Source organism: Gymnoscopelus braueri (genome assembly GCF_963280865.1).
Source record: "Gymnoscopelus braueri genome assembly, chromosome: 1".
NCBI classification, from domain to species: domain Eukaryota; kingdom Metazoa; phylum Chordata; class Actinopteri; order Myctophiformes; family Myctophidae; genus Gymnoscopelus; species Gymnoscopelus braueri.
The window spans coordinates 21,883,040-21,943,987 of record NC_137603.1 but is presented as its reverse complement, the minus strand read 5'-3'; the positions used below and the strand labels follow the sequence as shown (position 1 = coordinate 21,943,987).

Genomic DNA, 60,948 nt, shown 5'->3' with positions numbered 1-60,948 from the left:
CCTTGGGATTCGATAATTCATAACCTCCTCACATCCGATATTGGGTAGCAGGGGAGAAATGGACTTAAACAGTGTGTGTGCGTGTGTGTGTGTGTGTGTGTGTGTGTGTGTGTGTGTGTGTGTGTGTGTGTGTGTGTGTGTGTGTGTGTGTGTGCGTGCGTGTGCGTGTGCGTGTGTGCGTGTGTGTGTGTGTGTGGAGGAAGGCTGCATCATTAGAGAGAAGAGGTAATGGCTCTTATTGATTCGGCCCGCTGGGGCCTCCTCACCATTTCATGTTTAAAACAACACTGATCCTCATTACCCACACAGCCAATAAGACGGAGAGGAGAGAAGAGGAGAGGAGAGGAGAGGAGAGAAGAGGAGAGGAGAGGAGGACATTAATGGCAAATGAAATAAATGGTGAGAGGGAGCTGAGGACGGAAGGACAGAAGTGGATGGATGGATGGATGGATGGATGGATGGATGGATGGAGTTAGGGCGTTAAAATCCAGGGGTTCTGGGGATCAAACCGGGAACCTTCTGTTTCCCAAGCGGCCGCTCTACCTCCTGAGCCATTGCTGCCCATAAACAAAAAGCTCTATTATAAATTTTAAGTTTCATCATAACATTTTAGTTAAATATTTGTTTTTCTTAAATATGAAACATGAAATAATGCAGAAGTTATTGCACAAGTAATTGGCCCACTGTCGACAAGAAATGTAGTACTGATCGGTCCAGTGGTTTCCGACAAACAGGCAGACAGACAGACAGACAGATAGACAGACAGACTAAATGGCTAGCCTCCTACAGAGGCACTCTGTAAAAACAAAACAAGAAAAACTACGATGATAGGAACTATGGTCGGAACTAAAATGTCTCCCTGTTGATTAGATAAAGACAGTTTCCACATTGATGCTTTGGTGAGTGTTACGGTCTAAATGTTAGCAGGAAGTAATTATTGTCACATGGCAGGGTGAGTAATACTATCACCTCTTTAAATCTCTTCTCCTCCTTCCCTCTCTCACTTTGTTTTCTCCTCCATTTCCCCTGCAGTCTGTAATAAGACTAAAGAATTGACTGGAACACTGTTAGGCTGCATCAAATAAATCTCTGTGTTATTGCTGCTAACACAGACAGAGAGCTGTTTAGCCCAGAGCAAAGCTATCATTACTGCAACATTAAACCAAATCTCATCTCTCTCTCTCTCTCTCTCTCTCTCTCTCTCTCTCTCTCTCTCTCTCTCTCTCTCTCTCTCTCTCTCTCTCTCTTTCTTCCCCCAGTTTGAGCTTTGGCGGACAGATTTGAAGGAGGCTTTCAGCCAAGGCCCCCAAAACTGAGGTCGCCTGGAAAGACATCACGTTCCCTCTCTCCCTTCCAGATCCATATTTTCTGGTGCTCAGAGACTAATTTCTTTGTTTGACGGTTGGTTAGTTCTTCCTCTCCAGCTCTTACTAGGCAGGTGTCAGACACGTGTTCTGGTTATCGATCATCAGCTGGCCCCGGTGGAGAGAAACCTCCTCCTTGAAAGAGTGTCGAGGTGGCAAGCTCACAACGTGTTGTGAGCAATATTTATAAAACCCACATACACACTTAATCACTTTAACTTTCACTTTCAACGTTCCTTTCAAAATAGCAGAACAAAGGTAGATCTACAAGCTCAGAACGTGTTGTGAGCTTGTAGATTTTATAAATATTTAATGATTTAAATTATTTACAAGAGCTTGTGACTTTATGATAACTATATTGGATCCGTTGGAACACAGGTTGTTGTTTTCCATTTCCTGAAAAGTAACAGCTTTGGACATGCAAGGTTGCTACCCGACAGCGACAATATAGTGTTATACTGAGACATAAAATCTGTTCTCCTTCTTCACATTGAGACTTCACTATGAAAATACAGAGATTAAATCTCTGGCCCCAGTTTTACAGTTCAGATTTTTAGGGCATAAACACAGTCAGTCTACGGTGCTTAATTTCTCCCACAGAATGTATTTCTACGATCAATGCCTTATTAAACATGAAACAATGCCATTAAAGACATTTACGCTTACTATTTCTACGATCAATGCCTTATTAAACATGAAACAATGCCATTAAAGACATGGTTACAAACCTGAACTTTAAACTCAGCTTTGTGTGGGACTTCTGGTGTCACAGGTAAAAGGAAATGACAGCTTATGGCAGGAACACACTATACGACCTTCAAAGTATGATCGCTGTACAGTTCACACTACTCAACTTTCTGTTTTGTAATTGCCTATCTTGCGTCCAGTGGTGTAACAAAGTAACAAAGTACATTTACTCAAGTAATGTACTACACCTCAGAGGCAAATAATGTGCTTTATATTCCACTACAATTATTTGAAAACTTAATTACTAGTTACTTTGCAGATTTAGATGATTAATTGGTACAATTATGAATCCAAAATAATGCAAATGTTTTGAAAATAGCCGATCTACAAGCTCACAACGCGTTGCGGCGCGACGTGAGCTTGTGTATTGGCTATTTTCAACAAGATTACATTGTGAGCCTGTAGAGCAGCCATTTTCGAACAAGACAAGACAAGTGATTAATGATCAATAATTATCGTCCAATAACATGATCACAGGTATATGATTCTGAAATGGGCAATCCGCATAATGAGTACTTTTACATTTTTACGCTTACTTTGACTTTTAGTAAGATTTTGAACTTTGGACTTTTACTTGTAACAAAGTAGGCTATTGTTACACTGTGGTATTGCTACTGTACTTCAAAGTCCAATCTGAGTACTTTTACCACCACAGCACATTACACTACACAACTTTCTGTCTTGTAGTCGGGTTTCTTGCGTCACCGGTGGCTTGCACACTAGCCTACATGACTGATCAGCGACAGGGCGGTCACACATCACAAGATCTTTCACTAGGAGGCCCTTTCGTAAGGAAAGCAAGCGATCGACGCTCTCTGCTTCCATTCAATTACCGGTTCAATGTGCCGAGGCTCCCTAACCCCATACAGGCTTGTTAGCCTGCTGGAAGACGAGAGAGTAAATTAGAGAACCCCTGAGGGGATTTAAGCCCTGTTCTGTGGCATGTTGAGGGTCAGCACTCGCATGCACTCCGCATAGCAATGAGAGAACATGGGAAAGAATAAGAGAAAGAGAGGATTATTCAGATTTTCATGCATTCTTCCATCCATCTAGACCTCTCCAACTCCCTCTCCGTGACTCACACACACGCACGCACGCACGCACGCACGCACGCACGCACGCACGCACGCACGCACGCACGCACGCACGCACGCACGCACGCACGCACGCACGCACGCACGCACGCACGCACGCTTACATGAGAATATAGTGTAAAATTACACATTACGCCTCCTCAAGCACTCAGAGAGTCACATGAAACTCCTACCACGCACGCACACGCACACACACGCACACGCACACGCACACACACACACACACACACACACACACACACACACACACACACACACGCACACACACACAAAGCCATGGCTGAGCAGCCAGCCGGCAGATATTGAGATAAGCTGGCTAAAGGGCAGAGAGACCACAGAGCAGAACAGAGCAATGCGAGCTGTGAAGTGACGGACGTCGTCTTTTGACCCGGCAGATAAAGGCACTCTCCACATCGGCTCTGTCGCAGCATTAAAAGCCAGGGCAGTGTGTCTCCCAAGCTCAGCTGTATCTCCACATCTGAAGCGGTATATGATTCAGACGGGCCCATTAATAAATGATTCCTCACCACAAAGACTCTGTCTGAGCCACTGCCACCGCCTACTCTCAGATCTGCCGGCAGGCAGCTTCAGTCCATCTGTGTATGTGTATGTGCGCACTCGTTTGTATGTGTGTGAGAGAGTGTGCACGTGAGCGTGTCTTGCAGTGAGTCAATGGCATTCCTTCAATAACCCATCTAAGCAGTCAGTTAGACAACAATCTAACTGTGTGGTTATTATCTCCCATAGAGTTGAGATGGCGTGCCCAGATTGTCTGTTAGCCATGATGACCTTATACTTGCTCAGTAATAGCTCCCTTTTTAACAGTTTAACCACTTAGACCCAATATAATTATGGTGTTTCTTTGTGTGTGTGATCTTTTTACTCTGCTGTATACTGCACTTTCTCTTGCCCTGTAACTGCATCTTAAGTGCCGCGCTGCCTCTGGTGATAAAGCAGCAACTGATGTAGCAAATGTTTGTATTTTCATTTCATATGACAGCAGAAGCTACAACAAGATTTTTTTGCTATTACTCCTACAGATTTTCTCCAAACATCACGGAAATCGGTACACATTATCGGTAGTCCGAAATCAGATTGGATATAGCTTTTGGAGCTCTCCTGTAAAGTTTGCGGCCAGTGGATGACCATCTATTTGCTGCACTGGGCACACATTTTGTTCTAGGAACCGAGCCTGAATTCTGGTTCCTGTGACCTTAACCTACTTGCACTCTTAAGTTATGATGCAACGACCCAGTATTGAGTGTTGCAATGTTCCCACAGCTTTTTTTTCTCCCTTCTTTACTGCATGAGGAGTCTCTCCTCCGGTGGAAATACTTGGAGAACAAGGACGATGGATGCGAGGATGAAAGGAGACCCGGTGAATAGACCTTAGAGGGGCAGAGCACTGGGACAGAGGGCCACATGGGAGCTTGTAACAAGCATGTGTTAATTGAGCACAAGAATATTGAGCACAGGAATAACAAGCTGCGGTCCCGCCAGACCGCCACAGACAGGTGTTGATCAACTATGAGAGAGTGGAGCGAATCGACTGAGAACTGCATTGTTCAACAGCAATCACAGTGCCATGTCCCTCTCCACCATAAGGGGGGGGGGGTACTCTACGGCGGTGGTTGTCAACCTGTGGGTCGGGACCCAGGGGGGTCCCCCATGATGGGGGGGAGGTCCCCAGATGACAGTGAAGTGACAACCTTTTTAATACCTAAAAAAATCACACCCAGTGTGAAGTGGGCGGTGTGGTCACAGTGGTCATCACGGAAGAAGTGGAAGAAGTGATGGAAGAAGTGATGGAAGAAACCATAACTTAAAAAAAAACACATTTATGTTTTTTTTTAAGTTATGGTCCTATTTATAGGGCTATGTACATGTGTCATGTTTCCCTAGCCAATCACAGTCCTGAATAGACTGTGATTGGCCAATCACGGTGCAGGCTTAGGGGGGTACATTTTTGGCCAATCACAGCGCAGGATTTGGTGTGCAAATATCCAAACCTCACACATAGGGGCGGTTTCACCGCCCAAAAATATAAAAGACTAGAATAGTCTACATGGTAACCTCCACAGGTAACCTCCAATGAGCTTGTGATATAACAGAGCGATGTTTGAGCATGACATCATCAATGACACCAGCAAGGTTTATCCAGAGCCTTCTCTGGGTTTATCTAACTGTCCGTCCACCAGATAAGTCTCCATATTTGGGCATGTTACGTTTGTGATGTCCACCGTCCACCGTCGACCCAACGTCGACAATGACAATTTTTATATACTAGAAGTTCGGGCCGCTACTCGACCCTCATATCTAGAGTTCGGGCTGCTATGCGGCCTTCACACCTACGTCACACCACCAATCCGACCAATATGCCATATATGGAGATCTCTGTATCTATTATTGTGCCAATATGGAGATGATTTGTTTGCGCCTGATGCCATGATGCCGGTCCTCCCATAGGCCAATTTTGGACTAGAGGTTCGGCCACTACGTAGCCCTCACACCTACGTTGCACCGCAGATCGAACTGATATGACCTTATTTGGAGATCTCTGCATCTGTCAGTCCTTGTTCCTTTTATGACCATTTATGGAGATCCCTGATGTTATCAGTATATGCCCATATATGGGCATGCTGATATGCCCATATGGAGATATCTGTATCTGTCAGTCCTTGTTCCTTTGTTCCCATTTATGGAGATCTCTGTATCTGCCAGGCCATGTCCATTTAATGCCCATATATGGAGATCCCTTATGTCATCAGTATATGTCCATATATGGGCATGCCCCCTTTTGTGGGCATACTGATCTTTTCCCCTCTGTGTGTTATATCTGTAACCCCCGGCTGCTGGTATCGATGTGCCCATAGAGCACTGAAGTCCTGACGTCACTGCCGCTAGAGGCTGTTCCGCTGGTTCGTGGATTTATTTTTTGTGTTGAAATCCTCATTTGGGAATCTTAGATCACGTCATATAAGAACTGTGTTTGAAAAATAAACACACCACCCAGGCGATTTTACTCATATGGATATGGAGCATCGACTGAAGGTGGAAATTTACACATTTACCCAAAGAGTAACACAATAAACGCTAGAAACGAGTCAAACGACCCCAAAGACTGCATTTCCCATGAACGCGGCTGCTGTAGGGGACGGTGATTTCAGACCCGGAAGTGTAATCATTGGACACCTCGTTACTCAAATAAAATCAGAATATAATTGTTAGTCTCTTATCATCATGATATTGAATTATCCAGTCTGTTCATATTCACATGAGAACAACTGGCACTCTCATCAAGGTTAAGTTGCCTGGTGTCCATTATTGTGTGGACAATTATAGGGACTTACAGTATTAGTGCCTGTTTCATATACTGCATTTACGCATTTTGGTGTTTGATAGAATACATTATGTTGCAAGGCTTTGATTTTGACATTGAGAACATAAGAAGTAGATGTTCCAGTGTGTGTTACAGTACTGTATGTGCATGGGGCCTGGCATAGAAGTGTCTTTGTAAGAAGAGTAGTGGAGACAGGCTGGCCTGTTGAAAGTATTTCCATGTTCGTATGAATGAAAGGGTTTTGTACCTGGCTGGTACAAGGTTTGTTCTTTCATGAATCCTTAGTTGAGAGGTATAGATCAGTCAGCCCGGAACACTATTGAGTGACTGAATGAAACATACTAGGTAAAAGCTACAAGTGGATGTAGACAGGGAATTATTTATTTGGTGTCATGGACAGAATCCATGTAAAACTAAAACATACGACGATGTTAAAGCACGAGTGGTTGGATATGGAGAATTATTTCTTTGATGTGATGGACAAAGTTCACTCAAAGCTAAAATATATGACAGTGAAACTCCAAACATTTGATGTGCACTCAAAATTCACCTGTTGTGCTATTTTATGTTGATGTGCATATGTAGTGATGTAGCTTTTTTGAGAGAGAGAGAGAGAGAGAGAGAGAGAGAGAGAGAGAGAGAGAGAGAGAGAGAGAGAGAGAGAGAGAGAGATCTACGTGGTTCTGGTAATATTATTGGCAGCTTATTATGTCTGTGGCAAAAATTAAGTTTGACGAAAATGTCCTTCACAACCGCCATGGTGATGACCCCTGAGTTTATGAGATGTCTAAAAAAGCATTTTGTGTACAGTACATCTGTGTGTGTGTGTGTGTGTGTGTGTGTGTGTGTGTGTGTGTGTGTGTGTGTGTGTGTGTGTGTGTGTGTGTGTGTGTGTGTGTGTGTGTGTGTGTGTGTGTGTGTGTGTGTGTGTGTGTGTGTGTGTGTGTGTGTGTCTGCCACTTCTCCTGAATGGATGTTCTTAGTTGAGCTGTGGAGCTAAAACACGCCGCCCTGTGGCCGAGTTGGGAAGTGTAGACGAATACTCGCTAGCACTCCGTGGGAAAATGATGGAGTGAGTGATAAAAAAACACACACACACACACACACACACACACACACACACACACACACACACACACACACACACACACACACACACACACACACACACACACACACACACACACACACACGATATCTATGACAGAGCGAGAGAGAGAGAGAGAGAGAGAGAGAGAGAGAGAGAGAGAGAGAGAGAGAGAGAGAGAGAGAGAGAGAGAGAATCAGTCTATTTTCTTTAGTTATTGGATTCTCTTGGTCTCTTAAATAATTGGTCCGAGGGGATGGAGGATGGAGGAGAGCTGGAGCCTTGATAAGACCTCGTCACTCTTGCTTCACAGCGCCTTTCGTGCCTTTAATTGGCAGCAACTAGTGGCACCACGGCAGCCTGTCGCCCAGTAGACCCCCCCCCCCAACCCCCCAACCCCCCCAACCCCACCCTCCTAAAAAAAATACAATAAATAAAAGGAAAGGAAAACACAGTGATCCCCTTGGCTTTACACGGCACGCCCCACTGGTCCTTATAATACACCTGTCCTCCTGACCGAGTCTCACCCAGTCACCATGGAGCTATGGAGAGAGAGAGAGAGAGAGAGAGAGAGAGAGAGAGAGAGAGAGAGAGAGAGAGAGAGAGAGAGAGGGGAGGGGTATTTTGACAACCTTTTCAGTGTGAGAGAGACTGGGTCTCCTCTCTCTCTCTCTCCGCCCCCGTACACCCCCCCCCCCCTCTCTCACTCTCTCTCCCCCCCCCCCCCCCCCCACCACACACACACACACACACACACACACACACACACACACACACACACACACACACACACACACACACACTCACACACACAGACCGGGGCGGTCGTTCTACAGTCCGCGCACATCGTCCTCCACTTGGCCAGCAGCGTCACTTGGAGATCATCTCTGTGTCTACAGACACACAGTGTGATCATTGAAGGAGCAGAGAGGCTTCATTAGACAGTCTGTCACCTCCACTCTCACACAGACTCTCCCACAGACACACACACACTCACAGAGGAGAGACAATCCACACTGAAACACCGAAGACATTTACTACCGAGGCGGAGAAGGATTCTGTGGAACTCGGCAGTCTGTCATTTGTTCTGTCCGAAGGGGAACAAGTGTGTTTTGTGTGACTTTGCTCGGTGAGAGAAGAAGCAGAGAGGAGAGTCTGATAAAGATGACCGTCCAGCGCTGCTGGCTCTGTGCGTAAAAGTTACAGCTGGAAAAGATCAGATCTCTGGCTGTCCAAAGCAGCAAGCAACTCCATACAAACTCAGTTATTAAACGACTGGGACGCCGGACGAGGGGAGGATATATAACTTTTCTGCACTTGTTTCCTTTTTTTTCTCTCCTTTTTGCTTTTTCGCCTCCTTTTTCCTCGTTTGTTGTGCGCTGAGACGTGCGGATATTAAGCGGTGTGTCGCGGAGAAGAGAGAGAGCGGAGGAGCCGCTGAGGCTCCGCGCAGCAGCGCCCCGATACGAGGCTGAGCTGAGCCAAGACGGTGCCTCAGATCAAAGGTATATATACCGGACTATATATATATGTTTTATATCAGTGGTTCTCAAACAACGTCTTCATCTCAAGGTCTCCCAAACAGGGGTCATCGCTTGTGGTGGACATTTTTGTCAAAATTCTATTTTTGCCATGGACATAAAAATGAGTGGAAAATGATATTAAGACACACAGAGCTATAGTCTTAAATGACCTTTACATGTCTGTAACTCTGCAAGTGACTGCTGGAAAGACCAGATCTGGAAAGATGTGGTGGACATCAGATCTACATTTTGTGCACTCTCAGAGTTATGCACGGGGGTCCTTGAAAATAAAATAAAAGTTAGAGAACCACTGTTAGTGGACTCCTAATGTGCCATTATTGTGTCATAGTATGATAAATCAGTGTCATGCATATTCTGAAGAAAACCTGGAGACTGAGACATTCAGTAATTGGGTTTTATGATCAAAATAAGAACATTATTATCTAAACAATCTAAACAAAAAAAACTAGAATGTGCCACGGACAAGGCCACGTCTTGCCACGGACACAATGATGACCCCTTCAGAATCAGATCACGGCCACACATAATAATTTGAGTCCCAAATTATTATGTATGGCCGTGATCTGAATATATGTTGTGCCAGGACCCACCATACAAGATTTGTGTTGTTAAAATGGTTCCAAAACAATTCAAAATTGTTCACTTTTTTGGCGGAAATAGCAGATCTACAAGCTCACAAAGCATTGCATAGATTGGCTATTTTTAAATAGACGTTGTGGTTAAAGTGTTAGGCTATATTAACTCATTCCTTTTGGGGACCCCCTGCTGGAACCCCCACAAGGACTCCCTGGGGGTCCCCGGACCCCACTTTGAAAACCACTGGATAGCCTATACCCCTACCGGACACCTTCCAATCTTTAACCCCGGACAGTGGACACTATTGTGTGTAGTGTTCGTGCACTTGGAGTTGGAATTGCGGCTATATATAGCAATTGTTTTGTGTTAAGTATATATATATACTTAACACAAAACAATTGCTATAATCTTGTTTTACATCGCAAGTGACTGGATATCCGTGGTTGCTGTTGAGTTGCAAATATTTGAAAACATAATTCAAATTTAGCCTATAGGCTTTACATTTTAAACTTAGATCTGTATAGGCTATATAACAACTTTTTTTTATTCTTTAGATTTTATTTTCTCTCTATATGTTTCACATCAGGATGTAATGATTATTAGACTCAGAGCAATAACCCATATATCTCTCAGACTCCCTCCCCAGTCAGAGTAGGAGTTTGAATTAATGTATAATTATGTGCAGGATGTAATTTGTATAGGTGTGTGGGGACTTAATTTAACAGAATAAACCCCTTTTTTGAATATTTAATTTTAAAAGAAAAAAAACTCTCTCTCCAGTGTGCCATGTGATCAGCCTCTTGTGTGCCAATGTTGGCACCCGTGCCTAAGGTTGCCTATATACCCCAACAATATGCATGCTTATGTAGCCTAGTCTTATCACGACGATCAAAACCTATAGCTAATATAAAAATAATGTGATCCTCGATTCCTCGGTTGTTTGTAGCTGATCGCCCAGAGCTTCCTCCGGGCAATAAGCTGCTGATCTATGCTGATTAGACCTCATCATGGAGCCTATTTATTATTTCTCATAATATTATTAATATTGTATGAGCATATCATTAAAGTTTGGTTAAAGAATCGTGGCACTGACTGACTGTCATCCACTACCCACGCAGACAGCAGTGAACAACTAAGTACATTTAAGTACTGTACTTAAGTACAATTTTGAGGTATTTGTGTACTTTAGGCCTACTTGAGTATTTCCAATTTCCAATACTTTTACTCTACTATAAAATATTGTACTCCACTACAATTATTTGAAAACCTTACTTTATAGATTTTGATTATTATTAGGCCTACCAAACATACAGTAGGCCTACGTGAACCACTTCAGCCCTATAAACATTTCGGTCATTTGAAAATAGCCGATCTACAAGCTCACAATGTGAGCTTGATCTGCTATTTTCCAAAGATTTTTATACATTTGAAAACTTGAAATGGACATTCTGTAAATGACTACTTTCTACTTTTGGCCCACATTTTGATACCAATACTGTTGTAGGCTACTTTTACTCGAGTACATTTTCATTTCCGGACTTTTACTAACAGAGTATTTCTACATTGCAGTATTGATACTTTTACCTCAGTAAAAAATGTGAGTAGGTACTTTTTCCACCACTGCTATTAAATCATTTAAGCGGTGGAACAAATCTCATCTCATCATCCCGCGATGGGGAGGTCGTCAGATCAACTAAATTAGCCTGAATTGACTTCAGATTTGCATTGCTGCTGTTATTAATATTGTATGAGCATATATCATTAAAGTTTGGTTAAAACATCGTGGCACTGACTCACCCACTACCCACGCAGACAGACAGTGAAACACTGACAGTGAACCCACTATTAAACCAGTGTTGCCAGGCTTTGCGAGGGAAACAAGCAACCAGGTCTATGAAAACAAGCTCAAAAGAAGTGAGCCCTTCGCCCTTTAGGCTAAACATGGCTATTTGAAAATAGCAGATCTACAAGCTCACAACGCGTGGCATCGCGACAGGGCTTGTAGATCTTTTAATTATTTATGTATTTTATTATTTGTATTTATTTGATTCAACATAACAACCCAAATCTTGTAGGGGAGGTCCCTGGCATAAAATATTTTCAGATGGGTGTCCGCAGACAAATACAAATTAATTTGGGTGTTTCCTTGACTTGAAAATGTTTGAGAAACACAGGTTTAAACAACATTAGGAAGCAAGCCCAAAATAAGCAACTACACTTTAAGAACAAGCGAGCCCCAAACCGCAACCCGAACTACCTATATTTACAAGCAACTTTACAGAAAGTGGCTTATAATAAGCGGACATGGCAACACTGTATTACAGATCTCATCTCATCATCAGGTCGTCAGATCAACTAAATTAGCCTGCATTGACTTCAGTCTTGCAGATTGCTGCTTTTGTGATATTGTTTTTTTGTGCTCATGTTGTCTGCTGTAGATGTGGGATCAATGAATGTAGCCTATAGCCTATATAAAAGTAACGAATAAGCTGACCTTTCACACGCAAAGCCATTGGAGAAATCAAAAGACTGAACAGCACGACAAGTCGGACCCGAGTATCCGACCCTGCACGTTGTTGGAACCTAATCCTCATGAGTATTTCGTTGGAGCAAATCCGTTAGTTTTCTCTCATCCTGCTCTCAGGTTGTCTGTCTGTCTCTGGCTTTTTACAATCAAACAGTGGCTCAGTATATATATCCTCTATACACACCAATTACTTTTGGACAATCCTGTCAAGCTCCAATCCGCAGGACTGCATGGTTGTAAACGCAATTAATCCATGGTGTGTGTGTGTGTGTGTGTGTGTGTGTGTGTGTGTGTGTGTGTGTGTGTGTGTATGTATGTATGTATGTATGTGTATGTATGTATGTATGTATGTATGTGTATGTATATATATATATATATATATATATATATATATATATATATATATATGTATATGTATATGTATATGTGTATATATATATATGTATATAAAATGCGTGTAGTAAATGTTGTAGATGGAAACGGCCTGAAAGGATTTCCTTGCAGGACAAGGTGTTTATTTTCTGTCTGTCTTTGTCTCTCCAGGTTATGACAGAACGGAGTTGAAACATGGAACTTTCATGGATTTTGTTATTTTCTATCATCCATCGTTATGCACGGGGTCAAGGAGTTTACGGTAAGTGTGACAACTGCACATCAGAGAGGGTAGGAAAGGGGTGACTTATTATTGTCATGAAATATATTTGAGTCATAATAATATGGTTTTCAGTTTTCACCTACTGTGTTGTTGGTCAGTTACAAGGCTGTGATAACATCATGCTAGTGATTTTCTTTTCATTTTGTGAAATGCTCCAATAAGTGACATTTAAACCACGCTCTAGACAGTTTTTCTATAATGGAGCAAACACACACACACACACACACACACACACACACACACACACACACACACACACACACACACACACACACACACACACACACACACACACACACACATACATACACACACACACACACACACACACACACACAGAGGCACTTCTAAAAGGAAATAACTGGATTCACGTAGCCTAGTTCATGTTCATTTTAATCAAATTTGAAATGTTTGGTTAGTTTTGAGTTAGGATGCTCTCTAGCTTCACACACACAATTCACAATCAACTTAGAATAGAAATGTAATGTAAATCTTATAGTAAATAGCCTAATACGGAATGTAATAACGTGTAAATTGTCCATAACGGCCTGTCTGGTTGCATTGGTAGACATAGGTGGGTGAGTATTTATACTGTCTGTAGCTCACTGTTCCGCTCAATATTGCACCGAGTTCACATAATTGAGTGGATATTGCTGTTGTAAGAGCAAACAGTTCTAGAGGGGATAATATGGGAGAAGGTAGTGCATGTTTGTACTGGAGGTGTTGAATGTCAGCAGTGGTGTTAAAGTCCACTGATGCGGTCTGCTAGAACACTGGTTCTCAACCTGTGGGCCGGGGACCGCCAGGGGGGTCCCCACATGAAAACTTGAGTTACTATACGGTATAGTTACTTTACAGATTGAGATTATTATTACAAAACATACATTAACCAATTATACATCAGCTATTTGAAAATAGCCAATCTACAAGCTCGCAAGACGTCACATCGCGAAGCATTGTGAGCTTGTAGATTTGAGTACTTTTACTTAAGTAACATTTTCAATACAGGCCTTTTACGGGAAACAGAGCATTTTTATTATATTGTGGTATTGCTACTTTTACTTAAGCAAAAAGCATTTGAGTACTTCTTCCACCTCTGGTATTTGATTTGATTTTGTTCGGGACGTTTCTGGGCGTCAACCTTTGGGTAATCTCTCAAGAACAGATTCTGCACTGCGTTGGAATCTGTCGGGGAGGTTCGTCATAACGTGTGCGCATTCAGATCAGGAAGCAGGCCGCGCTTTACCCAATCAAATGTAGTGGGCGGGATTCACATGTCCGTCGATCTTTCCCCCTCGAAACAAACCCAAACTAATTTAACAATAGCGTCCGCGGAGCAGACAAAACCACGGAAAGATATTCACATTTTAACTTACTCTTTCATCATAGAAACAAGTGGGCTTATAACCAAAACGATCCATGTTCTCTGGGAGAAGTGATGTTAGTGTTCCGTGTAGAAATATTGTTAGTGGGAATGAAAACATAGTGGCACCCACCGGAAGTGAAAGCTGAAGGCAGACCTCTAAACCCCGGTTTCCTTGCGCACTGGTGTCACGTTTTCTTCCGCCCAGAGCCAACAGACATAGAACAAACAGCAGAGGTCGCTGTTTTTCATTTTCAGTTGGATTTGGGTTCCCAGATTGACCTTTGGGCAGTATAGGTGCACTATTAGTGTCCCTGAGCCGGGGAGGAGGGGCCTTTACTCTGAAAAAGTAAAGGTCCCCAGCTAAATTTGTTGATACAGCATCACAATCATTTTAACTATCCATATTTTATACGTTGGCTATTCAAAAATAGCAGATACACAAGCCCACTGTGAGCTGCAAGCTTGTACATCTGCTATTTTTTAACTATAAAAAAATATCTTGAAAGTAATTCCGTTTTTTAGAAACCGAAACTCACAGATCTTGGTTAGCTTTCTAAATGTCTAAGAATGACAGAAGTGTAAAATGTGTCTGTGGATATAGCTACTGTACATTTAGGTCTAACAGACTTTTCTTGCATCTGACAACATAGGTTCAGTTACTTTCTCTCCAGGCGGTTGGCCAGATATGCATCCTGTCGCTCGCGGCAACGTGAACACACAAACTAATCCATCAGCTTTGATATTTCTGTGTTGAGGTCTGAGTACATGTGGCAGCCATCGAAAACACATTCTGTTCAGCTGTTGTAGCGTATACGCTGTACAGCGTAATATGCACTGTCATAAGAAATGTTGTATCCTGCCATCAGGCATTCAAACCACACAAAGTCTGTCAGTTGATGAGGCCCTATAGGCCCTGTAGCTCTACTCTTTGCCTTTTGTCAAAGAGAGAAGAGTACATTCCTGAAGTCTATAACTCAACAGCCATAACTCTACATTGGTGATTGGACTATAATACTTCACGGCACTAACCATGCTTTCTCAATGTGGTAAAGTTGGTATTGTGCACTGTAAAAGCAGATTAAAATCCAAATCCAATTTTTTTTAACCACCCCTCATGCTTTACTCTACTGTATACAGTGGCCAGGCCATTGACAAAGCCACAGAGGCAGGCTGCGCTGTCCAGAGTGCTGAAATTAGTATACAGATTGACTCACTCTTAGCTTTTGTACTGTAATTTAGCCTATAGTAGCCTAAAGCATGGGAAATCCAGCATGGCGTTACAAGTCAGAGGTAAAGAGTGTATAGTGATGAGATATGGAGAACATACTGTAGATAAGGAGCAAATACAAACTAAGATATCATGCAGTATAACTTCCAAATGTTGCGCCAGTGTTGTTCTATTAACTTTTGTTGACAGCACATATTGTCTCTATCAATTGTCTGTAATTGGAAATCTGTAAAAAATGTCAAATAGGCATCAAGAATCAGCAGTTCTAAACATTTGTACAAACAGCTAACAACAGTGTGCAGACTGTATTTGAGTTTTTAGGGCTGAGTTTCTGTTTGTCCTGCACTTGATCAGAGAAGATGTGCCTGCTCTATGTTTCTTATTTATTGTGACAGTGCAGTACCATGTTGACTCAGGTGGAGGCAGATAATGATGCACCATTGTAGTGATGTAAAGTTTGACTCTGCTTTGGAAATAATCTCTCTGAAGTTCATTCAACAAGATTATTTATTTATTTATCTACTTTAAGGTAGTGGGACCGGGCACCGGCAACTCAAGCACGGCTTGGGTAACTACGTTGTTTGGTAGGATTCAACCTTAGTCCATCAGGAGGTATCATTGTTTTCGAGGTGAGCGTCTCAACCATATGCACAAAAACACATGCCTTGAAACATGCATTTGGATCACTGTTGTGGTGGTCTGAAGAATGATAGCTGCCTCCGCAGTCACTGCAGAGGCAGGAAAAGTCTCTCATGCTCCATGGAGCCAGAAGACCAGTATAGACTCTCTGTTTGATTATTTAGTGGTGCTGCACAGCTTTTTGTTCCTGAAAAAAAGCCAAAAATGCCACTGGCGCTAAAATAATTTGACATTCGAAATTGAACAAATGGTTTGCATATCACACATAACAAAGCAGCACCAATAGGCACGATCGGGACAGGATCCAACCAGTTTGGCTCGCTGGCTCACTGTGTGCAGTTATGCTCCAAATGGGTTTCCTCACCTCAGAGCTGTTTAGCACTCACAGTTGGAGGCAGATTCGATTCACTGTCCGCTGGGGGTTCAACTGTATAAGTGTGTTTGATTGATGTTACTGTTTTGGACGGCTGTGATGTCCATTTAGACTGTGTGTTATCTCAGGGGTATGTGTGTGTGTGTGTGTGTGTGTGTGTAAGTGTGCGTTTGTGCATGTGTGTGTGCGCGCATGCGTGCACGTTTGTGTGTGTGTGTGTGTGTGTGTGTGTGTGTGTGTGTGTGTGTGTGTGTGTGAGGTCATGTGTGGTTTGTCTTGCCGCAGATGCTCCAGATTGTTGGCTCAGCTGGAAGGAACTTTCAGTTTAACAGGCTGTTTCCCTGACAGTATTGATGCTGCCAGCTTGCTGAAGGGCGGCATTAGGGCCGTCACGTTCATGAAATTGTATACTTGACCATTAATTGTCATACAAATTATTTAATTGTGTTTTTAGCATTGAACATCGGAACATAATGAATGAAAATAAAATTTCTGCTTGCCTTTTAGGCATTGTAAACAAAAAATACACAGGGTAGATATGATATTAAAAATAGTGGAAATAGCCTAATCTAAATGTATTGAACATGTTTCAACATGGAGACCTGAGATAATCGCTATTGAGATAATAGTGATTATCTCAAATAATTGCAATCAATTCTGTAATAATTGTGACAGGCCTAATACATACAACCATTTCAGATCTTCTCGTTTTGATGATTATTGCTCTCTCAGACAGCATCCAGTAGGGAACAGCAGGGAAGGTGGTTGAGAGAGTGCTATAAAGTAGTGGTACCCAACCTTTTCTGGATCATGGCCAACTTAAAAATCTCGTAAGCATTCGCGGCCCACCCATCCAACCACTTAACATGGCAGCCCAATGGTTGCCGTGTTAAGTGGTATGGATGGATGGATGGGCCGTGTGCGTTTTCAGAGCATGTTTATTTTAATGATCAATCGATTGATGTTCCGACTTGGATCAAGAGTATCACTATGAAAACAACACTTTCAATGTTTTTTTTTAAACACATTTTTTTTATCCCACAATTGTGTAACCCTTTTTCACCCGGTGCCAATTTTCTAAGTGATCCTGGGCGCTACACTCACCCCACCAGCCTAGGGAGCCCAGGGCTGAGCTCATGCCTCCTTCAATACATGAGAGCCATTTTCAATGTTTTAAAGAACAAATACAATGGCTTTTTTTTTTTTTAACTTTCACATAATTTTAAAACAAATATTAATGCTATTATCAACACAATCTTGGTGGGCTCCGGGTTGGGAATCGCTGCTGTAATTGCTATGGAACAGAAACCATTGTGCAAAGTTTGTTTGTCCGCTTGCTGAGCCAGAGTCAGAGTGTGTAATTCCTTGTCTTTTTCTGTATTTCCGGTTGTGAATAGTATTTCCTACTGTACATGGTTAACAGGACATTTGTCTGTGCTTGTCACTAACCTGCTCTTGCAAACATAATTGACCAGTTGTGGAAAAAGTACTCACATCTTTTACTTAAGTAAAAGTATCAATTCTGCAATGTAGAAATACTCTGTTACAAGTAATAAGTAAAAAAAATAATAAAAAAAATAAGAAAGTATTGCTATCAAAATGTTCTTAAAGTAACAAAAGTAGAAAGTACTCATTAAGCAGAATGCCCACCAATCTTTTGAAAATAGCAGATCTACAAGGTCACAATGCGTCGCATCGCGACGCATTGTGAGCTTGTAAACCGGCTATTTTCAAATGGCTGATATATAGGGCTGAAGTGGTTAATGTATGTTTTGTAATAATAATCCAAATCTAGTGACTTGTAACTAAAGTTTTCAAATAATTCTAGGGGAGTAAAAGTACAATATTTGCCATATGTAGTGGAGTAGAAGAGTAGAAGTAAAAGTATAGAAAATTGAAAAAACACCAGTAAAGTAAAAGTACCTCAAAATTGTACTTAAGTACAGTACTTGAGTAAATGTACTAAATGTACTTTCCACCACTGCAATTGACTTGACATTGTCTCATCTGAATTACATTACAAACTAACGACCGTGAAGTTCTGTGCTGTCCCCAAGCACACAGATGACATTGATTGAATGTTGATTGGTGATTAAAGATAAGTCAAGTTAAACCGCGTGGCATTATCCCACATAGGCTTATCTGTGTGCTCAGGGATAACAAAGTGTCAACCTCTGTCCTTACAGAAACAACTCCATGTTTATAATAGCCTGAATAGTGAATATCATTCTAGCCAGCCTAAGGGATTTATCTTTGTGTGTGCAAAGATATGCAACCAGTTTCCCAAACGCATAACATTATTGACTCAGTGCTGGCGCTCGGCTCACTCGAATAGCGGCTCGCTCGGGCACGTCAGGTCCTCGTTGTCGTTGTGCCTGCCTTGTTTTCAAGTCATTTAAAAAGTCCTGCATTTGTTTTAAAACTTTGCACATACGCAGGCTGTTGAGTGAACTAATATCAATGGCTTTCATGCATGTTTGATGACATCATTCACACGACATGACATGACATGACAACAAGAGCTTCAAACTCACTCACTGCGAAGCACAGCAGCGTGTGTCTCTCCTCAAGAGGGTCTAGAAATGGTTGTGTTCCAGGTTTACCAGACTGTGGGTCAGTGCTCTATCATAATAAATGGTTGAGTTTTAGGTTTACCAGACTGTGGGTCAGTGGTCTATCATAATACATGGTTGAGTGTTAGGTTTAACCAGGTAGAGGCCCTGGACTCCCAGGTGACTTCAGCTCTTTTCCTTCAACCAACGTCGGCACTTTTTGTTTGTGAATCTTTCATGTCTCTGGTTGCCGCAGAGTTTATTTTGGATGCTGAATATCACCCTTTCCTAATAAGCATCCATAATTTATTGGTGGCTCTGAGGCAGGAAGGTGGGGGTGGGGGTGGGGAGTTGGGGTAGGAAGGAACAGAAGCTCTACATAGTGTTGGTGAGATACCCCCCCCCCCCCCCCAGCTCTTTATGCTTCATTCTGTATGTCTGTGCAGACACAGAGCAACTGATGAGACACACAGTGCTGATACACACGTACACAGCACTGACACACAGCACTGACACACAGCACTGACACATGCACATGCACATGCACGCGCACGCACACGCACACGCACACGCACACGCACACGCACACGCACACGCACACAGAGAGAGAGCACTGACACACAGCACTGAGACAAACACACACACACACACACACGCACGCACGCACGCACGCACGCACGCACGCACGCACGCACGCACGCACGCACGCACGCACGCACGCACGCACGCACGCACGCACGCACGCACGCACGCACGCACGCACGCACGCACGCACGCACGCACGCACACACACACACACACACACACACACACACACACACACACACACACACACACACACACACACACACACACACAGCACTGACACACAGACACATAGTGCCCGTGTGTCACTAAGCTCGTGTCACAAGGCTTTCCAACATGGAGGATCCGGTGATCCGGTCTAGGCCACGCCTACTGTAGAAATCTAGAAAACGGTTTCCAGTTGTGGAGCCGCTTTGTTTTTGTTCACCCACATGAATGCAGAATCCATTTGGCTATTAGTCGAACCAATTGAAAGTATGTGAAGTGGCAACATCTGTCCAAGTACTTGAAGAAACTTGTCGGTTTCATCAAATTATTAACTTAATGTGGTTAGGGGGAATCCTTTTCGAGGAGCTTGTTTTCGGTTTCCGCCATGGTGTTTCCGTCAGCCTGATGAGGCGAAGTTATATCCACTCTAGACCAGATCAGAAAACTGCAAAAAGAGTTGGTCCCAGTCTAGTATGTAGTGCCAGGGAGGTGTGGTATATGAAGAACAATGGAGGCTCTTCACAGAGATTGATTGATTGATTGAATACTTTATTAGTCAGGAATGTAAACGGCACCGGGTACAGTAAGACATTAAAGCTAAAAGGATAACACAAAAAAAACTTTTTTTTTGGGGGCATGGTTGTATCTCCAGGTTGAAACAGGAAGGTATCAAATAAGAGACTGTGTGCACATCTACCTGTGTTTAGTCCAGGTGCGGGACATCAAGGCAATAATCAAAAACATCCACACACTGGTCTAACGCTCCAACACGATTTGATTAATGGCGCAAAGTTTCAAAATAAATTAAGCAGTGCTTGTGTGCATTAGTAGCACGCAAGTACACACACACATACACACACACACACACACACACACGCACACACACACACACACACACACACACACACACACACACACACACACACACACACACACACACACACACACACACACACACACACACACACACACACACACATGCACACACACACCTAACCCCTTTGTCTATGCTTGCTCAGCTTGTTCTTTCCATGGCACACTTTTTCTCCTTTGATACCTTGATATCTCCTCTCCTCTCCTCTCCTCTCCTCTCCTCTCCTCTCCTCTCCTCTCCTCTCCTCTCCTCTCTCTGATTATCCTTTCACTGTGTCTAAGTAGGTATTAAACCCTGACAACGTTTCTATTAACCTCCAGGTCAGTGTTAAGAGTCATAGGCCTGTGCGGCCACTGTGATGTGTTGACCACAGTTTACACTAGCCCCCCTGCCTGGGGGCCAGAGGCTAGCCCGACCCCCTCCTGTAAGGCTGTGCTTTAACACCTTTCCTTCCCTCAATGACTCTCTGAGCCAGGTGGAAGCCACAGGGTGCTGGGCACACTGACAGGGAGGTGGGGGCAATGTGGCACGCTGGCAGCCTCTGAAGGACATGAGAGATTTCTCTGAGAGGAGAAAAGGCTGGGAACGAGGCTACATGGAGCCTATGCTATGTCTATGCTATACATACATAAATATATATGTATATATATATATATATATATATATATATATACCATATATATATACCATAGAGGTACTTGGTGACTAGTGACACATATTTCCCCCTCCTCGCCCGGCTTCCATCCCCCAAACAGGCCTATTGTGTTTCGTATAGGTGCTCGGCCAAGCCTGATGCACCGCGGTGGGTTCGAGCCCCTAGACTCCACGGCGGTGGGCAGGTACGTTACCACTGCGCCACCTGAGCGCCCATATCTCTTCATAAAGGGCAGTGGTTCTTTTCAGGTGTTAAGTTTGTCTTTAAACAGCTCGGGGGTCCTCTACCGCTGTTACCTGAGGGCAGCGAGAGCCTCCTACCACTAGAGGGCAGTGAGAGGCGCCTACCCTCCTGTTTGGGACATGATCAATCGTGAACTTTTTCTAAATAGCTGTGAAGGCACTTCACCTCCATCTGTTCTTCAGTCAGACACAGTAGAAAGAGGAACACACAGAAGGAAGAGAGCTGGCATCATGAGAGATACGGTAGGCGATACGTTAGATGATTTGTGGAAATTCGATCCAGAGACCTTTTCCGGGAAGGAGGTTGAGCCCGAGGGGAACGGCCCTCGTTGGATGACTGATGTTTGCTGTTGCATGGTTTGAGATTGTTTCATCTGTTTTGGAGGACACACAGGCACTTCTCGCTGTGCACCTTAAGACCTAGTTTGAAGACACGATTATTATTATGTTATTATACATTATGCACGGTGGCAGTCAGTGTGGTCTGGAGCAGACAACACACCTCCAGGCTCCCACACAATATCAGGTGTGAACTGGCAGCCATAACTGTTGGACTGCGCTGTGTTGTGAGCTTGCAGATCGTCTTATTTTCGGTGAAGAGGTTTGTTGTAGAGGGAAAAAAGAGCTGACCAAGTACAGAGCACAAGGGTCCAGTTTACTAAGTATTGAGGGTTTAAGTGGTTAAATGTCTGAAATTACACATTAAGATGAGTCCAACATATTAATAGAAAAGTTCATTTGTAAACGAACAAACAAACCAATTAATTTACACAACACTGATGATAGTGGTGTCAAAGAAGTATATGAAGCTACCTACGAAGAAGTTTAATCGCAACATAATTGTATATGTAGTGGGGGTCCCTGCTTCACCTCTCTCTTAGCTAAGGGGTCCCTTTGCCTGAAAAATGTGCACACACACACGCAGGCAGACAGGCAGGCAGGCAGGCAGGCAGGCAGGCAGGCAGGCACGCAGGCAGGCAGGCAGACAGACAGACAGACAGAGAGACAGACAGACAGATAGACTGTGCCGCTTAAAGTAAGACTGGCAGACATTGGGAAAAGTGTTTGGGAACTTGTAGAGTTGCTGTCAATACAAACTCCTTTAAATAACTTTTTAACAGCCTTCATTTGCCTGGGAACAGAATTCAAAATTCCGAACTTCTGGCTTTTGGGGTTTTATAAGTTCTGACATTAATGAGTCCATTTGTTAGTTTCACCATCATTCTGTTTAGAAAGGCATATATCGTTCGTTGCTGTCGGGCAGAAACCTCTTATCTCCATATTTCAACTTTTTCCCCCATAAATTAACGCCCTACTTCATCATACACAGTGTCACAAAAAAAGTTATGAAATGAGCAGTTTTACATGAGTTCGGAGGTAATCTTGCAAACGGCTGGACCTATATCACCACCAATCACTTTGTGCACAGTAGGCCAAAGAAGACACTCCCCAAATATTTGTTCCAATCTCTGAATGATGTTATTTCATATTTTTCATGCGTGCATTACCGCCGCTCACCATCCCTCTAGGCTATGGGATATACAGTAATGTTGGCGAGGCACAGCCACTCATAGAGACCTCTGTAACTCTGATGCGCACATGCCTACGTGCACCCCCACAGACACACATACATACACACACATAGACACTGACATCGCGACAAACAGATAAATAGAACACTTGTCCCTAATTCCATTTCCCCCATTAACCACTTAAACCCCGCCATCCATTTCTGGGGAAAACATTCGCAGAAAATAGCCTCTTGTAGCTTGTAGATCGACTATCTTATGCGAAGATATTCATTTGTAAGCAGAAAAGACACTAATAAACTGAAAATATACTAGTAAAGAGCCTTGAGGGACTCCGGTCAACCAAGTAAAGGGTTTATGTGCTTAAAGCAATCCACAGACACAACAATAAGAGATAAGAGAGAGAGGGAGAGAGAAAGAGAGAGAGAGAGAGAGAGAGAGAGAGAGAGAGAGAGAGAGAGAGAGAGAGAGAGAGAGAGAGAGAGAGAGAGAGAGAGAGAGAGAGAGAGAGAGAGAGATGGTAACAGGTCCCCCCCCCCCCCCAGCATGATGCATTGGTGCCGCAGCATTACTCCGACATTGAAGTATTTTTGGTCCAATTCTAACCGTAACCTCACAAAACTATGCCTAAACACAACCTCACGGCTCACGCTAATGTAAACATTTGTCGGATTATATTGAGATGTCGGCCTACTCTGATTATCAGACTGAAGCTGCGTGGATCTTCAGTCTGAAATTGGCTCCAGTGTCGGGGATTACAAGGGGGAGGGGATTAGAAATCCCCACGCCCACCTCCGCCTCTCATTGGACAACGCATTTTGTACCGAAGAAGTCTTAGGTTCACATTTACAACTCCAGACCAAGAGGCAGTCCACTCAGAGAGTGGGCGGGGTCTATGGTATGGAACCAGGCTAATGTCGGCCTATTGGGCAGTCGCCGTTGCATTGGGATGTGAGTTGCATTCAGATTTGAGCGTCAGGGTAAGGGTATCTGTAGGCCCATGTCTATCTATGATGTCCTACTGTACGTGTGGTGAGCTTGTCCTTTAGCTATAAGGTCATGTAAATCTATGGTCTTTATAGCCATAGTAAACTAGTTTGGACAGTCAGGACATCTAGGTGTGCAGGGGCGACCGCAACAAGTTCGGAGACCGCCATCATCTTGTGGTTATAACCTATCCTGGACATCAGATGGGAAGCATGTATACCTTTAGAGTCAACAGAGAGGATGTTGAACTGGTTCAACAATTAAAACCAGTATGATCCAGCCTGCTTGTCTCATTGTTCCTAAGGAAAGTGTTTTTATTTTATTTTTTGGGTTACAGGCAGTGGGAGCAGAGCATCACAGCTAATTAGCACTGTTAATTAACACAGTCAAATGCAGCTTTACCACATGCAGAGTTCTCTATTAAAAATTAATGTCATTGGGAAAAAGATTCGGAATCCACGCAGGGACAAGAAGAGATATGTGTGTGTGTGTGTGTGTGTGTGTGTGTGTGTGTGTGTGTGTGTGTGTGTGTGTGTGTGTGTGTGTGTGTGTGTGTGTGTGTGTGTGTGTGTGTGTGTGTGTGTGTGTGTGTGTGTGTGTGTGTGTGTGTGTCTATGTCTATAGGTGTTGGTGTTTATGTGTGAGTGGTGTGTGTCTATCTATGGGTGTTGGTGTTGAAGTGTGAGTGTTGTGTGTCTATGGGTCTTTGATTGTATTATGTTCTGTGGTATTTTATATTTGTTATAATGTCAGGAGTTGAGGATGAAAATTGCATTCCTGCATATCTAAATTATATTTGTACTGTACTGTACTGATTCTGATTGCTTTGGTCATTAATATGATGCTGTCCCCTTCAAATAAACAAATTGAGTGTCAGTGGTGTGTGTCTCGGGTCGGCCCACAGGTACAGTCGCACACAGTGGGAATCGAATGTAGTTATTATTTAGTTACAAGCTCTTTTTAATACTTTGAATTGGTAATTGTTTTATAAAACACACGGACACACTTAACAACATTCACTTTCACATGAACAAATAGCAGATCTACAAGCTCACAATGCAACACGACGCATTGTGAGCTGACTATTTTTGTTACTTTTGTGGGACAGTGAAGTATGACACAGTAAGGCATTCATTTATGAAAAAATATAAAGTTGAAATATGGAGATACAAGGTTTGTGTCCGACAATTACATGCTCTGTAAATGTGTGTGTGAACTCCATGTACAGTACTATGCATTGTTGAATATTTCATTGGTTTCCAGTGTGTTCAAGGTTTGTTTGTTTCTTTATTTTGTCAGAGGTAATGGAGTGCATTTTTATGACACAAACGCATTTTTCAATGCGCATTCCATTCACTTATTCATGCGCTAACACGCACGCACGCACACACACACACACTTGGAGTGTGAGGACCACGGCCAGGTCCTCACAATGTTTATCCTCATTCAATCAATTGATCTGAACTTGCACACGGGCATTGTCCATTGCCATGTGAAGACAGTGACGAAGTCAATTCTTCACTTTTCCCAAATTTAAGCAAATTATTAGGTCCTCATAGCCAATGGGGTCGTGGGTTGCAGTCGTTGCAGTAGTACACACACACGCACACACACACACACACACACACACACACACACACACACACACACACACACACACACACACACACACACACACACACACACACACACACACACACACACACACAACACACACACACGCCCACCTCAGTCGTACCTGTTGTATAGCCAGTAGTGAAGTATATTGTCAGTGTATTTGTTGTGCAAGGTGCGGGCGTGTGAGGAGGTAAATCTCCCCCCTCCCCCCCCCTCCCCCGGCTCCCAAGCATTCTTTTCTCCTGTCACTAGCAACACAAACACCTATTATTTACTGTGTGATTTATTTATGAATTATTTACTGGGATTTATTCATGAATTATTTACTGGGATTCATTTATGAATTATTTACTGTGTGATTTATTTATGAATTAGCTCTTTAGAATTTTTGCTTACATCCATTTCCCTGTGAGAGAGCTGATTAATCGTGAAGAGGTTCACCACACTGTGCTGCTTACACGCACGCACGCACGCACGCACGCACGCACGCATGCACGCACGCACGCACGCACGCACGCACGCACGCACGCACGCACGCACGCACGCACGCACGCACGCACGCACGCACGCACAAGGAAAAGAGCAAGTGTGTGAGCATGCACACACTTGCTTTCCTTCCAAGGCCAAAAGTAGAGAACTGTGAAATGTGTCAATAATGTCACTTTGATTGTGCACAGTCAAATTCTCAGTGTTAATTTAGATACCCTACCCCACATGTCACCTGGTGCTGTTTAAATCCCCCCAAAATCATCTCTGTTCAAGAAAAGTGCACGTATTTTTCTGCGATCAGCCTGTAACATCACACCCTGTCCGAGTTGTGTGGTCTGTGTCAAACCTGGATGCAGCTATGGCCAAAGAGCAGATGTAGAACATGATATTAATGCTTTGAAGACATGCAAAGCGCAAGAAACCTGCAGCATGTTCATGGGTAAGCTTCACAAAGACATCATGAACCATGCAAAAAAAAAGGATTTGATGAACCATACAAAAAAAAAAAAAAAAAAAAAAGAAAATTAGGGGGAGCGGGACTTAAAATACCATAATGAATCCATACATGTCAGAGTTAAATTAACACTGACGACTTTACTCTGTACATTGAAGGCATGCATGCATACATACACATACACACACAAAGACATGCGCAGGTGCACACACGGGCACGCACACACACAGGCACGCACGCACGCACGCACGCACGCACGCACGCACGCACGCACGCACGCACGCACGCACGCACGCACGCACGCACGCACAGGAACACTGGGCGCTTATCGATCCAGTTTTGTATAGCAGGCCAAGCTCCTGTTAAATAATGTAGTATGGTTAAATAGAGCTGTTCCATTATTCATGAGCCTGGAACACTGTAATTAATATTGTAGAGATATGTGACGGACTGGGTGGCCTTTAACTCACTGACACAACAATGCTCTCTCTCTCTCTCTCTCTCTCTCTCTCTCTCTTTGTCTTCCTCTCTCTCTCTCTCTCTCTCTCTCTCTCTCTCTCTTTGTCTTCCTCTCTCTCTGTCTCTCTCTCTCTCACTCTGTCTCTTTGTCTCTCTCTCACTCTCTGTCCGTCCGTCCGTCCGTCCGTCCGTCCGTCTGTCTGTCTGTCTGTCTGTCTGTCTGTCTGTCTGTCTCTCTCTGTATCTCTTTCTCTCTCTTTTGTATAATCAATTACCAATAATGTTTTGAAATAGATTAGATCGATTATTTGGATTAAGTGTTGCAACCTGACAAATGAACAGACAGACAGTTTAAATGTTAGGCAGTCTTGAAGAGAGCACCAATACATTTCATTTCTCTTCTGGTCTGTTTTCATTCTTTCTGTCTTGTATCATCTTTGTTCCCCCTCCCCCCTCGCTCCCATCACGTTAGAGATGCGCGGATCGCGGTTTTAGCCGCGGTTGCCGCAGTTAACCGCAGTTTGGGTGGATTTGGGTCAATCAAATATAATTATTAATTCATATTGGATAAACCGCGGGTGAAATAATGCGGGAATTAAATTAATGATATCAATCTATAGACCTATAATAGCTTTTAAAAAGCACTACATTTCACTGTGTGCGTTTGTAGTATTTTGATATTACGTCATTTTACACCAGGCACAAAATAGCCGCTCACTACATGTTGCTTTGCAGCCGGCCAGTGTTGCCAGGTTGCGACAACTTGCGAGAGAAATAAGCAGCCAGGTCTATGAAAACAAGCCCACAACAAGTGCCAAACAAAAGTCGCATATAAAAAGCTTATAAAAAGCCGACATGGCAACAAAGTGGTTGAAAGCGAAAGTAACTCAATGAACTGAATGAAGACGTGCGCTTGTAGTTACCATGGTTGTGGATTGTATACAGTCACTGCATCGCGACAGTGGTGAGTGACATTGTTTATAAGAAAACTAACGTCAGGAAAATAACAATTATTTGGTGCGGTTGGTGCGGATCTATAAATAGGATGATATAATTACCGCGGGTGGATGGCGGATGGATAATGAACTTGTTAACGCGGATTTGGGTGACAAAAAAACCCATCCGCGCATCTCTACATCACGTCCATCTCTTTTACCCTTCCTCTGTTTCTCTTTTGCCATCATTATTCTTCCTCCTCTCCCCGTTCATCATTCTCTCTCTCTGTCTCTGTGCTCCTATCTGTTTTTTATTTCCATAACATATTCACATTCTGCCTATTACCTCTACAGGCACTAATTGGTTTGAATTGGGGTCATGACCCTCATTTATTTGCATTTGTAAATACATATTTACCAGGACACTGCTTTGCTTACCCCCCCCCTCTCTCTCACAGTGTGTGTGTGTGTGTGTGTGTGTGTGTGTGTGTGTGTGTGTGTGTGTGCGCGTGTGCGTGTGCGTGCGTGCGTGTGCGTGCGTGTGAGTGTGTGCGTGATGAGCACTGTGGCAGAGCCTCATTAGGGTTAATAAGACTTAATAAAGTTCTCTTATGTTATCACATTATAAACTAGAACAAATTGGAGCACATGTCTCTGCCAGGCCAGGTAGTAGAAGTCAATCTTAGACAATCAGGGTGAACTATGAAAAATCGGTGTGATTTGCGTGATTTTTTGACAAAATCTGTAGGAGTAATGTAAAAAACAATCGGCCTCCTGGTGGCACTATAACAGGCCGATATGAAAACTTTGCGGGAGAAGTTCTGCTCTGGCGTCCAGGGAGTGTGTGTGCACAGTTTCACGTCGACCAGGCTAACGGTGCCTGAGTTTAGGATGTACACAGACGGACGGACACACAGACACACAGACACACGGACGGACAGGGGCAAAAACATATTCTGGGCCATGCCTTCGGCCTGGTGGACACAACACATATTTTCTTGGGTTGAACTAAATTTGCCGAGATACAAGTGTCATAGAGATGACAGTAGTGATACCTCTTTGAAGTTTTCCCCATAAAATATTTTAAGGTTGTTCTCTGATCGGGTCTCTTTTCCCACTAAACCAACAGCATTCAAACATTGTTGTCAAACAGCTCTACTATTTCAGAACCATGGACATAAGCCTGGAATCCAGACTGAGGCGCACGTTCAGAGTTTTTTTTCCCGCTTCTCAGTCTGGCTATCATCCTGTTTGAGCTGGATCCCAACGCTTTAGAGTGTCTGCTAAATGCCTAAATTGTAAATAGCAAAACTAGTTAATAGCATCAAAATCAGTTTAACCACTTTAACCCTATACTGTAGCTATATACATCAACTATTTGAAAATAGCTGATGTGACGCGCAGTGATGAGCTGTGGATTTTTGAAGTAGGGGGGCTATATTTTCTGACGTCACGTGCACGCGCACGTGCACGCATGTGCACATAGCCAATCAGCTCAGTGCTAGTTGAAATACTGTATTCAACATGTGATTTTTAATGTAATTATCTTATTGTTTAGTTGCATTGTTAATTTGTTGTTTTTATTTTTGTTTCAATTAATTAATTATTTTATTTTCCTTTTAGTTTTATATAAAATCCCTTTACATAGACTCACCCACACATAAGTACTTAAAATAATCAGACAACTTGTCTTTGTCTTGTCTCAGAGAACTGGGTCCTCTGCTAAGCGATCCCCTTCACACTCTGCAGTGCAGAGACTGTTGTCTCTCATTGTGAGAGGAATGTACACATTCAATTCAAGTCCATGGCTTTTTTTTCGAGTAGCCTAATGTTATGCAAAGCAGCCAGGTAGACGCTATTGAGAACGGCTCGCCGCTGACGGCGCGAACCTTGAGAGGCTATTGTTTAAACTTTAAGGTGTTAAGACCGCAGCTGACGGTGCGTGCTCGCGCGTGCATGTGGAGCTCCCAGCCCCCCAGCCAGTGCCAGAACTAAGGGGTCGCCGACCCCCGATAGCATTAGCTTTGGGTTAAAAAGAACATGGAACATGGAATCTCCCCCTCCACAGCAGGAATTGTATGATGAGAGAAGGTGAATGGAAATGTTTAAACAACACTTGCTTGTTTTGTAGCTTTGTAGCTGTAGTTGATTAATCTCTCAAGAACAGATTCTGCTCTGCGTTTGAATCTGTCGGGGGGGTTCGTCATATCGTGTACGCACTGGCCTACAAGTGGGCGTGCCTTCAGATCAGGAAACAGGCCGCGCTTTACCCAATCAAATGTAGTGGGCGGGATTTGCGTGTCCGCCGATCCTTCCCCACTCGAAACAAACCGAAACTCATTTAACAATAGCGTCCACGGAGCAGAGAAACCACGGAAAGATATTCACATTTTAACTTGCTCTTTCATCATAGAAACAAGTGGGCTTATAACCAAAACGATCCATGTTCTCTGGGAGAAGTGGTGTTAGTGTTCCGTGTAGAAATATTGTTAGTGGGAATGAAAACATAGTCGCACCACCGGAAGTGATGCGCTGAAGGCAGACCAAAACCCTGGTTTCTTTGCGCACGGGTGCTACGTCAACTTCCTCCCAGAGCCAACTGAGATAGTAAAAAACAGCAGAGGGCGCTGTTTTTCCTTTTCATTTGGCGATGGGTTCCCAGATTGGTAGTTGATTAACCTGGTAAACCATCCCGGTCGTGTGAATTCACATTATCATGCGTCTTTTGGAGACTCAGGGCCCTGTGATTGACAGACGCTGATTGTCTCTCCCACTTTTTTGGTTTCTGCAAAATTCCCACCCAGCGCTTGGGGCCAGATCAGTTCTGCAGAAGACACATGATGATAATGTGAATTCACGCGCGACCGGGCTGGTTTACCAGGCTGGTAGTTGAAGCCTGCTCAAATTGGATTGTATAGCTTTGTAGATTTTGTAGCAGATACAAATATCAGTTTGCTGGCTTCCATTGAAAATGAATGGTAGCCTGTAACCTTGTATCTGCCAGGGTGAACGCAGCCATTATGCTGTGTACTTCAGGCTGAACAGCGCCGTCCTCGGTCCTGACATGATCGGAACCATGGACAGAGACGAGGTTGGTTGTTTGCAGGGGGCCATGTAGCGCTGTCCCTGGTACTGAATGGTTCATTATTTTCCTAAACTGTGCGAGGACACTGCTGTGTTATAAAAAGAAACAGGGGGCATAGTAGGATCCAGAGTGATAAACTACTGTTTTTGTAGTTTTGTTTTTTAGACTTTGACCGTTGAGCTAACTTTTCACCCTGCTGGGGTGAAAAGTACATTATTCAGCTCTTAGTACATGGCAACCAACGACTTGACAAATAATGTCTTCAGCTACGTTACAACGTTTTAGGTTCATACACAGAATAGAATACATACATATTTATATTTAGTGTGTGAATCTATTCAGCTCGAAATGGGTTGAAAAATCCCTTTTCGGTCCAGATAAACTTGGGAGTTGTATCGCGTCCCTGCGAGCCATCTAAGCTGCCGCAGTACGGCTGTCTTTGTTCCACTATCTTTGTCAGGTTCACACTGAAGGTTGTTCCACTTTAGACTGAGGGTCCATGTAGGGCAGAACTGTTGTAGCTCTTCATTTATCACAGCTGATGGTACACACACACACACACACACACACACGCACACACACACACACACACACACACACACACACACACACACACACACACACACACACACACACACACACACACACACACACACACACACACACACACACACACAAGCACAAGCACAAGCATGTATGCAGTAAGCACACATACAGACGCACGTGTACGCGCACGCACACGCACGCGGACACACACACACACACACACACACACACACACACACACACACACACACACACACACACACACACACACACACACACACACACACACACACACACACACACACACACACACACACACACACACACACACACACACAGAGGGTAGCGGTACAGGGGGTCATTGTGTATTTGTGTGCGTCTTTGTACAGTACATGCATGAGTGCATGTGTGTGTGCATGTCTACTTGTTGATTAAAGATCAAAAGTCTTCTCCTCTCGTGCACCCATATTCCCAGAATACAATCTGCAGAGTTCAGCAAAATGTTATCGCAGCTCTATGTCACCGGGCAGCATATCCTCCCTCTTCATCTCTCTTGGGTCTTTTTCACTAGGAAGGGTAACCCAGAACCTTCTAGAACCTGAAACTTTACAGAACCTGTGAACATCGCACCCAAACTCTCTGCTATTTTTTTCTGGGATCCCACAATTCAGGGTTAGTTCTACTTCCTGAGCAGGGCCCAAATTAGGTTCTGAGAACCTTATGTTAAACCAATGTTGATTTCGGCGAGTAAAACTATGACGAAAAATGTTCGTCGACTACCTTTTTTCACTGAATAAAACTAAACAAAAACGAAATACAAGCTATATGATGACTAAAACTAAGACTAAATATACTGACAATTTTGTCAACAAAGAAAAACTAGACTAAAATGCTGAGGGACTCAGTGCAGAAGAGATCCAGTGGAACTAAAAGACAATTCATTTTATGTTTGGTTACGCTCGGTTGTTGCGCTCTGAAAATAGCAGATCTACAAGCTCACAACGCGTCGTGCTGCGACGTGTTGTGATAAACATTGTCATTACGACGCCATCAAGGCACCGCCAAAATACATTTTAGTCGACTAAATCAACTGTAGATTTAATCGACTAAAATCTTATGATATTTAGTCGACTACAACTAGACAAAAACTAGCTAAAACTATATCAAAATGGGTTGTCAAAATCAACACTGTGTTAAACCGAGTCGTAGCGAACAAATCCAGAACCTGTGAAATACGTTACACAGCACGACATGGTTCACTTAGTTATTGTAGTTTCTCCCACTACTTATGTCTTCCTCTCACTCTGTAGCCGTCTCACTCATATATAATTCCTGGAGATGCTTGTCGCATGAAGGGAGAATGAATGCTTTTTTTCATAGCATGATGACCCTGTGTGACTTACACACACAGGGGCAACGTGTCCATGTGTGCAGAGCAGCACCCTGTCCTTTCCAGTTCCGCTCCCTGCTGAACAGGTGCCCCAACCAACCTATAGGTGTCACTAGTGCAGCACCCTCCCCTGCCAGCTTCCCACCAAGGGCCCAGCATTGGCTTTTGGAATTTTGTCTATATAGGAAGTGACAGTTCATATGATTGGCCTGTAGTTTCGCTGTTTTACCCCTGCTGGTGTCAGAAATAACTTTTCTCAATGCAAGTGGGTGGGTTTTTGACGAACTTTAGACTTGATTTTCTTACCTTAATAAACATTGTCATAAATACTACATGCTTCCAGTCGCTAGTTTAAAGTCTTCTTTCAATCATCATGATATGCGTTTTGGTAAATTATGGTCCCATTTATTTTAAAATTGACGATAAAGGAGGGTATGCTCTAGGAGGGGCGGGATCATTTGATTGACAAGCTACACAACCAATAGCATTCATTCCCCGCCCCCGCTCTTGATTGACAAGCTACCCAACCAATAGCATTCATTTCCGGTTGCATTAGCTATGACGCGATATGACGCGATATAGAAAGATGGCGGATTTGAAATTCCTGAACCTAAAGACGAAGTGATAACATACCTGTGCATAAGAGCATTGTGCCCAGCCATACACACACACACACACACACACACACACACACACACACACACACACACACACACACACACACACACACACACACACACACACACACACACACACACACACACACACACACACACACACGCACACCTTTACATGCATTGCACGCACACCTGCACACATACCGTCATGGCTACATCTGTATGCTCATACACACCTGTCCTATATAGGTTAGTATCTATCCATACAGCCTTATGAACGTGGAAAGACAAGCATAAATGCTGGCTGAGACCTAGCCTCTACAGAGAACACTGGCAGGCATGTGGAGGTGAATGTATCTACACACATACACATTATACAGCACATTGCCAGAGAATGAAGCTAAATGAAATGAACAAACTTATGATATAAAGAAAATGATAATAATACAAAAGGGCAGTTTAAGACCAAGACCAGACAGCATGTCTGTATTACAATAATACCTAAGCACACTAACGTTCCCGGGCAAAAGAAAGAAAACAAAGCTCAATATAGGCTCTTAAATTAAGAGAGTCCACTGGCTTCTCAGGTTGTCTTACCAGTGTGATTCAGTATTCACTGGGGGGAATGGTGAAACAGGTTCAACAGACCATGATTCAAGGCAATGTTTAAAAGATTTGGATGCACTGCAAGGTCTTCCTCAGGTCAAGTAAACGATGTGTAATACCTCCAGGCACGGTGAAGGATAGTACAGCAGGGTAACCAATGCCAAATGGAATCTCAGCTGTAGGATGCAATCGTTTACACGCCAGGAAGGAGAGCCGTCTATCTTATGTATAGCCTTTGAGAAATCCTGGTAGAAGTTTATTTTTCTGTCTTTTTTTCCTTTTCCTTTCCAGCACACATCTCTGATTTCCCTGGTGAGGGTTCTCACACCCAGTAGTGGAAAGTAACTAAGTACATTTACTCAAGTACTGTACTTAAGTACAATTTTCAATACTTTTACTTCTACTCAGAGGCAAATATTGTACTTTTAACTCTAACTTTTAACTCCACTACAATTATTTGACAGCTTTAATTACTAGTTACTTTGCAGATTTATATAATCAGATTACAAAACATATATTACCCATTCAAGCCCTATTTTATACGTATTTGAAAATAACCGATCTACAAATAATTGAGTATACTTTGGTACTGTAACTATAGCCTACTTTGGTGCAAATCCTTTTGCACTTTTACTCAAGTATAATTTGAATACAATACTTTTAAATAATCGTAGTGTTATGTTGACTCGGCTAACAGTCATCAGGGGCTTTAAGAGAAGTCTGTCCATCTTTTGAGTTAGCCTTGAAGCTCAGTAGTCGTTGAATCATGTTAAATGTTGTTTTTGTAAAGGTTTTGCATTTACTGTAAGATGAGTATAATAGCTGGTAACTTACAAATAGCATGGATGCCAATAGTCTAAAGCAAAAATGAATAATGATGTTGAAGCCTCCTGTTCAAACATCCATTTTCCTCTGCATATGTATGTATGTATGTATGTATGTAAGATGGCAATAAGCTGACTACATTTAGTTAAAATAATTAAACAATAATTGTGGACAGATGACGCTATGGTTTCAATCATCTGCATCTTATATTGTGTTCTCTTTTTACTTAACACAATTGAATACAATTCAATTGAGCTTTATTGGCATTATACGTCAGTATCTGCAGCTAAAGGTGCAACAATATCAATATTTTATTTATTTGGGGAGTTTTCAAAATGATTGGAATTCATAGAAATATGTGCCATTTTCATAGTTTAGAAGGCCATTTAGCTGTGTCTCCACCTCTCCTTGGGAAGACAGTGAACGCAGCATGTCTCTGTCTTTGTTTTTCTATTTGATCATCTCCTTGAATAATTAGCTCTTAAAGGGACCAAAGGCATTCTCTTTAAGCATTAGGTCACCTTGCTGTCACCTCTTGTCTCATCGCATCTCTTCTCCCATCTCATCCGCACTCACTGTTACTTCTCTACTTGTTTTACCTCCTCTCCTCTCCTCTCCTTCACACCTCAATAACAGGAATAATGGTTGTCAGTTGTTGAGCCAGATGTTACAGTATAGCTTCTTTAACATCATCACAGTCTTCATCGCCTCTCTCACACTGAATGAGAATCACTTAGCAGCTCAGAGAGGCAGACTGATGTATCACACTTCACATCTAAATATGCATATGCTTCTGTGCTTGACATGAGAGAGGACGGTTTGGATTTCATGTGTATCCGTCTGTGTCAACATAAAAAATAACACATGCTGGATTACAGGTGCTAATTTTGTGCCCAGTTAAACAAAACACACGCATACACTGTTGGTGATTGAAAACGCAGTGGTCCTCTGACATTTCTGATGAGGTCCATTGAAGGCTGCAGTGTATATTGTTTTGCATTGGAGCCTTTGTAATGCATGCTAGATTCATACATGGTTACATATTGAGTCAAAATAAAAAAAAATCATCCTCGTCTAGCTATCTACCAGTCAGTCAGTCAGTCAGTCAGTCAGTCAGTCAGTCAGTCAGTCAGTAAGTCAGTCAGCCAGTCAGTCAGTCAGTCAGTCTGTCTATCTACGTGTGTGAGCATACAACAGGATGTGAGGTATTTTGTGTGCTATTGTACTGTAGCTCTCTGAGCCAGTACACTTCATTTGTAATGGGAGCTTTAAAAGGCTGTGTGAAATGGAGCGTGACACATTAATGAAGTATTATTTATCAATTAGTAAAATGGCTTCAGTGTGTGTGTGTGTGTGTGTGTGTGTGTGTGTGTGTGTGTGTGTGTGTACGCGTGCGTGCGTGCGTGTGTGTGTGTGCCTGCTATAACGGGCTCACAGGGAGTTTAACTAGAGCTTAGAAGTAATTGCTCTCTCTCTCTCTCTACCCCCCTTTCTCTCCCTCTCTTCCCTTCTTTCTCTTTCTCTATCATCAGACTTGTCATCTTTTGTTTGACTCAACCTTTATAATTTTTTTAATCTAGCCTCTGTTAAATTGTCTGTCAGTCTTCATTTCTTTCTTTCTTTCTTTCTTTCTTTCTTTCTTTCTTTCTTTCTTTCTTTCTTTCTTTCTTTCTTTCTTTCTTTCTTCTACTTCCTTCTTCTACTTTACTGAATTCCATCCTGCCATTCCACTCGCTAACACATGCACGGCATGCATGCATGCACAGGCACATGTCACAGATATCACAGACAGACAGACAGACAGACAGACAGACAGACAGACAGACAGACAGGCAGGCAGGCAGGCAGGCAGGCAGGCAGGCAGGCAGGCAGGCAGGCAGGCAGGCAGGCAGACAGACAGACAGACAGACAGACAGACAGACAGACAGACAGACAGACAGACAGACAGACAGACAGACAGACAGACAGACAGACAGACAGACAGACAGACAGACAGACAGACAGACAGACATGTGCCTGTGCATGCATGCATGCCGTGTTAGCGAGTGAATGGCAGGATGGAATTCAGTAAAGTAGAAGAAGGAAGTAGAAGAAAGAAAGAAAGAAAGAAAGAAAGAAAGAAAGAAAGAAAGAAAGAAAGAAAGAAAGAAAGAAATGAAGACTGACAGACAATTTCTGTCTGTCTGTCTGTCTGTCTGTCTGTCTCTGTTCCGTTGTTGTTTGTTCTCATAGCAGATGCTTGGGCTACTGGGAAAGATCTGGAGTTTTCTAGAACATCAGTATCTAGGCCGGGGCAGTAAAGTGCTAATCGGATTTGTAGGGGAGAAAACATTTTACACGTATTGCTCTCCACTGGAAATGCACCATCAGTATACAACACATAATAATTATACATGTCCACAATTCAATTTAATGAATAAAAACTTTTCCGGTGTTACGTGAAAGGATTTCGTTATTAAGGTTTCGAGGCCTTATTACATCTCTACACTTTCATGTTTTCCGCCGTTTTTTCAGTTCTGGCCCAACCGTGCATACGCTTTTTACGAAACTCGGCAATATGGTAGAGGGCTATGCCAAACGGCGAAGACCCGAAACTCACAACCATTGGCTAAAGGGTGGCGCTGTAACACTCAATTGAAAATGCCCAGTGATCTAGAGTAGTTAGCGAAACAGAGGCTTGGTTCATAACGGACGGAAAAACCTATAGATATCAACAGACACCATCAGGGAGGCCATATCTCTAGCTCAATGAGATGAGAGGCAGCCTGAGAATCCATAGGTCGCTGGTTCGATCCCTGTCCCCAACAACGTGTTGAGGTGATCATCATTTGGAATTCTTAGTTTTACAAATAGTGTTTCTTGAGGTTAGGTCGTTGTTTTACTGAGGTTAAGGTTAGTGAGGGTGGGTGTAGAAAAGAGTCATCTAGGGTGCGTTCGGAAATTACGCACCGGAGCACACTCGCCTATTAGTTTGTATTGGCCAGTGCGCTCAGTGCTGTATTTTCGAACGCGCCCCTAGTCAGCAACCTTTCCCCTATTCCCATGGATTGGATCCACCCCTCTCACCTGCTCTCACTCATCACCAATCACACCTGTCACAACTCATTAGTGGCCTGGTGGCTTTTTCTTTGAAATAATGTGTAGTTTTTCAAATATTTAACTTTAAGCGCCCAATGCCATGTTATTGGCCATGGCCATTTAACACATTGATTGCCTAGATCTTATATATGCGTTTTTCAAATCCATTGCTTGATTGCCGCAATTCTGAAAATCTAATACATGTGTTCTTTGGAATTTTCACTGTTTAATGTTTAATGTGATCGCAGTGTTCTGTGAATTTTTCATCATCCGTTTCGTTTTCTGGTTACATCACACTCACCGGGTGCCAGATTCATGACGCAGATTCCGTTTCCGGTTCTCGGAAGGCCTTTTTTAGGCATTTTAGGTGAGAATAGGGAAAAACACGTTTTTTCACACGGTATAAAAAACTAACGGAGAGCTCTAGTTCTATTTTCTTTAGTCTGGATGACGAACAGCCATCCAGGTCGTGTATCACATCGAACTGAAGCCGATCGCCGATCTGCGAAAAACGTCACATCCGGTTATGACGTATTGACTGTTTGAGCCTGTTTGGGGGGGGGGGGGTCGAGCGAGTGAGCGAGTGCAGGTCAAGGTGTCGATTTGCTGCTCTCTGCTGGTAGATCTGTCGTAAGTGTTTAAAACCGCAGCCAGACTTCATATTTGAATGAAAAATTACAAAATAAAAAAAATAAAAAACACGCAAATCGCTGGCACAGGGGTGAGTACATTATGAATAAACTCTGGCAGTCAATGTGTTAAAGCGTAGCAACATTAACAAACACATGAGCCTATACCTGTAACAATGCTCTATACAACAGGGAACCAGATTACTCATGTGCTGTGTTGCTTTTGCCAGAACTCGATTCCATGACCTTGCGGTTGAGAGTCAAGAGCTTTTCCAACTGAGCTACCCAGACACAAGAAACAATATACATTCACATTGTATGAACGTGCAACTTTTACACTACAGATTTTTTTTTTTACATCACTGTCGGATTTAATCAAAAAAATCTAAGCTGTGTGGTATATATGTTACAGTATGATTGGAGAACCAGTACGATTGAAGAAAGCGCACTCGTTTTTACCACCCACCCAGCACTAGAGGGAGCCACAAGCCAGGCTTGTGCGCAAACATATATGGCCACACACACACACACACACACACACACACACACACACACACACACACACACACACACACACAAGCGCACACACACGCGCACGCGCTCATGCTTTTTTTGGTTTATTGAAAGCAGGACTGTTTAGATACTTTTATTGTGTTCTGGCTTTTGTTTTACTTTCTCCCTGACACACACACACACACACACACACACACACACACACACACACACACACACACACACACACACACACACACACACACACACACAGTGATCCATGAAAAGAACTATTCTGTCCCTATCGGTTTACAACTCAAACGGCGCTGAGTCGACTAGTAGAGCATCGGCCGGTCAGCGCGGGCACTCGCGCCTGGAGGCGCGAGGGCGCGCTTCCTCGGCCTCAAGCTCTACTAGACGGCGCGCCTCCGTCATGGACAAGCATGTGCGTGTGAACGCGTGTTCAGCGTTCCCCTCATAGATATTATGGTTCCCCTAGCGTAGTGTCCTGGTTGCTATGTGGGGGGGAACAACAAAAGACAGGTCTGCGTCGGCGCATCAAAGCCCCGCCTCTCCGCGTTCTCCTTCTCCTCCTCGGAGGAGGAGGAGAAGGAGAGAAGGAGGACGGTTTATTACGCGAGGAGGAGGAGGAGGAGGAGGAAGATCCTCTTCCTCGCGAGCCTCGCATAATAAACCCCCGCCTCGCAGCGCCGCGTCCTCCTTCTCCTCCTCGCGAGCCTCGCTAATAAACCCTGTCTCGAAAAGCCCCGCCTCGCCCCGAAGGAGCCCCGTGCCTAAAAACGAGCGCTCTGTCTTCAATCGTACTGGTTCTCCAAACGTACTGTGACATATACATTTTGAGTTAAGACCATTAATATCAACTCATGTCCCTCTGCACTCTAGCAATCAGTGCACTTGGTGATACCTAGCCTGTCAGTCATTGGCTCCTCAATGGTGCTGAAAAGTAACTATGTACATTTACTCAAGTACCAATACAAATGCTTACAATGCACAGTACAATTTTGAGGTACTTTTACTTTACTTTCCATTTTTGTCACTTCTACTCTACTACAATTACAGCATATGACAGCTTTAGTTATTGTTACTTTGCAGATTAAATTATTAATACAACACCTACAGTAACCACATACAGCCGATCTACAATGTGACGCGTTATGAGCTTGTATATATATAATAAGCAATCCATGCTGTATGATAACTTACCACACATGAAATCCAATTCTGTCTATCCAATTGGTCAGTCAGTACACTGTCTACCTGCCAGTCTGTAGGTCCCTGGTTCAAACCCCAATTTAACCAGTCCAAATATAATTTACTGAACAAAAATCATGACTTTGTTAATTAATGCATGTTCACTTCTTCTCTCTCTCTCTGCCTGCCTCTCTTTCTCTTTCTCTCTCTCTCTGCCTCTCTCACTGCCTCTCTCACACACACACACACACACACACACACACACTCTCTCTCTCTCTCTCTCTCTGCCTCTCTTTCTCTCTCTCTCACTGCCTCTTCCTGCCTCTGCCTTATCCCTCGAGCCCGCTTATTGCTGCTTGCAGCTTTTTAAATCACTTACAAGGGATGTGCCCCAGCAGAGAGTCGCGAGGTGAACGAGTGTCCGTGCATGTCACCTCTTCTGTTTGAGTTTAATGTAGCTCACCACACCAGTGAGCAGGCTACAAGCTAGCCTGTTTGTGTTAGAGTGTGTCATTACAAGGGCACGGTGTCAGGCGCCCATGTGCATCGACTGAACTAACAGGGTTCTTAATAGGGTTCCTACACAGATTAGGGGTCATGTCACAGATACAGTATGTCTGTATATAGCTGACTGACGTCATAGACTGGCCACAAGTCTGAGACTCTGATGTTCTCTCCATGGAAAGACTTTCTGAAACGTTGCTTCTTGCTTTGTTGAGAGACATTCAATTACAAAAGTGTATTCATACCAGAACCAGCTCTTTGGTGGTTGTTAACCCAATGCAGGGAAGACTTCAATATAGGCTGCCTGTCCATATTTAGCCAATAGTTTATGCAACAGCTGTTACGTCACACACCTTAGAATATCAGCATTAAACAGTACTTAGGATTGTTACTTATTATACCACACTCAAAGACAGTTATGCTTGTTGTTAAGTGAACATAGCACTAATACAAATAATTGATTAGGTATTCTGACACCCCTGAATCTATTGCTGATACAGAATAAAACAATTAATTGCAACTTTCTACTTGTATTTGATAGTGTAGAATAATTTTGGTATTTTAAAATAACTGAAACTACTTCAATTGGAATATTTCACTTTGCAGTTCAGAAGATACATGTCATGGTACTCAGGTGATGAGAGACAGCAGATGACAACAGGCCAGACAATAACCACGTACAGGTTTCAGGCAATGCGAGCGTCACACCTCACAGAACTAGTAGTAAAGATGTCTAAGTCAAATGGCAACTTGATGATGAAACATTATTCACAGAGCCTCCGGGAAAAGATACTTGCACAACAGCAAAGCTGGGAAGAGGAGAAAACAAAACTGCTTGAGGAGCTGCGGATGTCGGCTGAAAGGTTATTCTCTGCAGAGCAAAGGATTAAAGCCATGGAGGAAGAGAGCACATTGAAAGTGTGCCAGGCAACAGAGAAGACCTTCAAAGAGTATGAGTTCCAGGCAATGGAAAAGACACTCCTCCAAATCCAAAAGCTGTTGGACGAGAAGGAGAAAGACATTACCACCCTTAAAGAGAGTCTGTCAATAGGCAATAGACAAACCAAAAAATTGCGAAAGGAGAGACAGGGACTAACTGGAGAAAGCGATGTTTGGGCTAAAAAGTATGAGCAACTCGAGATCCAACTTCACCTCACACAGGAGGAACTGAAAACCAAAGAGATTAATTGGTCAGTGGAGGAGGAGGAATGGGGGAAGGAGAGATGGCGACTAGCTGGAGTAAATGAGGCTTTGGTTACGAAGAATGGGAAACTCCAGATCCAACTGGATATCACACAGGAAGAAGTGAGAACAATTGATGCGCATTGGTTAACAGAGGAAGAGAAATGGAGGAAGGAGAGACAGGGACTAGCTGGAGAAAAGGAGATTTTCACTGAGAGGAATGGGCAACTCCAGAATCAACTGGGAGAATTGAAAACTAGAGAAGCTAATTGGATAATGGAAACGGAGAAATGGAAGAGGGTGAGACAGGGACTAGCAGTAGAAAAGGAGGCTTTGGTCGGGATGAATGTGCAACTCCAGAATCAACTGGACCTCATGCAGGAAGAGCTGAGAACCAAAGATGAACGATGGTTAATGGAGGAGGATAAATTGGGGAAGGCGAGACAGGAACTAGCTGGAGAAAAGGATGCTTTGGATACGAAGAATGAGCAACTCCAGAACATACTGGACCTCACCCAGAAAGAACTGCAAACCAAAGATGCTTGTTGCCTAATGGCCGAGGAGAAGTGGAGGACGGAAAGACAGGGACTAGCTGGAGAAAAGGAGGTTTTGGCTGAGAAGAATGGGCAACTCCAGAACCAGCTGGACCTCATCCAGGAAGAACTGAGAACTAAAGAAGTGAATTGGTTAATGGAAATGGAGAAATGGAAGCAGGTAAGACAGGGATTAGCTGTAGAAAAGGAGGCTTTGGCTGAGAGGAATGGGCAACTCCAGAATCAACTGGACCTCATCCAGGAAGACCTGCAAACCAAAAATGCTCATTGGTTAATGGAGGAGGAAAAGGACTGGCAACTCCAGAACCAACTGAACTTCATCCAGGAAGAACTGAGAAATAAAGAAGCTAATTGGTTAATGCAAGAGAATAAATGGGGCCAGGAGAGACAGGAACTAGATGGAGAAAATGTTGCTTTAGCTAAGAAGAATGGGCAACTCCAAAACCATCTGGACCTCACCCAGAAAGAACAGCAAAACAAAGATGGTAATCGGTTAATGGAGGAGGAGAAATGGGGGAAGGAGAAACAGGGTCTAGTAGTAGACAAGGAGTTTTTGGCTGAGAGGAATGGGGAACTCCAAGAAGAACTGAAAACTAAAGATGCATGTTGGTTAATGGATGAGGAGAAATGGAGGAAGGAGAGTCAGGGACTAGTTGAGATGAATGGGCAACTCCAGGACCTACTAGACCTCATCCAGGAAGAACTGAGGACTAAAGAAGATTATTGGTTACTGGAAAAGGAGAAATGGAAGAAGGTGAGACAGGGACTCTCTGGAGACATGGAAGCTTTGGGTAAGACAAATGTGCAACTCCAGAACCAAGTGGACCTCATCCAGGCAGAACTGAGAACCAAAGATGCTGAGTTGTTAATAGAGGAGGAGAAATGGGGGGAGGAGCTACAGGGACTATCTGGAGAAATGGAAGCTTTGGGTAAAAACAATATGCAACTCCAGAACCAAGTGGATCTCATTCAGGAAGAACTCAGAACAAAAGAGATTAGTTGGGGGAAGGAGAGACAGGGACTCGCTGTAGAAATGGAGGATTTGGCCAAGAAGAATAGGCAACTCCAGAAACAACTGGACCTCACTAAGGTTGAACTGAGAACCAAAATGTCTCTGTGGTTTATGGAGGAGGAGAAATGGGGGAAGGAAAGACAAGGACTAACTGGAGAAAATGATGCTTTGGTTAAGAGGAATCGGCAACTCCAGAGCAAACTAGACCTCCTCCTGGAAGAACTGAGGACCAAAGTCCTTTGGTTAATGGATGGTGAGAAATGTGGGGAGGATGGACTAGGACAAGCTGGTGAAAAGGTTACTATAGCTAAAAACAATGGGCAACTCCAGAACCAACTGGGCATCGCTCAGGAAGAACTGAGAACCAAAGATACTCTTTGTTTAACGGGGGAGAAAAAATGTGGGAAGAAGATGCAGGGATCAGCTAGAGAAAACAATGCTTTGATTAATAATGAACAACTCCAGAACCAACTTGACCACCTCACCCAGGAAGAGCTGAGAACCAAATATACCCTTTGGCCTAATGAGGCTTTGGCTAAGAAGGAGGAAATGAAATGTGGGAATGAGAGGCAGAAACTGTCTGGAGAAAAGGATGCCCTTGCTCAGAAGAATGGGCAACTGCAGAACCAATTGGACTTCAGCCAGGAAGAACTGATAACCAAAGATACGCTTCTGTTAATGAAGGAGAATAAATGGGGGAAGGAGATAGAGAGACTAGTTGGACAAATGGACGCTTTGACCAAGAAGAATGAGCAACTCCAAAACCAAGTGGACCTTATCCAGGAAGGAAGAAATGAGAACTAAAGAGAATTGTTGGGTTCTGGCATCCAATGGATGCTTTTGCTGAGAAGAATGAGCAACTCCAAAACCAATTTCTTCAGTTTTATAGTCTTTGTTAACTCGGCGGGACATTGAATCCCGATACCTCAGTCTCACGGGCGGACACTCTAACCACAAGGCCACTGAGCTAGTAATAAAATTGCCTGTACAATGCAGTCAGGTAAACAAAACACAATACTCATAAATGCAAGATAGTTGCTAGAACAGTTGCAGTAACAACCGCTAACAAACCTATTGCCCACTGATGTGGAAACCAATTGTTTCACCTCTGGTGCCACAATATGAAGGATTGCCCTGAAGACTTTGGATCGATTATGAAATCGTTTTTTTTGTTTTTACTGTGTAATTGTTCCCACCCAGTTTTAGCAATGAAACCTGAGGGATTGTCCTCAGTCTCTATTGAGCAAACCTTTTGAAGACTTACTCGTAAGTCTATATGAGCAATCTTAACAGAACTACACTTTTCTTTCCTACATGTTCTAAAAGGTTGTATAGTTTTTAACGAAACAATAAAACTGGCACATCCACTGGACAGCAGGTGCAGGACCAACAGTGGATATATATATAAGAAATAATAAAGTCCGCACAATGAAAATTTTAAAAGAAGCTCCCAGTCAAGACTTGAGTGGGAGCTTCTTTTAAAATTTTCAGTGTGCGGACTTTATTATTTCTTATGTATAGTTTTTAACACCTCAGCCAGGTAATGGGTGTGAACAATAGCTGGTTAACTCCACCCCTCACCACTCCCCTATAACAGAAACAAACAGCCATGCTGGATAGAGGGGAAGGTACCCTTTGGCTGAAAACAATTCATCACAATAGCCAACAACACCACACATGGTTTCAAATGTAAATGTGCATCTCCGTATCCCTAAAGGTATTGAAAACTCAAATAGCCTTTTTTTAAGACAGATTTAACTGTTAATGACATGGTTGTTCAACATCCACACTTTGGTAACAAGACTATTGTCATTTTAAAGAATTCTGAATCGCCCCCATGAGGCACTTTTCTTTGGGCCTTGTCACAAATGTTGCAAAAATTATTTAGGTAACAAATGACTTAATCACATTCTGAATCCACAAATATGTGTCTATCATTCAGCACCTAAACGTCAGAACTAACATCAGCGTGAAAATAATGATGCATAAACATCAACTTACATTGGTCCTACTACATTTGTCCTCCACTTCTTAGTTCCTTTTTTTATTACATCAACTTCTTGCGGTAAAATCCATCTTTCATACTCTTGGGTTAGCGTTGCAATATTATTCCCATGGTTCATCAGTCATGTCAAGTTCAAAGAAAAATGTATTAACCATATATTTGTTTTAAAATGATCAAGTTTATAAACAAAATAATATGCTTTGAAATCCAGCGCGATGGAGCAAGTCTGCTCACAGGCTCAAGACAAAGCACGGAGACGATGCAATGTCCTCTGATATACTTTAGACCAGAGATTTGTTTTTTACCTTACGATGTGAAAATGTAACACCAAACATGTAAATGAACACCTTATTTTATAGCTCTGATTTCTACTTTCATATCAATCGAAATAAATAAATAATATATGGTCACATGTACAGAACTTGCCATCGGTCGGAGCATCCTTTTCACAATCTTCCACTGCAGGCTGGGAGTTTCTCTGTATTTCCTCAAAATCAGAGCCGGGTGTGTGATGTCACCAATCCCATAAACCTATCATCGTCCAATATGCAAATTAGCCACTTGCTGAAACAAGAACCCACTTTGATTTGAGCAGTAGTGGTGGATGGTGCTTACGATATTTACATATTTGAATATTCATAATAATAACTTGGATTTATATAGCGCCTTTCAGAAACCCAAGGACGCTTTACAGTACACAAAAATAACAAATTAATTGCCAAAAGCCTGGGTGAATAAATGTCTCTTCAGTGCGGACTTGAAGGAGTCCAATGTTGGCATCTGGCGAATCTCCATTGGGAGAGAGTTCCAGAGGTCAGGGGCTGCCACGCTGAAAGCTCTATCGCCAAGGGTCCGCCTGTTGCTACGAGGGGTGGTGAGGAGGCCCGAGTCGGAAGACCTCAGGTCCCGCTCTGGGATGTAATTGTCCAGGAGGTGCAGATGCAGAAATCTCAATGAGGGATACAGAGTACGTGCTTCCAGACCCTTTTCAGAGTTTATGTGGGAAATCCACGTTAAACAACATTTAATCATAACTGTGTAGCCTACTTTTGTGTCTTGTCAGAGTACACTGAGGCCAGTCTGTGACTTCAGTAGAATCATTTTCAGAACTGTAACATAGTTATTGTTCACATTTCACACATTAATGTGTCACATAGTTTACTTGATTTTATTGATTTGAAACCTTTAGTTTTTCCCTTTAGTTTTAATTTGGTAAATAGTTACAGTCAGGCCATTGTATGTACTTTTGAGATGCTGTAATGAAACCTTGGCCTGTGAAAAAACATATCAAGGCCATTCTATAAGAAACATGTACACACACACACACACGCGCGCGCACACACATGTGCTCACACGTGCAGACCCATTTATTTATCTCTACAAAGTCCACAAATCTGCATGTCTTGTATGTATGTGTGTGTCCTTTGCTTATCACAGAAGTGTCCGACATATCGCCTTCACATTTGGCGTATGTATTGCTGAAAGTGCAATTTCGAGAGTGAAGTCGGTCAGATCAGCGGTTCTCCATAACCTGCGTTCAGCACAGTTACATGCAAAGTCAATGCAAGATGCACCGGGCTTCGCCCGCAAATTACGTGTACAGTGCCTGTACCACCTTTGGCAGCTGAGGAAATCTTTCTACTCTGCTACAACACAGAGCATCCTGACAGGGGCCATCTCTATGTTATGGAAATAACTCTTCCTAGGATCTATGAGTGCTGACAGGATATATCGCGAATGACACGACACAAACGATGGGTGTTGCCCATAAATCACGTGAATCACAGGCATCGTCCACAAGTGACGTGAAATGCAAATGACGGGATGCAAATGAAAGTGACACAAATCCCACGAAAAAGTGTTGAGTCCATCAGAACCGGCCTGCTCCGAACCGGGGTGCTGGTAAAGGCCTGCACTAGTACTATATAAACACAAACAGAAACAGAAACCGTGCAGACACATACATACATACATACATACTTACAGTATGCACGAACATGCACACGCATGCATGCGCGCGCACACACACACACACACACACACACACACACACACACACACACACACACACACACACACACACACACACACACACACACACACACACTCAGGAGTATCAAATAGGGGATGTCAGCCATTATATTTTGGTTAGATAGGAACTTCAGATTTTGAATCTGGGCAACGTGAGACGTTATCGATTTAGCTTTTGACCTGATCAGTATCTGCCTGTGAGGTAGAAAATACAGCAAGTAAAAGAAACCCTAAACTTCAGAAAATGTAAGTGGCCTCAAGACCGAAGGCCACACCTCATATTACCATCAGTCAGTACATAGCACATAGCATCACAATCAGTTTAACCAACATTTATATGTTGACTAGCAGATCTACTCTAAGCTCGCAGATCTGCTATTTTAGTTTTTGAAATATATCGAAAGAAAAAAAACGATAAATATGAATGAATATTAATCTTCTCCTCTGGGGTCCCAGGCACAAAACCTTTTTTCAGATGGAGGTCCGCAGCCAAATACATACTGACTTGACTTGAAAAAGTTTGAGAACCGCTGCACTATGAAATGCAAATAATGAAATGCAAATAATGTATATTGTATACACACTCCTATAGACATAGACCTGAAATCAGTAGCCTAGAATGTTTTTGTTCATGTTTTGTTGTGACAAAATACTATGACAGCATTTGCGCCTTTCAGCGTTGGGAACACACACACAGACAAAAAGTAATCTGCCACAAAGTCACATTTTGACCAATGGCTCTCCACCTAATGAGTCTGACACCCTTGCATTACGCCTTCTACTGACGTGCTATATTAATGGCATCCACTGCTCCTAAGAGTTATGATCATGGGCGCCTAACTTTGATCAGAGGTGGGGGAGCACCATCCAAACTGTATTTTAGCCAATGATAAGTGTCTGAATGCCAAGATAAGTGTGTTTGTTTTCGAGAAATCTAACAAATATAAAGACTGGGATTTTGTTTGCGAAGCTTCTGGAAAGAGGCTTTTGTTTAAGATACTGTAGTGTTTAAGATACTACAGGTGTCTTTCAGTGGTGTAGCGGTAATACATGCACCTCCTGGAGTCAGGATCAGATTCATTATTATTCTAACATTGTATCGTTTATAGATGTCAACTAAAAGGTGGGGCTGAATGGAAGTCAACAGCGGGGAACAAAACACTAGTGGGATGGAGAAAATCATGTGATGATGACTGGATGGAAGGAGGTGAAGGGAAGGAGACAGACTGTCCAAGACGCTACCTGAACCCAGACAAGCCATTGATTAAATGACAAAGGCAGAGGAAGAGGCTGAGAATGAACAAACTGTGACTCTCTCCTCCATTCGTCTCTCCACCGTTATCCCTCTCTCCTCCCTTCTCTCCTTCCTCCACCCCTCTCTCTTCACACCATCTCTCTCCTCCCTCGGTCCCTCTGTCATCCCTCTATTTCTCTCTCCTCCCTCCGTCCCTTTCTCCCTCCTTCCACCTCTCCTCTCCTCTGGCTTGTGATGGGAGGGCAGTGTAGGGTGTGGGTGTGCACGTATCTAAAGGGTCTGTGTTGAAAGAGTTGGATTGAGACAGGCCTCATCTGTATGCATGAGCAGCCACCATAAAGTAACTACACATATCAATCTGCTCCCTGGCTTCTGTTTCTACACGATTCATGACCTTCTGCGAGATTCCTCCGGCAAGACGCGCGCAGGCATGCGCGCTGGAATGCAGGCACGCGCACGCGCACATACACATAAACACACAGTCACGTCTCTCGCTTTAAACACACCCGCATCGCCACACACGGTGCTCCATAAGGCTGTCAGCGTCCCCCGACACCCTCCCTCCTTTACTGTCATTAGTTTTGGTGAGAAATGTCCCGTCTGCTCAACAAAAACAAACATGGCAGCCCGCGACGGATCACTTCATCAGATGAGGCGTGTGCCGATAGTTACGTTTCACTTACGGCTCATCTACATCGAGCACTTTAGAAAACTTACCGACGATTCAAGGACGGGGGGTTTTCAATCAGCAGCCATCCTCAGCGCATTTTGATCAATGACGCATCGATGTGATACGGCGCTGTCAAGGCGGTCGTTCTCTCTGAGCTGTGATAATCTATCAACCTAAATGATCTGAATGGAGGGCAGAGTGGGCACCAGTGTTTGTGGTGTTGCACCATTTTTAAGTGTTCATGTGATGGGTGCAGTCATTATAGTTTTGTATTTTTCATTGTTTCGTTTTTTAATTAATTATTTGTCATTATATTGTCCAATTCAGTCTCTCTCTCTCTCTCTCTCTCTCTCTCTCTCTCTCCCTCTCTGTCCTCTCTTTCTCCCTTTCTTTTGTGCCCTTAATTTTTTTCCCTTCTCTCTCTCTCGTTCACCTTAACTACCCCTTCTTCTTCATCTCAGTTTCTACGTTCCTATGTCTCTGTATCTCTCTGCACTGTACTTCTTGCTCACTTTCCCTTCTCCTGCCACTCACTTGGTTGTCTTTCTAATATCTTTCACCCCACCATGTCTTCTTTTCTCTCTCACTCTCTCTTTCTTTCTCCTCTCTTTATCTCTCTCCCTCCCTACGTTATTATCTCTCTCACCATTTCCTCCCCTCTTACAACATCTCGTTTGTGATTCCTGATTTTCTCTCCTCACTCACCTACTTGTTCTTTTCCAAACCTTTGTGCCTTCTCTTGCTCCCTTCCTTCTCCCTTTCCTTTCCTTTCCTTTCCTTTCCTTTCCTTTCCTTTCCTTTCCTTTCCTTTCCTTTCCTTTCCTTTCCTTTCCTTTCCTTTCCTCCCTCTCTCTCCCACCCTCCTCTGTGTCCATGTGTTGTTGGAGTCAGCCATGGTGCCGGAGGCAGGGCAGTCACTCTGTCGACCCCTCTGCCTCTCTGGAGAGGGAAACGAGCTGTGAGGTTCTAACAACCTGAAAGGGGACAATTATTCACTGTTTACATCCGCTGGTGGTCTGACTGAGCTAGCCTCATATACCAGCTCTTTCTGTACACAATGTTCACCTGAAAGAAATGTGTTGCCTCCGTGTGTTCAACGGTACTGTGTGCACTCATTGTGTGTGACAGAGCTAGCTGTGATAATATATGCTAAGGAGGTCTTTGACAGAATAATGAACTGTTGAATGGTTGACCGCTCTACTGATGAAATCCTCACATGCACAGTCCACTCAGACATTCATGTATTCAAATGAACCACTTACACACACGCACGCATGCATGCATGCACACGCACACACACGCATGCATGCATGCACACACGTATGCACGCACACATGCATGGTTGCACGCACACATTTATTCCATGGGAAAATACTAGATGATATGCATTCGAAGGCCAAAGAAAACACAGCTCCTGGACAGCCAAAGTATGTTATATCGGTACCAAACAACGTTGACAGGGGAGTCGTTTTGACTCAGAGGGGCCGCTACGCGTCCTGTAAATGTGACAGTGCAGGATCAAGTCTTCCTAACGGTCCTTGTCACATGTCAGCCTCAGTCTTCATCCAGACTGTCTCCCTCATAGACTTTCAACCAAATCACCCGTATGTGAAGAAAATGAGAAATTGGGCAGACGCACCATCTCCTGTTCCTTCTCTGAGGTTGTTTTGAGCCATTTTTGAGTGGATTCAAAAGACATATTTAGAACCAGTGCACTCTGTCAGACACCATTCCACCTCAGATGCGCTGCACTATTTCTATTCGGGTCAGAGTCACAGGTGAGCCGGCCCTCAACGCCCACAGACTTCCTTCTCTGTCTGTTTAGCAACGGCGCTGGCAAGATGCAAATAAACATTTGTTCTCCCTGCGAATCGATGCTAACCACATGACTCTGCACTCCTCCTCCACACCACAACTCCCCCTGGGGCTTTGCCTTATCCCACCTCACCTGCTGTTTTCTCTCTCTCTCTCTCTCTCTCTCTCTCTCTCTCTCTCTCTCTCTCTCTCTCTCTCTCTCTCTCTCTCCCCATCACAACCGTGTATGAAACTCCTCCTGGGTCCAGTCAGTGGAATTACATGTTTGCAGCAGTGGTGGACAAAGTACTCAACCCCAGTCCTAGTATTCTTGGGTCAAACATTACTCAACTACAAGTGAAAGTTACTCTGTCAAATTTGTTCTTTGTCAAATTTGTTCTTGAGTTTAAGTACTGGAGTGCTTGCCTTAAAAAACGTATTCAAAAGTACAAATTGCAACGTGCATTTTATTTTTTATATGCGTAATGTATTGCTGTATAAAGATGCTCTCAAAAGCCGGAGTAGATGTTAAAATGACCCAAACATGTTTGAAAGTGAAATATGCCTTTAAGATGGACTTTTAAGAGATTTTCATTTCATTGCCACTTAAAGAATCGATACCAGAACAAGCTTACTACTGCCTCATATATTTGACTAATTCTATACTGTCCTTTGTCCCTCTCTCTCTCTCTGTGTGTGTGTGTGTGTGTGTGTGTGTGTGTGTGTGTGTGTGTGTGTGTGTGCGTGTGCGTGTGCGTGTGTGTGTGTGTACACAGCTCCAGCCAATGCTCAGATCGTGCACTCGGGTGCAGCATGTAACGTCAAGGAAGACAACATCAGTGAGAGGATTTACACCATCAAAGAAGGAGACACACTGGTACTGCAGTGTATCGTTAAAGGGCACCCCCGACCACAGGTACCACCCTGACACACACACACACACACACACACACACACACACACACACACACACACACACACACACACACACACACACACACACACACACACACACACACACACACACACACACACACACACACACACACACACTGTATGTTATTCTACTAGTTTAACCACAATAGAAACAAAGGGCAGTAAGGAGGTCATTTCTTGTCTTCCATGCTAAACTACACAGTAAAACACCAAACAATGCAGTCAAAGTGAACTGTGATGACCTCAGTGACACAACACCTTCATCTTCTAGAACCTTCTGTTCCTCTGTCCTCTTCTGGGATTGAACCTACTCTGTTCCACAGTAATCTCACTTCTCCAGGCTTTTCCACGTGGTCATTTTGACAGCAAATTTAGATTTAGATTTAGTCATAGTCTTTAAAAAAAAATCCATTTAGTCATATTTTAGTCAGCTGAAATGTTTTACTTTTAGTCTGGTTTTAGTTTCTGATTGCATGATGGCTTCGTAATGCCTGTTTTTTTCGTATCTGCGTGCCGGAAATAGCCAACAAGCTCACAATGCGCGTTGGTTCTCAAAACGTTTTCATGTCAAGGACCCACAAAACTCTGAGAGTGTACAAAGTTAGTCACAGACCTGCAAGGGTCCATTTGGAACCCCCTCCAGGAATCCTGAGGGTCCCTGGACCCCACTTTGAGAACAACTGGACTAGTCTAGTCACACCTACTCTGAATTCCCAAATTGTTTCCGGTCTGGTTGTCCACTTTGTTTTTGTTCTAAATGTGCTAAATTGAGTAGTCTCGCAGGTCGTGCTACGAGTTGGAATAAAGCATGGTTATAACAAACGATTATTATACCAAACTTGGTTTCCGCTGTCATCCCGCCTCGTGACGCAAAGTTATATCCACACTGGATCAGAATACTGCAAAACGAGTTGATCCCAGTCCAGGTCCTCAGCAGAAGCAGAACACTGCTGCATTCTGGGATAGTGTTCCTCTGGGCTTACTGGGTTTCTTCTACACAAGCTATATGGATAACCTGATCCCTATGCCCCTCTCTCCCTCATTTTGAATTCAGTTCAATTCAAAGGCAAAGAAGTGAATTGAAGTGAAACAAGCTAAACTGAGACATGTACAAAATATATATTACTAGAATAAAGCAAAGTGTAACCATGGTGTAACTCTCTTTGGGTGATTTTAATCGGTGGGATTAAAGACTCCCCCCCTTCTCCCTCTCTCCCTCTATATTTGAAGCACAACCCAATTTTTACCACTGAGGCCAGGCCAATAAAGGTAGAGAATGAGCCTGATTGAGGATTTATCCAATCCTTTATCAAGTCTGATTGATTACTGGCCTGGCCTAGATGGTCTCACCCTGATCCATACAAAGAAACATCTAATCATCTCTCTCTCTCTCTCTCTCTCTCTCTCTCTCTCTCTCTCTCTCTCTCTCTCTCTCTCTCTCTCTCTCTCCCCCGCACTCTCACTCCCTCTCTTTCCTTCTTCCTTCTCTCATCGTGTGTGTATTAATCATCCTATCTCTTCATCTCTTTTTGTCTCTTGGTCATTCCGTTTTTTTATTGCCTTCATCTATACCTCGTCCTCACGTCCTCATTGTATCTCCCCTCTTCTATTGCTGCTCTGCGATCAAACCTCTGCTTTTCTTTAACTCCTATACTCCTACCTCCCCTCCCCCCGTCTTCAAGCTCCACACAACAACGGTCACAAGCATTTATGCTGCTGTATTCTGAGATAGAAACTTCTCTGTCCTGTCCTCAGCAGAGATAGAAACTTCTCTGTCCTGTCCTCAGCAGAACACTGCTGCATTCTGGGATTGTGTCCCTCTGGGCTTACTGGGTTTCTCCTCCACAAGCTATGGATAAACTGATCCCTTCGTCTGTCTCTCCCTCTCTCTCTCTCTTTCTGTCTCTGTCTTTCATCCTTCTCTCCACCACACTCCACTTCACGTTTCTTGATCCTGAAAGCAGTTGCTTTACAGCTTTGGAGATGTTAAATGTGCTTTATAAATAAAACTGACTTGACTTTACCCGTAGAGAAGTGTGCACACTCAGGACTATTAATGTGCATTTACATGCACTTTAGTGAATACATGTTTTTAAAGTAAAAAATCAGCTTCTTCAGTCCCTGCTTATGCCAATGGTTAACTCAATGCCCTGTGTAATCTCAGATGGAATGATCAACCCATTAAGGAGAAAAAATCATGAGATTGGCCACATTACTGTATACATGTCCCTGTACTGTATAAATGTCACCGTAGCACGCTGTGTGCTACTGTGGGTTCTTACAGACACAATTGATTGTAATGAAAGCTCCTGTGCTTTGGCTACATAGTTACATACATGTACATAATAAGCAACAACAAAGCCCAGCCTTGACGTGTTTGCTGCTTGCTATGCTATGCGTTCAAATCAAAGTCCTTGAGAACTTTGCACCATTGAGCCGGCTCTTTCTCTCCCTGCCAGCATTGTTTGTGTATGCAATACTATGCACAGTATAGCACTTAGCCCAGGTCTAGCACGCCACTTTAAAGAGGAGAGCACAAATGGAAACACCTGCCCATCACTTAACCCTGGCACTACTGTCGTTTATCCCTCCTACAGTACCATTTCCACATTTATTGAGTGAGAGTTCCCAAAAACAATGCCAACTGGAAAAAGTGCTCCTCGGAGCACAGGTCTCCGCCAGGTCAGGTAGGTTATTGTGGCCTCCTGGTGGCGCTATAATAGGCCAATGTGAAAAGGGTGCCATTTCTTCTTAGGCCTTTCACGGCAATCGGAGACTGCATTCATGATTTGAGGCATTTTGTTTCAAAAATGAGTTTTGCTAAATTAGACCTGCTGGTGGCGCTATAACAGGCCAATGTGAAAAGGGTGGCATTTCTTGCTCGGCTTAGTGGGAATGAGCGTGCAAAATTTCACGGAAATCGCGTTCATGATTTGAGGCATTTTGTTAAAAACAAAAGAACCAACCCTGCAAACTTTGGAAGCCAATCGTAGCCAATCAGGATGGAATATGGAAAATCGGACAGATCCGTGTTGATCTGTTGAAATCTGTAGGAGTAATATAAAAAAATGTGTTTTGCTAAAATCGGGACTCCTGGTGGCGCTATAATCTGAAAAATGAGGTCAGAGGTTTGGCTTTGGCATCCAGGGAGTGTGTGTGCACAGTTTTGTAGTGACCGGGCCAACAGTGTGGGAGATTAGCTGCTCACAGACAGACGGACACACGGACGGACACACGGACGGACGAACAGACAGACTGGGTGCAAAACATAGCCTTGGCCATGCCTTTCGGCCTGGCGGATACAATAAACAGCTTAAATTTGGGGAAAGTGAAAAATCTGCTTCCTCACTCCCTTCATGCCAAAGTTCAGATCGATTGGTCAACCCACTGAGGAGAAAAATGGATGAGATAGACAGAAGTTCAGAAGATAGACAGTGTTCTTAATTGTATGATAGCAGCATAGAATCAAGCTCCAATAGGGTCAAAATCCTGAAGAGAGAATATTCCTGCAATACATGTGCTGTATGACTCCTCAATCTTGCTGTTGTTGTGCCCTCTCTGTCTCTCTGTCTCTTTCTCTCCTTGTGTCTTCCCATTCCCATTCCCTCTCTCTCTCTTCTTTTTTCAATATTTTCTTCCTATTGTGTTTGTCTATTAATCATCCTGTCTCTTCATCTCTTTTTGTCTCTTGGTCATTCTCCCTGTTTGTTTTTTATTGCCTTCATCTATACCTCCTCCACTATATCCTCTCATGTCTTCATTGTATCTCTCTTCTTTAATTACTGCCCAGTAAACAAACCTCAGCTTTCTCTACCCCCATCCCCAAGCTTCACAGTCAGAAGTACTTAGGTGCTTTTGATAGGAAAGTCAATTGTGTGTGTGTGTGTGTGTGTGTGTGTGTGTGTGTGTGTGTGTGCGTGTGCGTGTGTGTGTGTGTGTGTGTGTGTGTGTGTGTGTGTGTGTGTGTGTGTGTGTGTGTGTGTGTGTGTGTGTGTGTGCGTGTGCGTGCGTGTGCGTGTGTGTGTGCGTGTGATTTCACGAATTTCTGGCAGTTATGATCGTTTTTAGAAGTCGTATATTTCAGGCTTTTTAGACGGTAAGGAGACATATACCGTAAGCGTCTGTCCTTATTTCCTAATTAGGTGCAGTGTCGGAGGTCAAATTAAATAAAAGTGGCATTGCTAAAAGTTGTGTGTTTGGGTTAATGCATAATGTATTTCAGGGTGTTCTGATGTTGGATTGCAGTAATATGGGAGTAGAGCTGATGGATCATGGCTGGTGGTCACTATAGTTACATCAGTGATTTAACCTTTGTGGCACTGGGTCATATGGACAGTGGTGGACAGTAACTAAGCACATTTACTTGAGTACATTATTAATTAAGTACATTTATTGAGTACATGTAATTTACTATTTATATTTGCTTTTTTGGATACTTATTACTTTCACTCCACTACATTCCAAAGACAAATATATTTTACTTTTGACTACAAGTCTGTGAAGTATTCGTTTCGGGCCCCTATAATGCAGTTGGCCACACACTGTGTTTTTCACAAAAGGAAACCAATCACGGTACCTGCTCTCTCAATTGCGATTGATGTAAAAGCGGAAATACGTCATCCAGGCGAGCAAGGCTATCCATATTGCTCTATGCATCTATGCTATCCCTCTTTCAATCAAACAAAAGGCACTAATGGCGGTGGCTGGCATTAGAAGAATGCGATGAGTCAAATCAGAACACCCATGGCCATATCTCAAGTCAATGTTTGAGATTTCAGGCTTGAGAAAGACTATGTTCAACGTTTACGGAGAATGTTTTCCATTTGGTTGATTTGGTTGCATTTCTATGTTTTATAGGCTTTGTATAGGGTAGTGTTCTACAAGTGTGTCTTCAGTATGTTTTTAATCAATTACTTTAACTTTTGAGTACAATTTTGACTGAGCAACCTTTACTTATAGTTGAGTTAATTATTGACCAGGAGTATCTATATTTTGACTCAAGTACTGGACTTGAAAACTGTCCCCCAATGCTTATGGATTTCAGTGTCCAATTCCACTGTAAGCTGCCGTGTTATGACATTTCTGTGAATTGTCCCTCTGATTAATGATCATATTGAATTAAAACTAGACGCGTCGCAATTCAGGGCAATTGCAGAGTGTGGTTGCGCCGACGCGAGTCGCGGGTCGCTGCCGCCGGGACTCGAGGAATACGCTGGGAGGAATACCGTCGGAGGCTGCGCCAATTACATTGTCACGCAACTCGTGAGATCACTTGCGTTTCATTTTGAGAGGATTGGTCCCCCTAACCTTATGGTTTTTGCATCAAAAGGTTACATTTTGAGCATTTGTGGCGCCCCCTATGGATCAAAGTGGAAATGCTTATGGGGATTTGTTGAGTAAACCACCCTCGACATGTGATTTAAATTTGGGATTGACCGGACGTTTCGTTCGTGATTTTTGGCATTCTTTGTAAAACTGGCCCCTCCCACTAACTTTGGAAGCCAATAACGAAAAAAAATGCCGTTTGGATATCTTTATCGCATGGGTCCATAGATCACGTGTACCGATTTGTGTGAGATTTGGACAAAATTTGAAGGAAAAGGAGCAATAAGTGTGTTTTGAAGAAAATTCAAAATGGCGGAAAATATATCCTGACACAAATGGGCGTGGCCTATATGGGAAGTTGCGTAATGAAAAACAAATTTTATTTAACGACCTACGGTTAAAGAGTTATAGGCCAAAACGTAAAGGGGGCTTTTATAGCGCCACCATGAGGCCGACTGGTGTAATAATTTTTCTAATAATTTCGGACTAAATTATAAACCTCCCCTCCAAGTCGTGTAACTCTAGCCCTTACCGTTTCTGAGAAAAGAATACTTGAAATCTAGTTTTTTAATTTTCCCATTTTCCATTGAAGTGGATGGGGAAATGTAATTCACTAATAAATTAATATCAATTAAACTATGCAACCAATCTCTTAGCAAAATACAAGCACACGATTCCCGGTCAAGCCGGTCATTTTGACTTATGGCACAACATTAAACAAATGCAAAACTGTGGGAGGAGATGCGGTTCAAAGTTTTTCAGTTTCTCTATAACAATAGTCTGGTTGCCCTGTTAGGGCAACCACACTAATAATACATCAGGCCTCAGTAATCGTTTCTACATGTAAACATAATGCACACATGTGCAGTACGGAACAGTACGGAACGAACATGACAAAATGTTTCACACATTTCTCCGTCACCATCCTCATCTTTCTCTTTCTACTGGTTTCTCTGGCATATGGTCTTCTGTGAGGTCTTTGGGGAGACAACATCCGTCTTCATAAATCCCCTGCTGAATTGAAAATGTGGCAATTTGTGGCAATTAGTGTCATGCTTAGTAAATATGCCCCATAGTCTCCATGTCAACATGAATGCCTGTGTGAAAAAATGCAGTTAATAACTCACTGTCCCTCTCTGTATCTGCCAGTCTGAACACAGCACAAGTTACAGGCTGCCATTCATTGTCAATAGAAGCCTGCGGCTCGTAGCTGCTACAAACTCTACCAAGATACAATCCAAGTTGAGCTGGCTTCAACTGCAGCTACAAAGCTACAAAACGACCAAGTGTTGTTTAACCATTTCCACTCACCTTCGCTCTCCACACAATTCTTGCTTGCAATGGGGGAAAACTAATTATTTACGTGAGACAGTTCTGTGTTCATTTAAACCCTAGGCTCTATTTTCCTTTATATCTTTCTCGCTTGTCGAACAAACGCTTGATGACATCAAGGAGCGTGTTGATCTACACTTCAACAGCGATGCAGCGACTGGTATGCTGCGTTGCTTTGTAGCTTTTGTAGCTACCTGTGTGAACGCAGTATTACTGTCTCTCACTGTCTATCGCTCTCTCACTGTCCCTTAGTGTTGGACAATGACAAAGTACATTTACTGAGTAGCTACTGTACTTTCTTTTGAGTACTTTACTTATGACTTTCACTCCACTACATTTCAAAGATGCATTGACTTTGAGGGAAAAGGTATATGAAAGCCCTATTTGAAATAGTGAAACTTAAAACAGATCTACAAGCTCACAATGCGTCACATCATGTCACAAGGTGAGCTTTTAGAACTGTTATTTTCACTATTACTGATATATATATATTTTTAAATGCTTTGAAAATCGTTTGTTTTTTGTAAACTATATAAATCAAATACAGTAATGAGTTGATATTAAAAACGTTTTTTAAATTTATTTTTAAAGCAAGTACCGGTACTTAAACTCAAGACAGAGCAACTTTCCCTAGTAGTAATATTTGACCAGGAGTATCTATACTTTGACTCAAGTGCTGGAGTTGAGTACATTGTCCACCACTGGCCTCACTTTCTCTGACTGTCCCTAGCTCTCTCACTAAGCGTTCTGATTATCTCAACCGCCTGGGGGGGCAGAGATAGAAAGACACAGATCAAAAATATGAAAAGAAAATGAAAAAAAAGGAAAGAATGAGCAGAAGAAAGTGTTGAGGTCAAGCAGGTTTGTGTAACAGCTCTCAGGTTGACTGCAGGGATGAGGCTTTTAGTTAACAAACTCTCTCACACACACACACACACACACACACACACACACACACACACACACACACACACACACACACACACACACACACGCACACACACGCACGCACGCGCACACACTTTCTTTAGGAACACAATAGAAGGGTAAATGGTTTTTCTGAAAGTGATTCCTACCTTCTTATTATTTATTCATGGTTCTGCTGGTCACCGCAACCTTGAGACCTGTGCGTGTGCGTGTGTGTGCGTGCGCGTGTGCGTGCGTGCGTGCGTGCGTGCGTGCGTGCGTGCGTGCGTGCGTGCGTGCGTGCGTGCGTGCGTGCGTGCGTGCGTGCGTGCGTGCGTGCGTGCGTGCGTGCGTGCGGGCGGGTGTGCGTGCGTGCGTGCGTGCGTGCGTGCGTGTGTGTGTGATGGATTTCTGTAAAAGAGAGGGAATGGAGGGGGAGAGGAGAGAAAACAAGAATGCCTTCAAAGGTGAAGGAATGAGACTGTGGGCAGAGGGAGGGAGGGAGGGAGGAGGTGAGGTGAGGAGAGGAGGAGGTAGAGTTACAGGGTCAGGGAGTCAGAGGCATGGGAGGAGGCGAGGGGAGGGGAGGGGGAGGAGGACAGGGGGAGGTGGGGGGGCTGCGGTCGGGGGGACTCAGGGTTTGGGTTTCCGTCCTTGAGGGCTGAGCAGAGGACAATCGATAGAGAGACTGAAAGTAAAGCCAATCTGGAACCAGAACCAGACACAAATGAGATCACAGCATGACCCCTTCTGAGAGGAGAGGAGAGGAGAGGAGAGGAGAGGAGAGGAGAGGAGAGGAGAGGAGAGGAGAGGAGAGGAGAGGAGAGGAGAGGGGTT

General features: G+C 43.3%; 1 long non-coding RNA gene across 1 annotated transcript; it reads left to right on the top strand.

The window, feature by feature from the left end:
* Positions 1 to 8,751: 8,751 nt before the first annotated feature.
* Positions 8,752 to 52,511, top strand: LOC308093034. The gene is made up of 3 exons (XR_013933836.1): positions 8,752 to 9,137; positions 12,823 to 12,913; positions 52,389 to 52,511. It is a non-coding gene; the product is annotated as an uncharacterized lncRNA (long non-coding RNA).
* The last annotated feature ends 8,437 nt before the right edge of the window (positions 52,512 to 60,948 follow it).